We start from the raw sequence: 66,682 nt of genomic DNA, 5'->3' as shown, positions 1-66,682 counted from the left end.
TGGTAGGTACTAAATAATTAATTTTTAGATTGGTAGAGCAGATGTGAAATATCAATAGTTTGAAAAATTTAAGTAGTTCGTGTTTATTATTTCTTTACTACCTTTTACATTGTTTTTCCAAAAAGCCCTAGTACTTATTATTATTCTGTGGTAATATTCAAAACCTTATTAGTTACCAATATTGGTTATTTATTTATACAAGTAGTACAGCGGTCTCATGTGTATTAAGTTGCCGTTTTCCCCGTAACTCACACACAACGTTATGTAGGTATGCATGTCGGAATAACATCCTGTAACTGCAAAATTAAATAAATTTTAATCATTAACAGGGTATTTCTTATGACTGAACAATACATGACTTTGTCATGTTGATTTAGGTAAATAATATAGGTAGTGATTAAGCTGACGTAATATAATTAGTTACTACAACGAGAGAAATTAGTTTAGTGTGTGGTAGGTATTACCTTATAGTTTTTTGAATAATGAGAAAAAGGGGGTTCACACATTACAATGACGTACTAATAACAATAAATAAATATACCATGTAGTTCCCAGTATGTAATTATTATTGAATAGATAAGATCAATGTAAAAACAATAATTTGTAATTTTAAATCAATAGTAACTAACAATTACTACATAATATTTTGCATTGCATAAAATAGGACACTTACCTATACCGTAATACGTAAGTGTCCTAATAGTAGGTATGATACCTACTTCATTAGTTATTTTAGCAGAGAAACATAATAAATTAAATCACTTTTGTTTTCGTCAACTTATGCGGTAAATTCTTGGCTACTAATTTTGAGTTTCAACAAATGGACACACGTGTGTACAGTCTCTTGTGTCGCGTTGGTGAAAAACCTGAAGCAATGAACGGTATTCTTTTCTTCTAAATCTTTACGATTTCGTTGATGTTTCGATAAAAATCAAGTTACTTTTTATTATTTTTTATTTCTTTCATCTTACTGAAACAAATGATGTGTATTACATAGTAGACATTTTTATTTATAAGGAAAGGTATCCAAAATAATAGGAAATTATGGACTTCTTATCAACTCTGCTGTGCGGTTACAATTAGCTTTAATGTAGGTACTTAGTTATAAATGTAGAGTTCATTTACAGTAATTAATGGAGTTTTCAACATTATTTTCAGTAGAATTACCTATTAAGTTACCACTTTTTAGTTCGTTTCAGTCTTGTTTATGTAAATAATTTTAATTTATGGTTGACAACTATCTCCCTAGAAGTCTTTGCTTACTTTACGACTTGCGTCAATTGCTAACTAGGTAGGTAGGTAGGTAACAATAGTTACTCGTAAGAAAGATAAAATCTAGGTGTCTATTAAGTTGTGGTTTTTCTACTAGACTGTTATTATACAGATGTTGAGAAACAATCCAGTTCAATTTATGAAGAATGGGCCGCATTGGCCAGGTGACGCCGGGTCGTCGGCGATGGATGTGCGTCGTTCACAATTATTCAATGTTTTAAGTGATCTTATTGATTTGACATTGGCTCTGTCGATTACTTTGATGAATTGCTACGCAATACTGACTATAATGCTAGTTAGTTATATCGGCTATGCTTTGCATAATAACAATGCTGTACGTAAGACGCACCTACACTAAGAAACTTGAATTCTGAGTTTCAGCAACTGGCAATAAATTGTTGCATGTTTTCAGGTGGCTTTTTATGAAATAAGATTTTAAGCTTTTGCGTTCCCTTACAATTAAAATAGATATACACGGACCATGGCTGTAGGAATACAGAAGTGTAGTAGATATTACATTTATGGAGTTTTAATACATACCTTTTGATGATAGATTAAAATTCGGACTGTTTACGACTTTAATATTGGCTAAACAATGTCTTAAAACACAACTTACCAATTTTAGTAGTTACTGCAGCTGAAAAGAGATATACCTACCTACGNAGGTGACGCCGGGTCGTCGGCGATGGATGTGCGTCGTTCACAATTATTCAATGTTTTAAGTGATCTTATTGATTTGACATTGGCTCTGTCGATTACTTTGATGAATTGCTACGCAATACTGACTATAATGCTAGTTAGTTATATTGGCTATGCTTTGCATAATAACAATGCTGTACGTAAGGCGCACATACACTTAGAAACTTGAATTCTAAGTTTCAGCAACTGTCAATAAATGATTGCATGTTTTCAGGTGGCATTTTATGAAATAAGATTGTAAGCTTTCGCGTTCCATTATCATTAAAATAGGGATTACTAATGTTTGGCCAAAAAACGTTTCCCAAATTATCACATCGCAAACAACGTTTCGCAAATTTTCATTTGGCAAATTCTCATTTGGCAAAGCAACTTATTGCAAACTTTTAATTCGCAAATGTTTTTTTTGGCATATTATTGTTTAGCAAATTATTGTTTGGCAAAGTATGGTTTGCCAAATGTTTCATTAGGCAAAAATATTTCACGATAAACTATTTACAAAATAATTTGATTGGTGCATAGAATGGTATACAAATTAGCTTGTGGTTATTATTTTGTTTAGTGGGTAGTTAATATAAAATTTGTTCTACATTAATTTCCTTATTTCATTCTTTTTATCGAAATTTCCAAATGATTCATTAACAATAGAGGTGATTCTAGCGCTCGGCGGCCGCTGCCGCGGCACGCTTCGCTCGCCTTCGCGCATTAAGGGTCACTGTTCTAACCTAACCTAACCTACTATTTTCTGCAATACCTACTTTTTGCAACCATACTATTTTTTGCAATGTTTTACATAAAATTATTTTGAAAACCATGATCATATGCCTTATGCTTTGATTTGTGGGTAACGGTGGGTAAGTATGTGAAGTGTCAATTTGACCAAACAAATTATTTGGGATATAATATTTGGCAACATAAAACATTTGCTATATAAACATTTGCCAAGTAAAATTTGGCCAAATGATAATTTGACCAAATGAATTAGTTGCGAAAAGTACAGTTGCTAAAAGTTCATTTGGGAAATGAAACTTTGGCGATAAGTTGTTTGCGAAGTGAAATTTGGCGAAAAGTAATTTGGCCAAACGGAAGGATACCTTAAAATAGAGAAACACGGACCATGGCTATAGCAACAGAGAAGTGTTTTATGAAGTTATAATACACATACCTACTTGATTTGAGGATAGATTAAAATTCGGAGTTACCGTTTTCGATTTTAATGTTGGCTGGACAATGTCTTAAATAATGCAACTAACCAATTTTAGTACTAACTGCAGTTGAAAAGAGGTAACCGCATCAGAGGCGTGGATTAGACGAGCTCTATGTTCAACAGTATGGAGATCATAACTTACGATATCATCTTTGTCATCATATTGGAAGTTGCAATTATTTATTTCTACTTTTTGTTGCTCAATAATTTATTCCATCCATAACGTTACCAGAGGTGTGCTGCAACTGAAAACCACTGAGAGACCCTGAAAAAGTTGTCACTGGCTCCAACTTAAGTTGCCATGTGTGCTTGCTTATCGCCTGAGTTACAATGACGTCTGAATAAATTTTCTACAATTTCTATTGTTTAGTAAAGATTTCCGTCCACCACGTCCATTAATATTGAATTTGTGTCAGCTGTTTATGTTACAATGAACCTGGTTCATTTTAGTTGCGGTGCGGTGGTTAATTCACCGGTGGTAACGGCATTTGAATTGGTAGTTTTTTACAGTGGGCTGGAAATTGGACATGATAGTCCAGTCAGCGTCAAATAGTTCGTGACAGCCTAAGTGATATAAAAGTTGTCAAAAAAGCCTTATTGAAATTGAAACAAAGATGTTTTCGAGCTTTTTGGCAGCTTTGGGTATCACAAACTATTTGACGCTGACTGTACCACGCTATAATCAACGATTGTAGGTGTAGGTGTGAAGCTTAATTTGGTTTTCCCGATTTTTTCCGTTTCTAATACATTCTTTCTAATAGTCTGTTACATTTTCTAATACTTAGATTAGTTCTTTTAAATAGAAATTAAAAGATTGTGTTTATTTATAGTTATAGAATTTGTATCTTTACTGCATCAGTTTAAATAAGTAGTACGAGATTAAAGTTCCTATTTTATTTAATTGTGCATATAAAAAAATCATGTATTATTAGGATAAAGCATCTAAAGTTAGTTTGAACAAGGTATTTGGTAACTTTTTTAAGCTGGCATTGAAGATTATTTACAGACACGAGAAGGTAGTGAAATAAAGAAGTATTTTTATCCGTTTGTCTTTGTAATCTTTAGTTTTTTTCCTCCATTATGAATATTGTAATATCAGTGGCATTGTCAGTGTCGAACGTCGACTTAAAACACGTTTTCAAGGCGTTTCACGAAGATCCATACTTGATCATGTCAAGGCGAGTAATATTAAAGAACTTTGATTGTTTTATTTTGTCTTTAGTTTTTATGACAACATAAATAATCCCCTAAGATATTTATTTTATTTACTACTTATATTATTGGACACAAATCAACAATTAACGAATCCACGAATAAACGCGAAAGATTGTACAGATGGACAGATATCACTTAATCAATGCAAGAATTACTGAACGGAGATTGATGAAATTAATGTGTTTGAATTTAATCGAGCGATGTCGGGAGGCTTGCTAGTTAATAATAATAATATGGAAGCTACCACGATCATAACATTGCATGCTATGTTGATGATGGAAATATCGTTTTATTCTCCTAACGAATAATAAATATTTAATTTGTTTAGGTATGTGCAAATGTACACTGCATTTGCAAAATGATAACCTGATCCATTATTTACGATATACCTAGGTCTGGATACGACAAACAGCATGATCACACGTTGTTCAGGCAATCGGGTACAGTTGGGGGCAAATATTATTTTACCTTATTTCTATAGGAATAAGATTAAAAGGGTTTTATCAACGCTAAGGTCGACTGTACTGGGTAAAGTCATTAGTGTATCATTAGTGTCTCTGCAAGCTTCCCAAGTAAACACATGCACTCAATGCACACAGCGAGACACAACTATTGTGTACAATAAACCAATAAAGACAATAATGTAGTGATTTATGGTACTAACTATGGTGGGGATTATGGTAAACATCACTTCATGATATCGACATACTTTATATCGTCCACGCATCAGGCGTATGCTTCATGTTAAAAGGGTATTTTTATACTTATGACTCATTTACAGAAAACCTTCCAAAATCATTGAAATTTAATAAATTAATCTTAAACCTTACGCCTCAGAAATAAAAATCATAATCTATTGAAAGAATCTTAAAATCTTCTGGTATTATTTAGATGTGTCATTGACTGTACCTAAATTCATATTTATTTTTTCAATTTGCACATTAGCACTCGATGTAAGCGGTAACAACTTGTTTCGGGTTTTAAATGCTTTTCGCATGAGCATAAGTAAGTGTAGATTCACGAAATGTAACACGAACGACACTTTACTTTTGTAATTTAATTATACAATTTAGTTTTTCAGCTGAAAGAAAACAGTTTTAAACTTTTCTCGATTTTGTTGTATTGAATACGCATATTTTTTACTGCGCAGCAATCATGGCTGGAACGCCACAATAATGGTTTAATTAACATAATACAGACACCAGATTCAATAGTTTATCATATTGTTATGAGATTATCATAGAATTAAATGCTTATGCCTTGTAGACGTAGTAAACGAAGACTTGCATTCAGAATGCGCAATGTTCGTTTCAAATACAAGACTAGAGTAGAGTCGTGCTAGACTAGCTAGACTATCTGGGTTCGGATTTAGCTCAATATCGTTATGTAGGCCACGTGTCGACGGAAACATAAAACCACACTAACTTTAGATGCGGATCGATCTATTTTTGCATCGCATTCAACCCGGTTTCATGTCGCTTGCCGACTAACTTGGGTTAAAATCTTAATTAGTTTCCTAGACATAGGCTGATCAAACTGAGGGATTAAAGTAGAGAAAGAAAATAACTTTAACTAAAAAACTTTATTACTAAAAGAGCCGCATAAACAAACACAAAACTGAAGGTTTAGTTTGCCAATGAGATTATTGATGGATCGATAAGCTGTTTTCTTTAGAACCAAGTCCTTAGCTGCCGAAAAAACAATTTAACCTATTTGCCCATGCGCTGTATGGACCATTCTTGCTGGCAGAGCGGGCAGCGGTTGTTTTGTTTCACCCAGAGGGACATGCAGCAGAAGTGGAAGCTGTGGTTGCACTCGCCCCACACCACCACGCAGTCCTGCTTGCCGTACGAATCCTTCTTGCTCTCACCTTGACACCGGAGACACGCGTCTGAAACAAAAAAACGTTTCCTTATTATTTGACTTGCCTCTTTTTGTTAGAAAATATTAATCTGTCGCTCGAATACCAGAAAGAACGTTGCTTGTTGACATTTATATCGTTCCCGATTATATGACATTTCGAACTTGTTTCAATATTTAAATCGAGTTATGGCAAAGTTTACCAACAACTTTACCTATATTATATCTAAATGTAAGTAATTTTAAATAGACATATTGTGTACAGTGTGTGTTTGTAACTAAATAAAGAAAGTAAATTCTGTGAATTTCGATAAAGATGAAACGAAATTAATCCCAACTAATATTATAAATGCGAAAGTAACTCTGTCTGTCTGTCTGTCTGTCTGTTACGCTTTCCCGCTTAAACCTCGCAACCGATTTTGATGAAATTTGGCATAGAGATAGTTTGAGTCCCGGGAAAGAACATAGGATAGTTTTTATCCCGGTTTTTGAAACAGGGACGCGCGCGATAAAGTTTTTCTGTGACAGACAAAATTCCACGCGAGCGAAGCCGCGGGCGGAAAGCTAGTATAAATTATAATACGAGTACAATTAGATCAAGCGAAGACTTAAAATCGAAAAAATAAAATCGTCAAAATTCCGAAAAACCCTGCATTTAAATTACATATAGTAATTAAAATGGTCCAAATGTATTTAGAATTGGATAAAAAATAATTAACGAAAATTAGGTACCAATAATTATTTTGTTGATTTCAATTGTTGTGACATCCATTACATTTAAAAAACAGCTGAAAAAGTTAATGCCTAGGTAGTGTGCAATATTTCTCGCCTTAATGACGCACTTACATCAAGATGTTATCGCATAAAAATTAAAACAGGCTTCAGTCAGGTAATAAAAGGCTGTGGTGTAAAGTCCTTACACACGTCAATATCCATTGTATCTTAAGTAATATGTACTTTGCAATCTTGATATTTGCAATAAAACCTTGCTTGGCGACAAGTTCACCCGGACGATATAAAAACTCAGAAGAGGTTTGCATCTCGAGCTTACAGTCAATTTAAGAGATAGTTAACACGACATCATCTACATAAATTAATCTGAGACAGATAATAAGGAAATGTCATAGCTAGAGGAAATATTTCTAACACTGGATTATTAATAAGCTTATGTTTCGACTCTGATTTGAAGAAGCTTTAGATGGCATTTATAAATGTCATGAAATTCATTATTTTGTACAAGTTTCCGTGGATTTTCAAAGCGAGTTACGACTCAAATGCATGTTTTGATTTGGAGTTTGACTTCATGAGAAAATACTTCTTAATTTTCCTGTTCGTAGAGAAAGTTACAGGGTAAGGTAAAGTGAAGCTTTCTTTACCTTAAAAAAATTATCAGAATTTTTTCAAGTAGTCTTTTTATGAGTATAAGTTTATAGAAAAACAAAGAACAAATAACATTTAACGAACATGCGTAGTTATCATAAACATCTGTGGCTACAAAAAGAAAATAATTATACAATGTTTTCTATCTTCATGCAAACGGCAGACGCGTCGTTAGTTATATGTAAACTTTTTCAGTTTGTTTACATGTAATATGTTTTGTGACGCTCACAACCGTGTGACCCGGCTGACAGTGTCTAGACTAGCGCGTGAATGATCGTCACTTATATCATGATAGGGTCTCGGATCGATCATGAAAGTAAAGAGCTTGGATGATTAATGTTACATTAATCATTGACTTGTTTCGTCATTATTGAATTATCCGAATAACAACCTTTTTCTAAAAGTTACTCAAAAAAAAAACATCATAAAGGTAGCAGGCAGGTGCTGGACGCAGGCCGCTACCAACCGGGCAACATGGAAAGGATTGGGGGAGGCGTATGTTCAGCAGTGGACGTCCTATGGCTGAGATGATGACTCAAAAATTATGAATTAAATTATGTTTTAGATACGAGTATAAATAAAGAATAAGATAAGATGTAACCTCTAGCAATTAATTTAACAGACTCTACTAAACGTATGCAGCAGTGCCACTCGCTTATTAAGAATTCAAATAATTGCATCTGACAAAATTGGCGTTGCAACCAATTATACTAAACACATATAAGATATATGGGCCAAGGCGAAAGATAAACACAAATTGCCAGTTTGTCGATACATTCACGGCGAAGGTAATTAATTGAAGGTATTATTTGCACAATTGCAGTAATTGTAATAATAGTATTATTCACCAAGTTGGTGCTACGATCGTGATTGCGACCTAGATGTTCAGACCTTTTAAGGTTTATGGGGTTTCCGATGGCAGTGATATTGAAATATCTGGCAATTATGAGATCTACATATAGACGTCTCATTCCGATCTGCGTTTCTATGGTTTATAGGCCACATTGATCGTTTACAGGAATTGAATTGAATTATATCGGTAAATACCCATGTCGGGAAGTGCCAAGAAAACTTGTTCTAATAAACAACGTCATACTTGATCTTGAATTAAAACACGTAGAAACTTGTATTTTATCGTTTAAAAACGGTGTAACAGATATAATAGATTAGTTTATTTCACATTGTCTTGCATAAAGAAGGCAGGGAAAGTGAATGAGTTTATGATTGCACATTTATTTCCATTCGGTATTCGTCGCTCAAATCATTGAGAAGTCTCTAGAGGTTTTTTTCACTGGAAATTTAGATTATGTACCAATTTCAATCGGAAATTTTGCATGCCATTTGTTGACTGAAATCGGTAGAGTCGGATACTCGAGTCGAGAGGCTTGTTAGAAAACAGTTGGGATTGAAATAATATCCTAAAACTTTCCACTGGCAATGGTCACTTTCTATCAGTGGCCGTAATATCTATATATATAAAAGAAAGTCGTGTTAGTTACTTCGCTTATAACTCAAGAACGGCTGAACCGATTCAGCTGAAAATTGTCAGGGAGGTAGTTTAGAGCCAGGAGAAGGACATAGGATACTTTTTATCCCGTTCGAAATTAAAAAAAAGTCTGCTTATTTATTGCTATTAAGGCGGAACAAAGTTCGCCGGGTCAGCTAGTTACAAATAAATAACAGGCACATGAATTAATCATGCATATTAATGCGGCACTGCCGGATACTGGTATGTCCTCGAGTTGGCAAAAACAAAGTACCCACTGCGCCTGCGGCAATTCAATGAAGAAAAATAACAGATCATTTCAAAATAACGAATGAGCTTTGAATTTTTTACTGTAAAAAAGCTAGGTGATGCGTTACATGCATTTCTAAAATTTCAGCGTGCCAGAATGACATCAACCTCATCATGGGAAGTGCGTCATTCAACACAAACAAGTTTAGCATAGGTTTGGGTATTGTACATTCTTGTATACGTCATGATGATAATGGACATATTGGACATGTATGCAAAAAACCTGCGAAAAACTAGAAAATATACGGTATACAAAAACGAACACAATAATTTTTTATCAAGTATTTAGCGTTGTGTTGTGATGTACTCATTGTGAGTTGACAAAACGATGCAAAATTGGTGGTACCTACTAGTTAGAACACAAGCAATAATAAATTGTTACTTATAATTACTAACTAATCCATGGGTAAGTATAAAATATTTTCAGCGACCCTTTCTCAAAAAAGTTCCATAATATACGTCGACTTGAACCCATTCCCGCCCCGGCCTAATTTACTGTCTGTTAAGGCTATTTTTAATTAGATACAGTAGAGATTTTCAACTAGGTATCACTACGCTATTATAGGTACATTGCTTGCTAGATTTTCCTTAGCGACAAGCGCAATGTTTCAAATAGGTATGCATAAAATACTGTCTGTCCAAAGTTCATTATGTTAGAAATTAGGCATAAGTAATTTCCCTAACTAGCTATACCTATAATACCTAATACCTCTTCCCTTGTAAAATTTTACCAATAGACAAAAATACGTAGACAACAAAAAGAGGAGGTGTGGTGAGCGTTTACATTGGAGCAAATGCAAAGTTCAATAAATGCCAATATGGCGACCCCGCCTCCAGTAAAATTCAATCAATGCCCACGTCAGCGCCGGCGCACGCCATCTGCAGTATTGACCTTGTTAACGAAACATCACACTGTTATTATCACGTACGCAAAAATTTTACATCTGAAAATCACGTCATTGTTTTCAGCAGTATTTCTTGCGTCATCTGTTATTACATTAAGACTCATAAAGCTTAATTATTCGTCATGGAATCGTATGGTGAATTCGTGCTTCAAACTAATTCTATTGTTAATGAAGCGCTTGTTTGGCCCGTGTTAAATTCTAATATCATGTGAAAACTTAGGCAACCGCTTACAAAAAACTTTAATAACGTGCAGACGTATTATATTACATGACATAATAAATTGAACATCTAAACTGAAAATCATAATGAATCAAGCTTTTTTTTTAACAAAGAAACCGATATGCTCGCAAGTAAGCATTAGCTACTAAAAGGAGTTCATAGGAAAAAAACTGACGACTAAATGCAAAGTCCGAAAATAATGATGACATTTTCTTTGAAAAGCGTATTTGGCTTTTGTGTTTTTGCTTACGACACTTAACGACTTTGTGCAAATTGAAACTTTAAAGTGCACTTGAACGTTTAAAATTTGTTTAACAATTGAACAATACAAAATTCGACGTGCGTAAGTGTAAGTAAGTAATGCTTATTAGCGGAGCCGACATCATGCGGACAAATATGTATATAGGAAATAAATAATCATGTTTGTACTGGACAAGATGCTAGCCAAGTACAGGTGTACCGGAAAATATCTAATCAAGGTCCCAAGATGACGTTCACATAATTATGGATATTTTTAACGTGTTTCAAAATATCTTTCTTTACAATATTGTTATTATCCTGAAAAATCCATTCATTACGTAGGTTCTTTTTAATTATCTGAATACGGTACTTCTTTCAGAGTTCCAGATCAAAACCAGTCGCAAACAGCCTGTAGTAAAAGTTTAATTAGATTTTAACTAGCGGCCGCCCGCGACTTCGTACGCGTGGATCCCGTTTTACCCCCTTCATCTATCTAACGCGGTTTAGATTTTTTCATACAAATGTTTTTTCCCGCTAACTCCCGTTCCCGTGGGAATTTTGCAATATCCTGTTGTAACTAAGCTTTAAGTTTACTAAGGTAACTGCATGCCAAATTTCAAGCGTCTAACTTAAGCGGTTTAGATTTTTCATACAAAAGGATTTTCCTGCTAATTCCCTTTCCCGTGGGAATTCCTAAGTATCCTATAACCTGCCCAGGAGTATGAAGAATAATTGTACCAAGTTTCGTTAAAATCCGTCCAGTAGTTTTTGTTTCTATAAGGAACATACAGACAGACAGACAGACAGACAGACAGACAAAAAAATTTCTGATTGCATTTTTGGCATCAGTATCGATCACTAATCACCCCCTGATAGTTATTTTGAAAATATATTTCATGTACAGAATTGACTTCTCTACAGATTTATTATAAGTATAGATAGATTACCAAATTTCACTACCTACAGATAGCAGTCGCTAATATTATGGCACGTGGGTAAAAAAAGATTGAGCTTAAAAAGTGTAAAGTTTGAGTAATGTGGAATTGATATAAAAGCTCTACTTTTATAATTTACAAATGTCCTTTAGTGTTTGTTTAACTTGTAAATGTTTAGGTACTTTATACTGTAATATGAAATATTCGACGACACGAAATCACGGGATCGCCTCTTGGACGTTTCATATCATAGATGTTCATACGCGTGGGAGGCATTGAATCACATTACACAATTATAATTCTAGTTTCTGTTATAATTTATTAATAACTAGTATGTCGCTTCTTGAAAAATAAGAGCTTTTCTTTTGACGATTGTGTGTGGGTGATGTTTGCAAACTTTCACGTGATCTTACATTTTGTATCAAGCCCGTATCTCATCCGAGTTTTTGGAACTCTTACAAAAGCTACACTGAGGTTATACCTAATTGTAATTTAGACGCCAGACGTGTTTCAAAAAAACATTTTACGATGACATTTTATGATAGAGAGGGCTGTCACCAACTGCTATTTGTCCCATAACTGAAATTTGAACTATGATCCTACATAAAAGCTATAAAACGTTCCGATGACTTTTGAAAGTGATTACGTGACACTGCCCACAAGTCAATAATAGTGCTGTACCTATTTGTAATCTAAATATGTCAAAATCAACATAATTGGCGTCAGTCGGAACTTGGAACGCAGCCAAGCCAGTTAACTCCCACGAGTTAGTGGCTAAAATTAATTGAAAATGCATGAGCTCTTAACGACGCATCGAGACCCGCACATCAACTACGAACAAAACGACTGCTGCCGGTGTGTTTTTTGTGTTAGCGCTTGTACTTTTATGGAAACTAAATAAAATACAAAGTGACTTTTATGATCTCTAAAAAACGATATTAACTATTTGTACTAGATACTGTCAAATAAACGAGCACACACACACGAGTGTAGTAGTTGGCACTTGGCAGACTTATATCCTAAAGACTAAATACTTACGAGTACTAACTAAATAAATCATTAGTTCGCATCGTGTCGAATGAGAAACCGTCGGGAATATTCGATTGCTAAAGCAGGAGAGCCAAAACGAATTTTACACGAGGTTATTGATCCCCCACATATGGCATCTTTACGACATGCTCGTTTCAGCACTACAAATAGTTGATAGGTATTTCTATAAATATCAACTTGAGACAAGTGGGCGGCCCCAAAGTAAATGTACTCCATATTATTTCAATGAAATCGCAGCGAAAATTTACTACTAGTAGTCGTGCGTACTACGTATTAATTACGTCAAGCATAGCAAATAAATTGTTTTAACAACGACAAGTGAACTTGTTACAAATTAATATTTTGTTGCCAACTTGTTTTTTATTTAATTTCATGTAACGGTTTCTTGTACATGATTCATATTTGGATGAGAAGGTGAAAATCTCAGAAACTGGTTGCAAATAAGTACTTTCATATAAACCCCAAGCGGCACTGCTAAAAGATTCACTTAGCGCTGCTTATAAGTAGATTTACAAAGCATACTACGAGAGATGCTTAAGTTTCTACTAGTCAACGCATGGGTGGAGTTAAAATTAACTGTAGTGTCGCACTAAAGCTTGTTGCCTTATATCCTTTTGACGAATTTGCTAGTCAGTTACCAATATTAGCGCAATGAGATTGCGTTTAGCACTTAGAAACTTCGTTTACACCTTGCCATGCGGTTCGTGCTACGCTAATTACCATCAAACAAAGCTCTTGCTTGTGTGGCTTCGGCCTTACCGACGATTTAATTGTAATGAGGGCTATGGTATTCGCGCATTCACCAGTTGGCGCCTCTGGCTATTAAGGTCCTGACACTTCTCTGACGCCAGCGATGTGCAAAATAATGTTTTAAACAATGTCATTTACGGCTGAATTGGCGAAAACTTAACTGGTTATACGATTTGGGTTTCCAAAGTAATTTATCAAATAATATACTTGCAAATCTAGAATGAAGAATAATTATGTTGACCAAGCAAATTTTTTGCAATGAGTAATTCAATCGCCGAAAAGTCTGTAGTAATGGTGACTACGAGACGCGTAACAAAGTGACCAATCGTATTCTAATAGGTAGAGGCTTTTCAGCGATCACATGTAATGTATGATGATGAATTTAATATTGTTAAAAGCTGCAACATTAATCCTCTCCGTGTATATTAATTTACAAACCAGTGTTTCTCAATAAGTAAGTGAATGTATTTTCTGTTTGGAGAAACAAATGTCTTAAACCGTAAATGTGAGCTCTATTCGTTTATCGGACTCTACATCTTTAAACTGTGGGTTAATGTATATAAAATATAAAAATTAAAGAACATCATTTAATGAACATTCTAATGTAAGTTATGTTGTTATTGACAGTAGAGTCAACGAAAAACGCAAATGAAATTTCATAACAATTTCATAGCATAATATTGTCGTAATAACTTTTTAGGTAGGATATCAAGTAAATAATAATAAATGTGTCACTATCACTAATAATAAATGAACACGAGCAAATTAAATTCGCTCTACACTAAAATGTCTTTGACGCGCCGGTTTTGTAATTAAAAGTGTTTATTTCTAGACTGCACCAATGCGGTTCTAGTGAACTGCTATGAACTAACACAAGTCGCGTTTCGCTGGTCTGTGCGTTTAATTTTAGTACCGAAGGCGCCTAGTTCTAGGCACCAACACATTCTCACATTGTATGGGTACGCTGTGTCAATGTGTGCGCTACCGTGTTTCATTACGAAACGATGAGAGAGTGTGAACATTACACGTTAGTGTTTGCCCACGGATTCAGGTTCGTCAGAAGCGTTAAACCTTTAAGAAAAAAACCTTGAGAACTGATACGAATCCTTAATTTCTCAGACACAGCAAGGCGACATACGATAAGATAAAGATCTAGGGAAAACAACCCAATTATAATGACGACGTAAAAAAATAAAAGGCGATGCTTCAATAACAGTGATGAAAAATATTTTTGCACTGCCAAATTATTAGCATCACAAAAAATGTTCACGACGTCTGCGACACTGCAATCAACAGTCGGCGACGCACTTCTCCTCCAGTACTTTTCCATCAGAGCCTCCAGCACATATGTTAGAGACTGTTACTTTTGCACAGCTAAATAAACATACTTTACTGTATATAGAGTAATTTTGGCCGTAATTTTAACTGCACGCTACAAGTGCAACGTTAACTCGTACGCATACTATTCTCAAGTCATATCACACGTGTTATTATTTTCAGTTTACATAATAATAATGTTTGTAATATACTAGCTTCCTCCCGCTGCTTCGTCCGGCTTAATTTTCTTCTGCCATAGTTTATCGCGTGTCGCACTACTTAAACCAAAAGTTACAATAAGCAAGTTTATTTTGACAATAAGAATTTAACATTCACTTATTCAATTATTTCTTATCAAAACGATAGTCATACATTTTCACATTTCCATTTCCATAATTTCACGAATTATGGAATACTTTCATCCCTTATTTCACGTTTTTATTGCGACTAAAGTAGCCTAAAATATACCGGAGGTTTATAGAGATAATAATTATTATTTAGCTGCATAAAAGATCTTTCGCATAAGTAAGTATAGCGTGTGTAACTTGCTCTACATTGAATTGTTCGTTATGTTGCTGGCACTACAGGTTCTTTTTTGTCTGCAAGGCTCCACCACCATGGCGCTTCAGTGTATGATTTATTTATACAAGTACCCCAAGACGCAATTTCTCATACGTAATGGTAATCAGCATGTTGGAATTCTTAATAAGCATTCTAGTGGCGCCACATCAGGCCACGTCGTGTGCGTGATCAATGCTGCTCATTAGAGTTAATAAGTTTTGCTACTTTTACTTCGAAGTCGACAAATCGTAAACGATCTCGCGCACAAGCGTGTTTGCTATATATTCGTTTTATTTTTAGTTACACTTATTATATCTGCGGCTATTCTTAAACATCTGCTTTTAGAAAGATATTTATAGCCGGCCTGTACAAAAATAATTCGTAACGCTTCCTTTAACAACGTAGAATCACAATAAAAAATACAATTTGTTATATTTCATTGAAAATAAATTGAGAACATTTTGAAACCGAAAAATTCGGATTAGGATGTAGTAACGCACTTTAATTTACAGTAGAGATAGAATACGTACCTAATCGTGCAGTGTTATGCTCGGTGTGGCAATGTATGCTATGCACATCATAATTATATGCAGACGCAAATGCATCCAATAGTTAAACAATTGAATTAGCGTCCACCACGTGTCGTAGTGGCCATAATAAATGATTCAATTAACATCGATATACCTAAAGAAATCTACATAATATATTAGGTATCTATTGTAGTAGGAATTACAAATAAAATAAAAAAGTGGAATCAGTGACATTATACAATTTATGCATAGAAGGACGTCATGGTTACTAGTGCTTTAACTTTTGCTATAAAATGTCCTTTGCGAGCTTTTAAATTTCCATTTTAATACGAGCAAAGGGATGTTGCCTTGATTGACCTTCGTTATGTAACAGAGTGCTACGCCAAGGACGGCCGTTGCCACTGCGCATACTGCAGTAGTTGCTCTACTATGCATTCTCATTATGCTTGTTTTCAGCGATTGTACCGTAGAAAAAGATTCCCTTAGCTATGCAATAAAATCATACACATTCTGAAAAATTTCAGAAGCAGTATATTCCATAAAATATAGCGCGATGATAGCAGATAGATTTATCTTCATTTTACGAGTGTCGCTGATCACATTAAACTGTAATTTTATCCCTTCCTTGACCTTAGCTAAATTGTAGTTTTTGTATGCTGTACTGGTACTGGTATCATCTTAATTGAAAGGCTCAGGGTTACCCTTATCAAAATGTTAGCCCGCGATAAATTACCAGTTTAGCTACAGTTGCCATTTTTGCTTCAGATATGAAATGGTTTTCTTTCTGTGAACGTTTTTCATAATGTTAAACCCATAAAGCAAGTGCAGTTTAAAACCTAGCCTAGGAATTTATTGATTGCCCTAGTTGCGTCACATACATCCTGAAAGTGCCTTCGCTAACGAGGGCATCATACATATTACATTACATGCCGACCGATTATTTGTTTATAATGCCATAACATAGAAGAAAATCGATTCTTTTTTCTATGCAATCAAAAGCGGTATAATAACTTTGATGACAATGACGTAGATTAAGGCAGGACGTAGATAAGTGTTTTATTTTTGGACTGATTATTCTGTTTGCAAACCAAGATTTATCGTAAAGAATTGCCAAAATACTTACGTTGTTAAATATCATCAATCATGATAATATGGTATTACGCCAAATATTTTAATTCTATTTTATTTATAACCATGGAAAAACATAACTTTTTAAAAGAAAAATGACGCTATCAAATAGTGACGTTTAGTTGTGTAACTAAACAAATGAATATGAAATATTGAAGTGTTGTAACGTAACTCTTATAACTGTGGTATAACTAAAAACCCTCCATGGAAATTTTTAATCGGACATTTATCTCAGTTTGAAACTGATTAGATAAGACACTCCCAGGTGGATTAAACGCGTTACACATTTGTGTGCAGTCAATATACCTATTTTATAGAGACTGTTAGGTATTTGCAGTTTAAAGTTTCTAAAAGGTTAAAGGGTGTATCTATGAAGAGGCAACTGCATACCTATAAATGACCGGTGCCAAATTAAAAGTGATATATTAAATGAAATACTGTCTTGCTACTAAAAAAGCTTACTATGACTATAGTAAAATAACTGCCTTGTTATGCATAAATGATTAAAATGTAACAAAAAAGTTATGTATTAGTTAGTACTGTTATAGGTATGTACAACTGTTTCCATTGTTTAGTGGTAAATGTTTTGTATTTTGTAATTTAATAAATGTGTAATTTTAGGAGGACTCTACATTTTGATTTTAATGAAGACAAATCGCATACCTACAAGTCTATAGCGCAGTTGTTTCGTAGATTAAAAATCTCTTACCGAATGCATTAATTTGAGTATCCAATGGAAGTGTGTTCCACATTACTTTAAAATCTCAATATTTTCGTAGCAGTCTATGAGACAGTAGGTACTTTTAAGGATATACGAATTTTAAGCAAATCAGTCACCACCGGCCTCACGAATATTTTAAGGTAAACAAAGATTACAGAAATTCATATTTTTGTCAGCATTTAAATGCGACAAGCTTTCGACTGCAAGATGTGCTTTTCTTATTACATTCCGCTTACATGAGAACTTTCGAGAACGTCGAGACCCGTCATGCCCGCATGTTCACACTGGTAATATTCCACGGATATTTCTGAAACCATAATGTATGTGTAGGCCTATAAAGTTTACACAACTGCCTCAGTGTGTCAGCAAGGTCATGTGTGGTGAATGCCCCCCGGTTAGACGCATGGTGATAGCCGTTCTAAGGGTTAACTTATTGTGTAAAAAATATTGTATTTTCAAGTGAATACCGCACATGACTGATGTAATCTAGTTTGAAGCGTTGCAAGCGGCACGCACTGTTTTGACTGAATCAATCGTGACGCATGTGTGACGTCTAGCGAAAGCTCTTTGGGTGTGTGTGGGAGGCGGGGCACGCAGACAGACAGCTTTTGGGATCGCTTCGGGGATTTATGAGGGACGTGACGTGATGCGGTGCACGCGCTCATTGATGTCACAAGCACGCGGGTGGCGCCGACCTTACGGGTTCGATTCGAGCTAGAATGTTCTTCACAGTACAGTTAGTCATAAGGTCACCCTGGATGCCATTTCGTAGCACAGTTGCCAATTTTTATTAAGTGTTACAATTGATGGTTATGTTTAGTATTAAATATAAAAAATGCATGTTTTTCCTTAAGATTAAATTTCTCGAAAAAAAGCGTGACCTAATATTCTACAGTATATTATAGTTACAGTGGATTTTGAAAGCAATTAATCGTCTCAAGATATTATGAAGATACTTTGAAAGTGACTCATCTCGGTAGCTACTGTTTGTTTAACACATTTTTGGACACTACATTATCACCTGATAAGAATACGTCATTTAAAAACACTGTTAGACATAATTATGATTGACGTATTATGAGCGAAAAACATTGGCGGTCATTTACGTCACGCTGACATTATAATGGTGTGACATTTCTAAAACAAAGGCTGTTGTGATGCAAAAACCTGTAGCAACAAATAACCTAGAAATGGGTAAAAGATAGGTATAACACTTGAAGTAGGACGAGAAAAGCTGACACTGAAAATAAATTTTCTTTCCTGTAAACTGTTGTTGCGGGATTTGATATGCTCTCTCTCGACGCAAAAAATCCATCTGACAGTTATTAGCAGAAAAGTTTAGTTAAATAAGATCCACAGGTTACATTTACGCTCTTTGAAGCAATTAAAATACAAGAAAATCAATATTTACGTGTGGTTGGGGTATTGACTTTATCGATTTGTTACCGAGGCCTAAATTTGTGGCTATCGCATTGGAAGGAATTGGCCGAACTTCATGTGACGTGACACGCGTGGCGTGCTCTTTGCTTTCGTGAACATCATCACGTCCCCGTGTCGTGACAAAAAAGGAATTAAATCCAACCGTTAGAGAGACAAACGTTTAGTAACAAGCTTGCTAACAAGAAACAACAAGCTTACCTTGTTATTTTTTGGTAATTTATCTGAATTTGTGGAAGCCTGCATTCATTAGATTGAAAGACTGAAAAATATTACAACATGAGCTGGTAACAAGTGGCTATGGCTAAATGAAAATTTTGAAAGGGTTTCAGTTTCTTCAAAAATTCTTTCTCTTAAGATCAAATAGGGGATTTAACTGTGGTTGTGAGTGAGTAAGTTCCTGCATTGGAGACTAAAAGACCTGATGATGTGATAAAAAGAAACAAGAAGGATTATAAGACTGTAGTGGTCTTTATGAATAAGGGGATTGGTGACAAAACGGTTGAAGTTATTGCTTTGTTGCCGGCGTCCAATTTGTAGGCGGCCGCATTTCAATCAGGCGCGCGGCACGAGCGCTCATGACGCGCGCGCGACCTGCCTCCGCGGTGACTGTCCTAACGCGTGCACTCAATTACCTATAATATCATTTAAAAATGGCCTTTTGATGTATCGATACAGTTAAGTTATTATACTTAAAACAAGTAAACAATCAAAAGAAAAGCTTGCATTCGATTTGAAAGGATTGCTTTTAACGATGCAAAAAAAGTATATGGGACCCTGTTGGGAATTTGAGATGTGACTCCCATGGATTTGAAGATTTGAATGTAGAAATTTATTTATCCAGTTAAAAATAATATGTTTTAAGTTTTAATATAATTAAATTTACAAGCATTTTTATCAACTATAAATAGTTGCCTAGAAACAAGAGCTACGTCAAAAAGAATAATTACGAGTATACTGACTGAAAATAGAGCTGTCTTTACAAAAGAAATTAAAATACATAATGTAGAATAGAAAGAACAAAAATAGCACATACTCATGTGATGTGAGGTAATGACGAAAGTTTATATGTGCGAACGAATAACAAAAAATAATAGTAGTGCGACAAATCTAAAAATAAATGGCAATCATGTGACTACATCGAATCTGCGATAGACGAGTTAGAATTTTAAGTTTATTTGCTATGATTGAAAAAAGTGTTTATTCATAGATACGAATTACCTACATCCGTGTGGTAACGGCCTTTGCTTTGTAGTAACTGGAATTTAAATTGCATGTTTGATTTTAGAATCATAAGTCGTTTGGTCACCCTTCCGCGCACCGCAAACCGCAGCGGCCGGAGGCTCGTCTCGCCTTATAATAACAGACTTGTTGTTATGTAAATGATCTGTCCGTCACTCACATTGCCAATCGGTATGAAACGCCTACTGAAGAATTTTGATAAGCATTACAAAATGTTAACAATGCTGACGAAAAACTATTGTAGAGACATTAGATTTATGAAAAATTAATGATTATTCAATCAATTTTAGGAAGTTATAAGTTACTATAAGAAAAACCAAATGGGTATCACACGCAACAGAGACGGTCAAGGCCATAGGAAAAATAATAAATGTAGAGTTGATTCACCCGAGTTATTTTTATCGCGCAAACTTTTTCCAAATATAACAATCACTAACATGGAAAATTTTTGCGCAAAGTTAGGGTTCAATTTTAAATTCCATGTAATTATTAAATTAATAAATATTAAAAAAATACTGAGTTCGGACACAGATATTTTGTACCTGAGTAAGTATGGCAGCCGAATTCTTAAGGCGACTGCAAATTGTACACAGTAATTCAGGTAAGTTGATTGCACTGAAAGTGTGAGTGCACTCACACTAATATGTTTTCACAGACATGAAGCCCAGGTACGGCGCGAGCGGCGCGGGGTCGCGGGGGGGTTGCCGGCGCGCCGCCGGCCTCTACCAACATTGCTATATAAAACACTGCGCTGCCATCTGCAAGTTTCAATAGCGAACTTGAATCTGAACAATTCGTTACCGCGCTGCCAACATTACGTTTGTTGTGCATACTAGTTGAATGTTGTGCACCCTTACAGGTTGTGGCGCGAGCTTTAAACTTCGTTGAATGAGTTATTCAATCATTGTGAACTTTGCAAATCAATTCGTGTTTAAGACTTTACATATCTAAAAACTGTGTCAGACCGCGACTGCAGGCTGGCCGACCATCGCAGTAAAAGTTTACGTTGCGAGTGATGTGTGTTATTCAGCGGTGATTCGCGAACCTGGATTTTAAAGAACTTTTAGATTTAAGGAAAAGATACATCGTATTATTTTATAGACATTATCACTTTGACGTACCCTGACGACGTCTTTGACAGTCCTGAGGTCACTTGAATTCAAGTAACAGCATCAAGATGAGCTTTAATAAGAACAACCCCAATGCAATGGGGAAGATCATGGGATACTTGAAGCAGTTGTCCACGGAAATGGTAAGTTTTATTTTCAAACTTTTCATTTGTTGCATTTTTAACTTTCCGCGCGCATTCTGTTTGCCGGGTGAAAGAAAACGCTTGAGCGTTCTCGAATTTTCTGTTTTGGAAAGCTCTCGACCGTTCTTCGCCACCCGTACGACCCACACCCACCAGAGTGAGGGTGGCAGACGGTCGATTTTATCCGTTGCTTGGCAACGCTATTAGATAGCTAAGTCAATACAAATATTACTGCTGAACTTGGGCTCGTACTGCGTTCTACTGTAAAGTAGTTTTTGTAACCACATAAATGAAACTGAACATTATTGACATAGCATGTTTTCGATTCCATAAGTTGTCGACTCCACATATCAATAAGGCACATATCTAAGGGCACATGCTGGTGCTATTTTAACAATAAGTGGTACTTTCGATTTTAATGCATATTGTAAACAAGTGGTAGACGATTGCAGCGGTGTTGAACCGGAGCGGCCTTGCAAGGTCGGCCGTGGAATGCAGGCATTCCGCGATATTTTATTGCACGGGATGTTATTTCCTCCAGTAGGTATCAATGAATAGATTATAAAAATGTCACTAATGAATAATGTAGAGTCGATTATGTAGATTTTTTCAGGAAATAGGAAGTATTTTTATAGTAGGTAATAAGCTACACCACGATAACTTCAGCCAATAATTTTCTAAAAAGTGTATTTTTAAGAGGAAAAAGAGAAGAGTGTTTTAATTAAATCATGTAGAGCCATTCATAATCTTGGACAGTGCCATCTATTGGCCTGAGAAATTAATTCGAAATGTAGAGATGTATTGGTATTTATTGTATGGAATAATATGAATAAATCTATGCAAATTATGTACTTTTCATGACTAAGTAGGTAATAAATATCAGTTTGTTATTAAAATTTTTACATTTAATGTATCGCAGTTTTTTTTTAAAGTTGTCTGAAAATGAATGCATACAGTTTTAGCAACGCCCTCTACAGTGAAAAAACTGTTCCATTTGCTTTTTGATAGAAGCGCCACTTTGAACGGTGCGATATCGGAACTAGCCGTTGGAATTTATTGTCGTTGCTTTTCAATAGGTAGCGTTGTTTACGTACACATTTATCATTAAAGCTTTAATCACCAGCATTTTTATAGTACCTCAAACTTTTCCCAAATACGACTATCTTGATAAGAATACGTAGATGAACTCAGTCATCAATTTTGTCCATGAAATAATGTCCAAAATATAGGTTCTGTTTACCCCACGCCACGATGCTCAAGCATGAGCCATCGATACGAGTAAACAAGGGTTTGGCGCACTAAAGAAGTTTACCTTCTTACTTCTGCTGGTTCGGTTAAAGTAAAACACACAACAATGGCACACACTACACTCGCTTAGACAGACAAATGGCTCTATCAAATGGTGAGTGTTCGGAAAACTTCACTTTGAAAATTGCTCTACATCCATATATCATCGAATTAACTCGTATCAAATTTTATTACTTGGGTAAAAGTATGAAAGTTAAATTGATACTCTCCTATTTGACGTATTTTACCATGAGCCTCTAAGTATATGACGTACTTTTTATGAAGAGTCATTGCTCTGCATAATTAAGAAAAACAATACGCATAAGTTTGTTTTTATTATAAAAAAATAATTAATACTTTGTACCTGACCTGATAGACAGACACGTGAGGAGTCTTCTTGAACCCACAGCGGGTTCAAGAAGAAGCCCTCTCACGCACGTCATCAAGATAAGAGAAGCAGTTTCATACTTTGTGTTGTGACATGTAGGAAAACATTTACAGTGAATAACGAGCATAAATTAATGATCATGTCATAAATCTTACGCTGATTGGCGATAATACTTGAAGTACCTACCATACATACATTTATTGAATTAAAAATTAATGTCTACAAGCAGAGGTAAAAATACAATACTTTATGAGCCTTGCGAAATTTTTTTATTGTCCTAGTCTCATGCGACTGAGAATTATTAAGGACTTTTTAGGTTATCGTTTCTACATGAAAAGTCAGACACTTTATCTATGATTTATGTCATCCATCCACGTTATTGAATTTTATGTCAACTTATTACAAGAAACATAACTTGAAATTTTGAGTACCAATTATATTAAAACATTCATTCCAAAATAAAATTGCAAGTAATGGAAAGGCGCTTTGGACCAAAATTTATGAGCACGCCAAGATATAATACCTTCCGTAATGAGTCGGAGGTAACTAACATACTAGGTAAATAAATAAGAATTGCAATTTTTCCCTGCTAATGTTTGCTTAAATTACTAATTGATCGAATCAGGCAGACATTGTTTGAGCAGCCAATTGCCAATGGGTGACAACTAAAGAAAATGTTTATACTTGATGTTTTATAAACATCGTTATAGTTGCTGTAGATCGGCCGATAACGCCAAGCATTCGACATGGACAGTGGTGCGGGCGACACTCATTACTCGCACACCGCTTTTCCTAAATAAAACGGTGCAATAATAACGTTGAGGAGTGATAGAAAAGAATTGGCTATTGATCCGATGTGGTGATATGAAGTTTAAGGCGGCAATTGTGTATAAGCCGGGTCAGGGTGCCCGGCATTCGCATTATCATTAGGTTATCGAAAACATGCTGTGGTCATATGATAGTCAGTAGTCAATAAGATGTGCGACGTACGGTCCTCAGACCAACTGACCCCAGATCCCTTGGGCCACAACGCTTACGCACATAAGATAGCGGACATAATAAATACACCCCTATTCGCATATTATGCCCAGTTCATTATCTAATGTGCCGCGGTGTGAAGCGATTTGTTTAAATTGGTAATTTTGTGCAATTGTTTAAACCTCGCTTGAAAGTGTTGTGTTATTTAGTTAGTTTTCTTGTGTGTTTTTTATAAATTTAAGTATTTTGGTCTTACAGGGAAACGAACAGACCCGACGTGGACAAGGCGACGAAGAGCGTTTGTACCGCACTCGTGGGCCGAAGTACGCGAGGGTCCCATCACGGCCTACGCTTTCTGCGTCAACGACTTGTACATCCCTAGCAACATCGTGTGGTTCCCAGGGAACGCTAGCGCCCAACTACGCAGCTATCCCAGAGAACGTTTCCACCGAGAGTAGCAGCGAGGACGAGCAGGACGCCTTTGAGAAGACCCGACGCCACTTCCAACAGCTCCGGCAAATCAGTTTAGGAAACGAGTTTAAATACAAGATGGAAATGGAAATAAAGAGTGCCAAGGATGAGAATTTGCGAAATTCAGTGCCATTTGTGAAGCAACTCAGCACAGACAGTAGTAAAGCTAAAACTGATTATACCATCAATGGGGACGCTCAGCCATACAGCCCAACCACACAAAAAATCTATCTATGGACTCAGGTTAGTTCAAAGTCTATGATAAAAATCTTTACATTATAATCTTGCTTATTACTGTGAATAGATTGTCTGTCGTTTCATTGCAGTAAAATCAATGTAAATCGATAAGCCATGCAATAAATGGAAAACTACGATTCGATTGATTAACTCGTATCTTGAAATATTGCATCTTTATTACTTTTGGTCAGTAAGAATTGGACATTTGTTATGTTTCTCTATGTGTTAATATCAATAAGAAAGTTGCTACCGTATAATAAAGCAGTAAGTTATTATAGTGTTGATGTGATGGACATAAATTAAGTTGTTATCTATAATTTAATAAAGTACGGTAATGTAAACAAACCCAATGTCATGGTAATTAGGAATAGCAGGGGTGCGTAGCTTTTTAATAGTTAGATTACATATTTTTGTGGATAATATAGTTTTCAAAACTATCTGGCAAACCATTAAAATAGATGTTTTATTAAATTTTGTTTTTGTTATAATTTGAATTATTGTATAATGTAGATTTAAATTAAATAACGAGAATAATAATAACATTTCTGCCTCACAATGTGCCCGGTGTATGGCAACTGAACAGGCCTACCCCTTTTTCATAGAGACTTAAATACATCGGAATAATAAAATGCAACAACTATGTTTACTAAAATTTATATCCGAATGTTGATGAACCCGTCTGACTTTGACATATTTGAAGAGACAGAATAGATTGTCAATTCGACAGTCGTATCGACCTTTCGTATCGCTGCTAGTTGACCGTACTTTAGCAGATATATTTTGTAGTCATGTAAACATATTTGCTTCGAACACAAACAGAGAAACTGTTTCCTTCATGGACGTAATTTACTTACATACATAAGTAGAGTATGTTTGTTAGCATTGCAAAGGTACATAATAAGGCTGAAACGCTCAGAAAACCTCATAGCTTTACGGGAAAGGCTTGCGCGAGAACGCAAGACAGTTTAAAAATAGAGACCTAAGCGTAGGCATGAAATACGATGGTCCACATCAGGTCTGTGTCTTTGTACCTGAACAGCAGAAACAAGTGGTTCGTGAAGAATAAAGTATTAAGAAATTACTGACATTGTTACAGATATTGGCCGCATTTGCCGTATCTATGGGATCGTTGATCGTCGGTTTTTCTTCTGGTTATACATCACCGACGTTAACGAAGATGACCGAGGATATGAATCTATCTGAAGAACAAGTAAGTTATTTCTTTGTCAGCGTAAGAAATTTAAATAATGTAGTTTATTGGATTTTGGTCCTCAAATTTTAAATAGTGTCAAATCAATATTCTAGTTCTATTAAAAATACTCTACCTTTGTATTGGATTATTATATGGCAATGCTTTACATTTTGTTAACTATGTGTTTTTTGGTTATTAACAAATGTTTATTTTATTTACAGAGCAGTTGGGTAGGCGGCCTCGTCCCACTAGCAGCCTTGATTGGGAGCATCTGCGGCGGGTCACTGATAGGATGTCTGGGAAGAAGATTAGCCATATCTGCAACTGCGTTACCGTTCTTTATCGGGTGGATGCTGATAGCCAACGCAAACGGCATCATCATGGTCTACGCTGGCCGTGCTCTCATCGGAATTTGCGTAGGAATTGGCTCCCTCGCATTTCCGGTGTACTGCGGCGAAACTCTACAACCAGAAGTAAGAGGAGCTCTGGGATTACTACCAACTGCATTCGGTAATACGGGTATACTCATAGCTTACTTCGTTGGAAACTACCTCGACTGGTCAGGGTTGGCATTTTTTGGAGCTGCATTACCTGTGCCATTCTTCTTACTCATGCTCCTGACCCCAGAAACTCCAAGCTGGTACATGTCTAAAGGGCGAGCGGAGGACGCCCGTAAATCACTTCAATGGTTGAGAGGCAAGAACGTCAATATTGACAAGGAACTGCGCGATCTTTCAAGAGTGCAAGCTGAATCCGATCATATTCGTGGAAACGCTATTGGACAATTATTTACCCGAAGATACATTCCTGCCATAGCCATATCTCTTGGTTTGATGATCTTCCAGCAGTTTAGTGGCATTAATGCAGTTATATTTTACGCTGAAAAAATATTCATGATGTCTGGTAGCAGTATTGACAAAAATTTGTCTAGTATCATCATTGGAATTGTTAACTTTATATCAACCTTTATAGCGACGGGTCTCATTGATCGATTGGGAAGAAAAATATTACTATACATTTCTTCTGTATCTATGATAATCACTTTGGTAACTTTGGGTTCATACTGCTATGTAAAGGATGCAGGAGTCAATGTTGATAACTTCGGTTGGTTGCCGTTAGCGTGCCTTGTGATATACGTTTTGGGATTCTCGATTGGTTTTGGCCCTATTCCTTGGCTCATGTTGGGTGAGATATTGCCATCTAAAATTAGAGGAACTGCTGCATCCTTGGCTACTAGCTTGAATTGGACCTGTGCTTTTATTGTAACAAAAACATTCACAAACATCAGTCTCGCACTTAACATGTACGGAGCTATGTGGCTGTTTACTGTCATATGTTTAATTGGCCTCTTTTTCGTAATATTCTTCGTACCTGAGACCCGAGGCATAAGTTTAGAAGACATTGAAAAGAAACTGACAGGGGGGGCACGTAGAGTTAAAATTGTGAGTAGCAATAAACCAACGCAAAACGGGTGCTAACGTGTTACTCAACGTTAGGAACTTATTTTAAGTGATATAGTATAAATTAAAATGTACATTCCAGAGTGCGATGGCTGCACTTGTGCTGTGCTGATTGATAAGGATATAGAGATTTAAGGAGGTGCAATTAAATAATGCACTGATTGTTCAGTGTATGAAGAAGACTGATTTGGATTGTAGCCATATATTCTCTACTACGTACATGTAAATTATATTAGTTAAACCCATAGTGATAGTTTATCATCAATAGTTCCTTTAGCTGTATATTATTTGTGTAAAAGTGATCCGCACAGCGGTATTTGTCGTAAAAGAAGTTCCTCACAATGATTCTGGGTTTATAAGAATCTCATTTTTTGAATTAGTCAAAATATTATGAATCAGGATCTGAGGACGATAATAGTGATTATGGATTATGTATATCTCTTATACGTAAAAGATTTGTATAACAATCTATTGTGAATAATATTAAAACTGTATATTTAGTTATTTAAAATCTTGAGTTTATCATGCATGACAAATACTTTTAGGTACTTATTTTATGACCAAATAATTATTTTGTAAGTGTCTAATTTGTCATAAACTAATTGATTTAACATTTATGAGAGTTAGAATTTTAACAGAAAGATTTGACGTGTATTTGTATAGCTGTCTCCGTATATTACGGAAACAATATTTATTTTATTTGTTATAATTTTTATTAATATAAAATTTTAAAGTAAATGTTGTGTTTTTGTCAATCCTACCGTATGTACACTTCCACCTAATATATAATTAAGTGTAAATAGGTCAGTGTTCTGTGTTATCTAAAACGCATAACTAACATACTAATGCAATCCTTAATCGATAAACATAATATTAAGCCGAACTTCTAACGTGAATAAAATTGACTATATAACAATCATTATAAAAGCTGCTGACAAGCATAAAGGATGAATGAATTAAAATAATACACAAATACCTTCGGAAAAACTTTGCTAATTTAAATTTAGAACTTAGACGTTCTGAAAATATAGGTGACCATAATGTTCGGTTCGATAAGTTTTTAAATATTAAAATCAAATTAATTGTAAGTAATAAACTGCTATTGGAATTATCCAAACAAAAGTTGAAATCTTTAGAAGTACCTATGAGCAAATTGTACATCATCCATTCTCTCTCTTGCTGCAGAGGCACTCAGCCGTTAATCAACGAAAAAAATATGTAGGTAACGCTTAGGCTTCAGTTAGATTTATAGGTACTTTTTGTACATACATCATTTATAAGTTTTTAATTATGTATTTTCGCAGGTTTTAATTCGATCATTTATCAACACATACCTACAAAATTGAAACTCTGGACCGGCATTGAAGATAATAATACAAAACAGTTATTTCTTACAAATCATTATGCCACCAACCATAGGACCGGCCCATAAAGTAACTAGGTATCTAGAGTCATTGGCAGCACAGACGGAGCGATGAACGCGTAATGCGGGGAATTAATTTACGCACGTACTACGTACTCGCGTCCAATCATTTGCAGGTTCACACTTGACCCTTAAACAACTAGGATTGTACATGAAAAACTGAAAAATCGCTTGACCATTATTCAACTTAGCAATATTAGCAAATGTGCCTTTTTGAGCAAATTCAGAGAAATAATACTAAGGCACCTTGATAGGAAAGGGTAGGTAGAGTCGTTAACAGTTTGTGTGCAAGTTTGTAAGCTGTTTGTTTTCTGAATAAAACAAAATTAAACAAAAATCGAAATTAAATTTGACCTTTTTATGTGCTTACTGACGCGATGAAATTGGGACTTGTATAAGTAATCCTGAAAAGTATGTAGGCATCTATACTAATATTATAAATGCGAAAGTAACTCTGTCTGTCTGTCTCACGTGTGTGTGTGTCTGGCGTGAAAACGCCTAAACCACTGAATCGATTTTGATGAAATTTGGCATAGAGATAGTTGAGTCCCGGGAAAGGACATAGAATAGTTTTTATACCGGTTTTTGAAACAGGGACGCGCGCGATAATGTTTTTCTGTGACAGACAAAATTCCGCGGGCGGAAAGCTAGTACTACATAACTAATAAAGAATTTCATTTGAAAACGGATACAAAATAGCATAAGCATTTATTCCAGACTTTCGTTATGTATTCAGGTAATAGGGGTACTTTTACAGGCATCCTTCAGGTGCTCAACTCAATGCCTATGTAATTAATAATATTAACACTCCAGAAATCTCTTTTATTATATTCATAATATTAATTTCCAGTATCACCCCAGCAAGTAAACATTGCTTTTAATGTTACAGAAGGCGCAAGTAATGTTGAGCGGAATCGGATCAGACACCACAGTTAATGATTAAGATTCCTTTAATTCATCATCATCATTTCAGCCACAGGACGTCCACTGCTGAACATAGGCCTCCCCCAATGACTTCCACATCGCACGGTTGGTAGCGGCCTGCATCCAGCGCCTTCCCGCTACCTTTATCAGGTCGTCGGTCCACCTTGTGGGTGGACGTCCCACGCTGCGTTTTCCGGTACGTGGCCTCCATTCCAGAACCTTGCTGCCCCATCGGCCGTCAGTTCTGCGTACTATGTGCCCTGCCCACTGCCACTTCAGCTTGCTGATCCGTCCTTCCTCCTGATTCCTTTAATTACCTAGTTGAAAATCCTTTTATCACTTGAAAAATAACTCTACAATAATATTAGTATTTGACGTAAATTAGAAGAAGTGTTCCTTGATCGGGTCATTAATTTTGACTTACTTGACTTATGGTCCTATGTCCCCTAGATGGGGCAGAGGGCGTCCACAACAGTCCTCCATCGCGTTCGGTCTTGAGCTATGTGTTTGATCTCGCTCCAAGTCTTGCCGATCTTCTTCGCCTCGTCTGCCACAGTGCGCCGCCAAGTTTGCTTGGGGCGACCACGTTTGCGCTTTCCTTGGGGGTTCCAATCCAGAGCCTGCTTGGGGATGTGATCGGGATCCCTTCGGAGACTGTGGCCAATCCAGTTCCACTTGCGGCGCTTGATCTGCTGGTCGATCGGAATTTCGTGGCAGCGTTCCAATAGCTCGACGTTGGAGATTTTCTCAGGCCAGTATATGCCGAGAATTCGGCGAAGGCAGCGGTTGACGAAGACCTGCAGCTGGTGCGAGATGACCTTGGTGACCTTCCACGTTTCACACCCATAGAGCAGCACGGATTTAACGTTGGTCATTAATTTTAGATACTCGTATAAGTCTTGGAGGTCTACTCTGCGTTCTGGCAGGAAAATTCTAATATGCTGACACCCTGGAGTGTGTGAAATTATTTTCCAGAGTCAAGCGTCAAGGTTAATTAATTAATTAAATCAACAATGACCACTTCATTGTACATACGTTCTTAAGAAGAGGAATCAGCACAATACAACTTTGTTAATCAATTAAATTGCAAAAAACATATGATTCGTGTGTATTCATTAATCTCAATCAATATACCATTAAAAACTTTAGAATATTAATTTATGTGGCGATTATGACGAACAAAGGTACCTCAAAAAATAATAAAGGCTGAGCAGGTAAGACAATAAGAGGAACAGCTATAGCAATCAACTACCATGTCTAAGTTTTATTCACATGTACAATAATTATAAAATGAGTTGTGGTTTTTTATTGACATTGAAACTCAAAATTATTTTTAACATAATGTAGAGTACGGCAGGGAAAATAATGGCGACTAGAACAACTGCAATGGCCAATAAAAACATGTCATGACGTAATGTTGCAATAAATGCACGCATGTTTACCTTTTCCAGTGTTTACCCCATGAGATGATGAGAGTACATCTTTCTTGTTTAGCACATAAACTGCACATGTTTCTAACGTGCATCTGTGTACTATTTATTATGTAGTACATGATATTTTTATGAGTTGATTGATAAGTTTTTTGAAAAACAATTGCTGTGAAAAGTTATTACCAATAATTTTATTATAAACTAGCTTTCCGCCCGCGGCTTCGCCCGCGTGGAATTTTGTCTGTCACAGAAAAACAATATCGCGCGCGTATTTGCTCACCGTTTACATTGAAGTAATATTGTAGTACATTATAACTCAATGACCGTTTAGACCTACCCTGGACTACGACAAACATTTTAAAACCAAAAAATAAAACCGACTCCAAAAAACCTACACTNATATAGATAAGTCATGTTTACATAAGGAAGACAGCGAGATTTCCCATATTAATAAGTTACATCACGTATTTTTTTCAGGATATTAAATGAGTATGTAGTGCATTAGTTAGCGACTATCGCGAATTTCGCACTGCTTGAAATGTTACGATTACGTTTGATTCAGTAGATTTTTTGTAAGGATTTTGAAGATACGAGTACGGCTACCCGATATAAAAAAATTGAACCCGGACTTTTATAGGACCTGCGAATGAAGAATCCATTACCTTGGACATGTTATGCAACATATTTCAAGTTTTTCCCCACTCTATCGGCGTCATTCAAATTTTAAAATTTGCAAATTGGCGTGAATGTAATCGATTGTAATTATTGTTGTTCATCTTTGTCATTTTTTGCATAGCAATTTAAACGTTTGACGTGATAACATAAAAAGGTTTTTTAATTTGACCGGTTATATGCAGATAATTCATCGTATCTTCGCATAAAAGAAACAAAATCATGGTTTTCACTGGCCAATTCAAAGACATTGTTTTGAATCACACAGCCTCGAGAGCCAATCAGTTTTGTCAATCAATTTGTGTCCATATATATCGCGGCAAGCATAGCGAGGGACACGCATTTCTTCGTTAGCGTATATCGCGAACACTTACTGTGTTACATTATTTATTACATATTTAAAAATCTAACTGTGCAGTGAGATAGTGTATGAACTGTGACATAAAAATACACCATCATGAAGATTTTAATGAGAGCGGATACTCATTATAGTATAGGAGTGAGAAGCACCGAATTTGAAAAGCCCAAATATACTTTTTCACAGGTGGGATATTAAAATTCAGTTTTTTAATTCATGATACGAATGATTTCGTAAGTCGTAACGTAATAATTTCAGGCACTAGGTACTTAATAAAAAGGAATAATTAGAGTGTGGGAATGGTCAATTGATGCCAATTAATCAGCTACGAATTACAAGATCGCAACGACATTTTCATGTGCATACATTTCCTAACCGTGAAACTTTTAAATTCAAATATAATTTAGGCGGACTATCAAAATGTATTCAATCATATAATAAATGAATTATAATCTTCTCGAAAAATCTATTAACAACAAAGAACTCACGTGTATACAAGTTTTGTTCATGCATTTTACTTTTTGCACGGCTATTAATAATGTGCGTTAGACGTAATAACTTAAGAATCATATAATCACCTAATTTCAAGGCCTAGTTTTTAATCATTCAGGAGATCACTTTTAACGAAAGAATAAAATAAATTGACCTTAACTAATGTTTAACAAAAGCTACCAAACTTGCTTTGTAAATAAATATTTTCAGGCGTTTGAAAAATTACCTCTAAATGACATAAAAAGCTACAAATTAGTTAATTGTCAGATTTTTATAGTCCACAAATTGATACAGGCATAATCAGCTCATAGAGCTGTATTATTTAAAAAAAAGGTTAACAGGCTATTAGGAAATCTTAATAGACACAAAACAAAACCAAAACATACATCTTAGAACCCTGCGCGTCATGCACGTGATGCGGTAGGGACTCAATCAGTGCTGGTGATTGCGCAAATTGATCGTGGGCGGGCGCCGCACACCTCTCCGTGAATAACGTCACACGCGGCGAACGGAGCAATTACATTACTCGTCTTATTATTTCGCAGAGCAATCTAACAAATATTATGCAACGTTTAGGACTTTGCGATCCTATTCACCATCTGAAAAACAATTCGATTAAAATGGTATCACTCTACATTTTAGGTATTGGCGGCTGTAGCAGTATCGATGGGCTCCATGATAATAGGATTTTCAGCAGCTTACACTTCCCCTGCTCTGGTAACAATGGAAAACAGTACGACTATTTCCATCACTAAAGAACAGGTGAGACTTATCTGGGGGCACGGCAGTGCCCCCACCAAGTCGAGCAAAAAAGCGGCACGGCCGTACCATCCTTTTCTCGAAGCAATTCAGGCCATTTTCGACCGCCTGTAACTTCGTTGTGGATAAAACTAGAAGGCTGAATTTTCATTAGCTATGCAGGCATTGTAAAGAAACGGTATATTTAAAATTTCATTCAATTTGAACCNTGAATAGGTATTATCGAAAGGGTGGTTTTATGCGAATTTGAAGAAAAACTGGTCATGGTAGGTACAACTCCTTAATGCTTAGGAGTTGTAGGATAAATCTTTAAATATTGTAAGTACAAATAGACCAACAGTTGTATTCTTTCATGTTTTTAAGGTGGGCTGACGGTTTAAGGTCTTTTTAGGTTTCCTATGGTCTCAATGTACTGCCTACCTTCAGTGGTAACATCAAGGTAATAAATAGTTAACTAAAAAGCAAGAAATAAGTAAAATTTTATAAAAACAAAAAACCTACACTAAAAAGTAGAAAAATAATTACTAATTACTAGTGTCCGACCGAAGCTTCGGCTTCGGCTTCGGCTTCGGCCACCTTCGGCCAAAAAGTCCACCTTCGGCAAAACATTCGGCTTCGGCCCAAAGCCCGGCCGAAGCCGAAGGTTTCGCCGAAGGTCCGAGCGACTGCCGAGATTAAACGAACTGTTACGAATGTCATGAGGCGGCGGGGAGTCACTGTCAAAATATCACATTGCATGCATCAAAACAAGTTCGTACGTGTTTTTAAACGAGTGTTTTGTTTTGAATTTGTGCTTATCTTTTAAATTGTGATAGATTAGTGTTGATTTACAAGTGAACAAGTGAAAANAGATCCCATCAAAAACAATACTTGTCAAAAAAACCAAGTCTCGCAACTCAGTTGTTCTACGGTAAAAAGTTGTGAGATCCATGTAATACCAAGTCCAGGCCAGGAAATCTTTAACGTTTTACATAAATATATTGACTTGGCCATCGCATGAAAACACGTGTAAATTAAATTATTTAGTGCGATGGCCAAGTCAATAATTTATGTAAAACGTTAAAGATTTCCTGGCCTGGACTTGGTATTACATGGATCTCACAACTTTTTACCGTAGAACAACTGAGTTGCGAGACTTGGTTTTTTTGACAAGTATTGTTTTTGATGGGATACTTATTTATTGAATTCAATTCACAAGATTAGAAATTATGTACTTTTAATTTTTTTTAATAACTTTTAGATGAAATAAAAGTAACTCATGTGGTTATTATAAGAAGTATAGTTACCCTGAAATGTGCTGTACCTACTTTATCTGAACCATATTTCAGAGGCTTCATTCCGATAAGAAATATTTTTCTTGCGACGCTGAGCGCTACGTCTTTATAATTAGATGCTAAGTACATTTATGAAACATTAAGGGTTTGTAATGTACGATACTTAAGATTTGCAATACCCTTACAGGGTCATAAGTTGAGACTTTTAGTTTAAGATCACCACCTAAGTACACTTATGAAGCAATAAATGATTACGATTATGATTAAGGGTTAATTAATAACTAAAGATTACTTTTCCTTTAACAGGCTAGCTGGGTGGGCAGTTTGATGCCACTAGCTGCACTTGCAGGCGGTGTTGTGGGAGGACCTCTCGTGGACTATATTGGAAGGCGAAGAACGATTATATGCACCGCGCCCCCTTTCTTTGTTGGATGGATCCTTATAGCAACGGCGAAGACTGTACACCTAGTGCTAACAGGCCGTGTTATATGCGGACTGTGTGTCGGAATCGGATCACTGGCATTCCCCGTTTATCTCGGAGAAGCGATCCAACCAGAAGTCAGAGGCACCTTAGGGCTATTCCCAACTGCCATAGGAAATATTGGCATATTAATCTGTTATCTCGCAGGAATGTTCCTCGATTGGTCAGAGCTAGCTTATTTAGGAGCCTCTTTGCCCATACCTTTCTTTATTCTAATGCTAATGATTCCTGAAACTCCCCAATGGTATTTATCTCGCGGCCGTAATGATGAAGCGCGAAAAGCCCTACAGTGGCTCCGTGGAAAAAATGCGAAAATAGACAATGAATTGCGTGATATCGCCCTTTCAAACGCTGAAGTAGAAACTAATGACTCAAATATAAGAGAGCTATTTAGCCGTAAGTACACAAGGTCTATATTAATTTCTTTGGGCCTGATGACGTTTCAGCAATTATCAGGTATTAATGCAGTTATATTTTACACTGTATCAATATTCAAAATGTCTGGTAGTTCAGTAGACGGAAATTTATCGACTATCATAGTAGGGACTGTTAATTTTATATCCACATTCATCGCGACAGCACTCATTGATAGGGCCGGTCGTAAAGTTCTCCTATACATTTCATCCGTCACAATGACCATAACATTAATTGTGTTGGGTACGTTCTTTTATGTACAAATCGATTTAAAAATGGATGTGTCTTCGTTAGGCTGGTTACCATTGACGTGCCTTATGATTTATTTATTAGGGTTTTCGTTAGCTTTTGGCCCTATTCCCTGGTTAATGATGGGAGAAATATTGCCAGCAAAAATAAGGGGAGCCGCCGCTTCTATATGCACAGCATTTAACTGGTTATGTACATTTACGGTTACAAAAACATTTCTAAATATAATAGATGGTATTGGGCCAGCAGGAACGTTTTGGCTATTTGGATGTATTACTTTCGTGGGTTTGTTTTTCGTGGTAGTATTTGTACCCGAAACTAGAGGCAAGAGTTTGGAACAAATTGAGAATAAATTAACAGGCAGATCTACCGCTAGAACTCGTAGGATGAGCTCAATAGCAAATATAAAACCACTGCCAAATGGTTGCTGATTTATGTTATTACAAATTATTTTATAGTAATGCTGTAATTTTTCTAACTGATTAATTATCCAAGTATCACCGCTTAACTAAAATTGCTAATGCAAGAAACACGATATTTTGATCACAGCCAGCTCTTTTTATTAGAGTTAAAGATATTTATTGAGATAGGGTTTTGGAAAATAATATTCCTACACTAATGTCGTATTTTAAGAAATGTATAAAAATAGATAGATCTATATGAAATGTTATAGATAAACTTAAAGCCATACTTATTACTTGAATATTTTAATTGACTAATCAAAATAAGAATTAATCTTAATTTATTACACTTAAGTGAAAGAATTAATTATTATTTGTAAGTAAATTAACATAAGATAGGAAAGTGTAATTAAAACATAACTTATTTGTTAGTTATTTTGAATAATAGAATATTATTTGTTATTTTTTTATAAAATGTAAGGTAGACAGTGCACTGTCTTATAGTCCTTATACTAGTGAAAAAAAAATCTATAGACAAAAGAATTAGTTGTTAGACTGAATATTTTTTTAAATGTTGTCTATAGACTATAATAATATAACTATTTTAATAATTTTGTACTTAGAAGGGTGTCCAAATTGTTATGAGTATTTAATGTTTGTCACTTTAATTAATTTATTGTTAATTATAGTTGTCAATTTGGTCAATATTGACCAAAAAAATAATCAATTAATGATATTACAATTGCATTTTAAATCTGTGGTCTGGTACCCATAGTTACAAGCTTTGCTTAGATTGGGACTGGATGGCGCAGTATAGAATGTTAAGGAATATTTTTATTTTATTATATTAAACCTTGAAGTGAATTTGTTATCTAGAAAATAACAAACCTCTTTTTTTGGAAATCAAATACTTTATTGAAAAGTGAAAACTTAGCATTTCAAGATTTAGATGGAGTAATGAGGATACATACCTGCAAAATTGCCTACAGAAAAATGTTGTTAACATTTTACTCAATTTTACCGTGGAATCTTAAACTTATATTTAGTAGCATATGTGACAAAAAAATCAATTTGAGCTTGTTAAGTGTTGATTGTCATACTATTATTATGTCCATTCTGCCCACCCTACAGAAATCTCAATTTAAAGTTAAGATCTATGTCTTAGTTATTAAATGTAAAATAAAAAAGATAATAATAATATGTATGTGTATTATTTTAAGTGAACTAAGTACAAACAAAATTTTTTCATCAATACATAGTTTGTTGAGGGTGAAAGTGAAAAAAAGGTTAAAAAGTTTTAAAAATTACTGTCTTTTTTAGGTTAGAAAAACAACTACCAGAATTTTTTATGGAAAATTAACAATAGAATGTATGCAAAATTGAAATGTTATCACCCAACAATGCATTATCAGTAATTTTTTCTGTAAAATTTAACTTATTACCTATAAACAAATAAAGTTTTATGGTTATGAATATAGGTATATGACGCTACAGCGTTCAGTCAGATAAATTTGCAACTACAAAAGAATATTATTTAATGATGAAATTACTCCAAAGAAGTGGTTGAACTGACAGACCTAATGATGAAGGTAGGCCACAGACCCACAAAGTATTTCTGTTTTTAGCGAAAAACGTATCGGTGTGAATTAAAGTAAGTATGCTTTAGTTAGTTAACGGTCGAGAAAATATTCTGGTAAACTTACCCATTACTTGGACGCGACAAATTGCACAAGTATCGCATTCTACATCCCAGCTCCACATTGCAACAGCATTCCATTTTTTGAGAGTAAACATCTTATCAGATTTTTGTCCATCATTATCACCACGGTCTAGGGCATCGCAATCTTCACCAGACATTTTAAATGATAAAATGTATTATTAAATTTTAATTAAAAAAGAAGAAAACAACAAGAAATAAGTTTATTTACTTATTTTGACGTTCGACTGACACTGACAGCAAAATGTTAAATGACGTTAATGACAGATAACCACAGACAACTTTTTTATCTATTTGGTTTTTACGACTGTGGGATCTAGTTCTTTGAGCCTTGCCACAAAGTGTTTCTAATGGTGCTCCGCTTTTTTTGCCTATGGAATATGTATTTAGTAATGTTTGAACAGTTGAACAGCTTCAAGTGATTTCTTGGCGGGAAAGTGAAGCGTCGTGTATAAAGTTTTATTTTCAAGTTTCTGTCAGGTTTCAAATAATGAATAAACTCTGGCTAATATGTGCAAACTGCACGAAGCCATAAAAAAAAACAAAAGTTGCATGATCTCCATTCAATGACGCGTCTAGGAACGAAGAAAATAACTGGAATTTTCGATTTTCTTCCGAGTTGATATGGCATTTATGCAAGTGATCAATAAAAATATCGAAGTCTTTTGAATTATTTATTGGTAAAAAAATATTGTATTTATCAATGAATTAACTTATTTCAGTAACATTTTGTTGCGGTGGCATAAAAGCAGTACCCTGTGACATGTCTCAACATTTTTTTTAACTTATTTATCGTCTTCAGCTTAAGAATAGTAAATAAATATTACACAACTTTACTACAAAAATAATTATCGGTCTAAATGGGTTAATTTAATTACATCGATCGATGGCATCGGTTATACTCGTAATAAAAAGTAAGTAAATATTTGTCATCCTAAAGGCAAAGGACAATGACCAAAAGTGGTCCAAATGTCCACCACCAATGAGACCTATATTGGCTTATAGTCCATTAAATTGTGTCGCTTAACTTCAAACNAAAAACTTATTACAGTGTTTTTCGATGTAAACTATAGGCTTCTGACTATATTTAGGATTAATCCAAACAAAACGAAAAATACACTGGATAAAAGGTTGGTTGCGTTACTGAAGCAACCCAGTCCATCCACCTCGATTTGATACCGGATGCTGTTTGGGAATCGGCAAACATTTACATCTGAAAAGAAAATAGTATTGTACATACTAACCACACAAGTACAACCACCAATAAGGTAGGTTAAGTGTTTTTAATTAAGTGTTAACCTTAAGGTTTTGGCCTTTATACACCGTTTTAGCTACTTTATCTTTTAAAGAAAGTATGTAAATATGTAATGAGCTAAAAACTATTAAAAGTAAGAAGTACTTAGTTAATAATAATAAATAATTAATTATACACTTTTTATACATACCTGTGCAGGTAGCTGTAGTAGTTTCCCCAACTGCGTTGGCTTGTACAGAGAAGTAGAGCGGCGGACAAGCGCCTATGGTCGAAAAACCATTACATGCGTTCTGTAGACTCATATCCACGTTGGTGGCTGTTACAACGTTCTGGCAAGTAATTGCACTGGCGTCAGGTTCTAATGTTGAATTTTGTCTGGAAAAGTCGTTCGAATTTTACTACTTAGGTACGTACGGTACACCCAAGTCCTGCTCTCTACGAGTAGGTACACGACGTCTTAACTTTAATAATGGAGATTAAGGTAGAACTTTCATCTTCAAATGTCATATTTTTTAGATAACATTATCATTCAGATTAAGTATTTGACTCTTTCAGGCTCAAGTCTTGCAACTTTATTACTTTACGTGTATGTTTCAATTAAAACAAAACTGCATTCTACTTTTATATTTTTTCTATGATTAAAGCACTTTGTAAATTAAGTTTCTTACCTTGGTAAAATAACAGAACGTGAGTGGCACACAGTAAGACTGCCTTGTACAACTCCAGCTGTGCCGAAAGAAACGCGAACTCTTGCGTTGTCATTATTAAGGTAGAAGTAATTTGGGCTGACTCTGTAAAAGTTGATAAAGCCGGCTTCCACAGAATCGTCAAACTGTCTCACACCCGAAGATCCTGCCGCAAAATTGGCTCCACAAAGAGGGTTTACAACTCTTCTCCCCGCTGTAAAAATAATGACATAATATAACTACTTAACTAAGTACAAAATAGAAATTAAGCATCTGTATTTAACCCACACTAACTTAGAAGTTTGTAAGTTGGCCTTTATTTGGCCTAAATATCAGGATGAAACTTATTTTGCTTGCTTACAGGCTAAGCTTTATAAAGCCAAAAATTACTAGTCTCATAATAAAATGTAAACACACTTACTCATTTGAATAGTAGACAACACTTGGGACATAGTAGTGTCAACTTGGGTGCCAGTTGATGTGAGGGTTAGAGTTATTACATCGTTTTGGGGGTCACGGACCAAATTAGATAGATTTTCTACTTGATTTGAAGAAGTTCCAAAAACAAGCCTTGTATCTGAAATAAATTAAAGCTTAGTATCGTCTCCTTGAAAAGTTAAGTAAAGTAGGTAATTCATTGTTACAGAATGTAGGTATTGAACGAGTTAATAAGTGCGGTTACCTGGGACGCCTTCTCTAAGTAAACGAGCCTGTTCCCAAACATTGTTGTTATTTTGAATAGTGCCAGAGTTAAGTAAATACAATAACACCGAAGAGTTTCCACCAACGAAGTTAGAACTACTTTCATTGCGAAGAGTGTCCAACAATAGTTGGCGTATATTTGGCAGACTGGTTTCCAGATTCACACCAGTAGGAACTGAAACAAAATTTAAGAAGGTTCAAAGTAGGTACCAGCCTAATTAAGAAGTAATATTGATGTATGAGTGATATATAATATGGTTTAGGAAAACCCGTAAACTGTTTGAACTTACAGCTCTGATGAGTAGTCGCATTGTATAATAAATGGAATTCTGACTGCGACAATGTTTGGTTTATAAGAACACGTCCATCAGCTGCACTGAGCAATGTTACACTTGATCCATATTTGTTCACTTCGATGGCTTCCAGTAGGTATGAGATAGCAGGATATATAGTATTGTACGGCCAAGATGAGTCAAGAACGATGTATAAGTTGGTTCTTAGTCGGAAATCTGGAGATGTAGCCTCAGTGATGATGCAGTTTAGATCGTTCATAGTATTTGCTGTAAATAAAATATGAGTTGATAAAGTAACACAGAAACACACTTTACGTAAAGGTTGGATTAGTTACATAAGTATTTAAATCAAATTAATTTCTAACTCACAAGTGTAGGTTTGATAGTTTGTGATAGCACTCTGTACAAGGCCTTCGAGGCCGCCAGTTAAAGTTCCTTCCAGGGGCATGATCGAATCTAAAGCGGCCGTAAATGCTCTTGTCTCGCTTGCTAAGGCATCATTATTGATGTGAGTGAGACTTAGATTCCGGCGGTTACAGGCTCTTAAGTTTGTATTGAAAAACCCGTTCTGAAAAGAGGAATAAGACGTAATTGTTACTTTTTGATGTTGAGGAAAAACCTTCATATATCTGATCATGATGTTATTTATTAGCTTTCATCAAGTAGATGAGACCGTGTAATCAGCTACTGTAGAATGCGGAGAAGTAACAATATTGAATTATGTAAAAAATCTATTTGACGGTAGCTTACCCTGGGTGCAAAGTACATATCAAGCAACTGTGACAATCTCAAGGAACTGTAAATTCTCAGACCTTCAGCTGAACTGTTTCCTAGAACAAAACCGTCTATGCCGCCACGAATCTCGGGGTCTGTCATTTCAACATTCGAGCGTTCACTCAGCATAAAGAATCTTTGTGCTTGAGTGCTGTTCCAATGGCCGGCAGTGCCAACAGAGATTATCTGGCTTCCCCGTGTCCCCTGAATCAAGACAGCTTCAGCTAAATCACCTGGAAAATATTTCTACATTAGTCATAATCTAGAAGTTAGTAGTTTTTAAACAAAGAAATAACGGACAGGAACTAATCAGACTTAGTACTTTCTGGATATTTCATTTGTTTATTTACACAGTTCAAGTATGCGTAGCGAATTCGAAGTAGTGCGTTATTAATTACAATCTGAGAAGTTATGTATGTTATCCTACTACGTAGGTATAGGTAATACACCATTAGAGTACATTGAATTTTATAAAGTAGGTAGGTACTTTAATTTAAAACATACCTGACAGTGTAGCTGGAAAAATTGAAGTAAGAGTTGTTTGGACATTTTGGTAGTTTAGTGTGGAGCCCCTGATAAGTTCCGTAATAGGGACTTGTTGTGATTCAGTGCCCGCGGCAATTCCCGCTATCAGGTTGCCCACGGAGACATCGCCCCATTTGGTCTTGACTACACCGGTCAGGATAGGACAAGCACTGTCACCCATTAACTGGCGAGCTCTTTTGGGTCCGAAAGACCCTGTGGACTCCACATCGTCATTGGGATTATACTGACGCATCTGACCATTTCTTCCTCTGCTGAAAATATGTTTTAGAAAATTCTTATCGTATCATAAAAACATTTCCTAATATTAAAATGTCTTCTTGAAATTTTAACAAGGCCTTATCGTGGAAACAATTAACTTACAGCTTAGACACATCAAGTAATTCGACATCGTCTTTAACTGACCGAACTGAGCGTGAAGTTCTCAATGCTCGATATTGGGAGAGCTGGCCGCAGCTGCTTTCGTCACCACGCAGTCGAGCGTCGACAGTGGTAGACAGCATGTGGTGAAGAGCACACTATAAACCAGTAAATAAAATACTTTTTTAAATTCTATTTACAGTCGCCGCCACTTCAAGTTTTGCTTAATTTTTTGCACAAATTATACGATTGGCGGATTGTAGACCACTGCTTAAAAACTTAAGACATCACACCTTTAGTGGGGCAGAAAGAGTGTTATTAGGCAATGCCTGCAGATTGCTAGGGATCATCCTCAGCAGCAACCGGTGTCGGTGGAAGGAGTGGAACGTTGGAGAGAAAGGCAACACATTTGCGGACGCAACGCCGTCTCTGCTGTGGTACTCGATACCATCTTGCCGGTATCTGAAATACAGAGTTCGCTAACGTTAGTATGGTAACGAAAGTTCACGACTTATGTGAGGAAAGTTTTTTTTTTAATTTGTGGATGTTTTGTGGAGTTTGGAAAGTCTCTTTCTTCAATGTACAATCAAAGCTTCATCTGCATTAGAGCACAAGTCTTAAGGTATGCAACGCTTGCTAAAACAATGTTAACAATACTAGTGCCCTATGTTCGAGGCTTTTGAGAAAAAGAAATAAAGCAGTTATTACGTGTGTAGCAGCAAAGCGGCCATCGTCCTCATATCAACGTTGACATTAGGATTGTCTTCAATCTGGCGGATGATGTCAATGAGGGTCTGTATCGTGGTTGGAGGTAGGTTGTTCCGGTTCAGCAGCCACGGGTTTGTGTAGCATTCGCGCAGATCTGGCGCCACGCTGGTCTGTCCCGTCGACTGCGCGTGCGCACCGGTAGCGATGGCTACCAACAGCAATGCCGGAACCCAAGGCATTGTGTATCTGTGCAACGGAAAAGCATTTATTTAGAACTTAATTTTAAAGAAAAGATTTTTTTAAGGTTTAGTCGTGTAGAACCACTCACATGAGTTCTATCTGACACGGGAAGAAACGACTCTACCAAGATTTGCACATATCCTGGTTGCCGATTATGAAATAATTCAAATTCAATAAATAAATTCATTGAATGATAGTTACAAATACACTCCATAAACTATGAACGAATTCTGCATATTTGGTGTGCATGAGGCCAACAATCTAGGCCGCTAGAGTTAGAATAAATTATTCAGTTGAAATTGAAATATCATCATCAGGTTATTGTTTCGACAGGATCATTACCCTCTGCACCACATATTACTAAGTAGTTAAGTACTAATATTTACAAAAATCATTTTAAATCGGAAGTAGCGTAAACTTTTCATTTTCAGAATTTATGAAGTTATCACCTTTTGCACGTCAACACTGTAAATATTAAATATAATCAAACTTGTTGTTTCTGCAATGTCCTAGATAGGTTAAACTAGGATAAAAATGAGACGATAACAGCGATAAGAATGTCGATGACGAGACCTTTATGGCATTCGTGATTAATTGATTTTATCGGCAACTGGGAGCGGCTGAATACTGAAAACTTCTCTATACATTGTCTAAAGAGTAATTTTGGATACCTACTGAAAAGTTACATCCGGTTTGTGTTTGTGGAAGTTGAATCACTTTCTGAAAATTATTAGTTATCTGAAGTTTACGTTATCTTGTATGGCTTATTCAAGGATAGCAATCACCTATCAAGAAAAGGTACATACGATAGGTACCTGCATTCAGAGGAGATGAGATAACTAGGTAGTTTGTAATTAACTACATCATGTGAGAGTAAATTCACTGCATTAAGAGGCATTAAGTAAGTATTATAGTTTTCAAAGTAGTAAAGTCGTTCCTCTAAGTCCGTTAGAAATAGCCACAAATAATAAACAATACCTACAATCAACTAGGTAGGTATTCCACAATAATATATTGAGGCTTAGAATAATCATAACACGTTAAACTCTCCACCTACATACTTTGTATGGGCGTAAATAGGTTCCCCAATCCAATCTTATCAGCCTTTGAATATGAATTGGAAGTAGACTGTTGCCCAATTTATTGTGTTTACTTGCTCTACTTTCGATATTATTCATGTCGGTATAGATAGAATATAAAGGATTTATGTTTAAGTATACATTTTCTATTGGCACTTTATTATAAGGACGCTTTAGCTTCGTACTCGTATTCATAACCTTTTTATCTTTTGATAAAAACGGCGTTCTTGGGTGATGAGTAATTTCTTTGAATTAGAAATAAGTAGTTAAACAAACTTATACTCGTAGTCTCTTTAAAATAGCTTTGAGGATGACACAAAACCTCGATACTTATCGACGTGGAAAATTAAAACAATGGTTCGACGCTATGATAATTTTACAAATAACAAGGCTTTCCTATTGTCAGCCTATAGTTGTCCACAGCGTGCCGCGTGCTGGACATAGGAATAGTCTAATACGCTCAATTTTACCCAGTCCGGCTAATTGATCTGACTTCGCCTAACTAGAGGACGGTTACCGAGATATGGTCTTCATTAAAAATCTCATTCACCCAAGCGGTTATCGTTCTACGACAGATATAGAGCACAATGCCATTTTCAGCTTGCTAATTCCGTATGCTTTATATCGATGACTTTGGTTCTCTGTCAGATAACCTCGTTACGAATTTTATCCATCAAAGTAACTTCGAGCATATCCAGCATAGCACGATCCATAATTCGCTGATAGGCCTCCTGGGCCTCTACAATATCACACCACACCTCAGTATCGTGCACTTGGTTATTTATGTCCTAATTACCGTTTACAAAAAACCTTGAACAAAAGGCGACCTACCTAATGCTGTGTCAATTAAAAACGTCCTCAGTTAATCAAAACCACTGTTCCACTTTTTCCAGAAAACACTTTTCCAAATCACATGTCCATTACACTACCATGAGTTTCACACCAAAAACTGTAATGATTAACGAATATCAATCAGACAAAGAACTCTATCGACTTTGGGCGCGCCCAGTACTGAGGCGACTCATGAAAGTGCTAGTTACAGGTGGATAAGATAATGAAAAACAGGTCTAGATAAATTCGTAACAATGATAACCATACATACAAAGCGTTATCTCGCCTATATCAGGTTTCGCTAGTGATTACAGAGATAGGGGCCAGATTATGGAAAACCAATGTGTACGATATAATTCCAAATTGAGATTTGTCACTTGAATATAACATTTTCAGTTTGTTGATCTAGTTCTAATGACCTACAAATAAATTAGGGTATTGCTTATTATTTCACGTATTGACGTAGGTAGACACATTTTATTCTACATTAAGTAATAGCTACGAAATATTTGTAGGTTAAATTAGTTACTATCAAAAAAATAATCTTTCCATCTGCAGCATTTATACTTAAGTTAACTGTAAAATTAAAGGTTTCTGAGCTTGTGTAATAACCCCGACTACTCAAAATATCAACTTACCTACTCATGAAGATAGATCATTCTTTTTGAGTCCGCAAACTATTTAACTTTATTGATATTGGTGACTAAGGCTGAGTTGCACCACCTAACTGTAACGGTAACTATACCGGTGCTTTTTGTATGGAGTTTGACAGATTTTTGTCGTTTTTTAAAGTTAAAGTAATATGGTGCAACCCAGCCTAAGTATACACTGTGTATTGTGTAGTGTTTGAGAAAATTGTGTAGCGGTCGATCTATCCAGCGGACTGATAACCTTCCCATTAAAAATTCCACTTTCATAGTCAATGAGAGGCTTTGTTTAGAAGAATATATATTTTTTTTATAGAAATTACATAAAAATAGTTACAGGTTTGTTTTCTTAAGAAACCAAAAAGGATCGACGAGGATGGGATTCGAACCCACGCGTGCAGAGCACATTGGATTAGCAGTCCAACGCCTTAACCACTCGGCCACCTCGTCATATGACCTCTACGGCGAATTTGTTGACCAAGTTAAAAAGTAAATATTGGATATCAAAAATTGTATTTATTTTAATAAAATAATAAATTAAACATACTATCTACTATGAAATTACTTAAATTGAAAAAAATAAATAAAATATAACCATATTATTTTCTGTATACAGTGACCTCTGCCTTTTAATGTAGAAATTAAATAGGCGTTGCTTGGCTTGATTATTATATTGTTAGAATTTTATGTAAATTTAGTTTTACGCATTAAAATAAAATATATGAAAAATAATAGTATTGATTTTTATTTTCAAGAATAAATGTAGAAATACGTGTTATGTTTCCGTTACTAGAGACATCTGTCACAGCATGTTTGAGCTTTGATGTGTGATGTTACTACAATGACTCACTAGATGGCGCTAAGATATCGTAAATTAATACCATTTTAACATCTAAAATAAAGTTATAATAAAAATTGATAAAATAGAAATAAATCGTAAAAAGCGAGTTTTCTAATAAAATTATATTTTTTAAAAATAAATGTACGTGTGGTTTGTGAGTTATTCAAACTGTATTACCACATTTTTTAAAATTATCAATTACATGTAAAAATAGGTCATCTACGTGATCGATGACGATTCGCTACATAAACATAAGTAGGTGATTAATAACAAACAAATATTTTATGAAAGGTACAATAATCAACTTTATAAAATAGGATGATGTTCTGTCTGTTCTATAAGAGTGATGTTTTTTCTGTAATTTGATTGAAATATAGGAATTTGTTGCGTTTTTGAATGGAGGGAACACCGCACAGCGGTCGCCGTTGCCTAGCAACGCTCCCTCAGTCACCGTATGACCCTGGAGGTCGCTCATCCCTCTGCAACACAAATACCTCTACTTACAATGATACACCAATGTTACGATTTGTAGAAATGTTTCTATTCATTTCGTGTCTTCGCGAACAGACACCATATAGTAATGATGATAAATGTTCAGTGTATCAAACACAAAAAAATGAGTAGAACATTTTCATTTGATATTGGTGTTTTTATCATTAAGGCTAGGCTTCTCTACATCCAAAATTAGAATATGACTTGTAACTAGGAACTAAACTACTCGCGACGCTATTATGTCGACTAATCTCAAAAATAGTTTCAGGTTGAATTTCAATATTTAGATTAGACTAATTAAGTACAAGACAGGGCCACAAACAGGGCTTTCCCTGACTACTTATTAGAATTATCTGCATATTCAGCACAACACATTACTCGTAAATGATTGGTTTATCACTTTTCACTTGTTTTATGGACTCCTTTTATTTTCAACGCCGTTTATGTTTTTTGATTCTTAGGTTAATTAAATTCCTAGACTATACTCAAAGTAGTTAAAAGTAAATTATTTTATATAAAGTCACCAAAATAATAAAATGACTTGCGTCTAGCTAGACTCAGAATAGGTACCTACGTATCCGGTTTCTCAGACAGAGAAAACTTTCGAGCTAAATAGAGGAATGAAAATAAACCAAACGGCCATCGCGGCATTTCGTAGGGTAAGTGCGCTAGTTTTCGTCCAATTATCGGAGTTGCCAACTTTGTGATACGAAATGAATATCTTAAAATACCCTTACTCATATGTATCATATGTCATTTTAATCCTTATACAGGGTGTTAGGTAAATGGGTATATGAGCCGACACTAGCCCATGTTAACATGGTCATATAAATGGTATGGTGAAGTCAGAAAATTGATATCTTCATTTTAATTATTTTAATTTTCATACAAATCGGATTTTATAAAATTTATTTTGTATGAAAATTAAAAAAATCAAAATGATGATATCAAATTTCTGACTTCACCATACCATTTATATGACCATGTTAACACGGTCTAGTGTCGGCTCATATACCCATTTACCTAACACCCTGTATAGTCTACTTTACGTTAATATTATATGACAATAAGTAAATACCACGGGTATTTTAATAAAAAATATTTTATGCAAAAGAGGCGATTTCACTAGTTTTCGTCCAAAAAATCAGTTTTCGTCCTAGTGTACGCTAGTTTTCGACCACTGTGTAGAAAAAAGGGTGCAGTTATTAGTCCACTTAATTATCTAAGATTTATATACAAAAACTTTAATAAACCATTAAAATAGTGTTTATTATGCTAATAATTAGACATACGTGCCAAAAACATTACGTAAAGTAGCTAAAACAGTAATTAAACATACCATGAATGTTCCCTACCGGCACGTTTTTTTTCTAACTTGACGACGTTTTCCATTCACCTGTGTGCAGCAGCAACTTCCGTAGATTTTTTTGGAGTTATTACTTGTCAAATTACATTTTCATGCAAGCAGAACTGTTACTTAGATATTATAGATTGTAACAAGTCCAAACTTGCACGGAAAGTTAGGTTTGTATTCTAATTTTCCGTATTTGTTTGTGGCAAGTCGGTCAAATGGACGAAAACAGGAGCTGGACGGAAAACCGGCGCAATTACCCTACATGAAAGCCCGCCCGATCAGTTTGATTTTATTAATTAAGCTACGATCTAAGTCGAAGGTTGGCTCAGCGTGCAGTCTAGACGGCTCTGAGAGAGAGAGATTGGTTGGGTGCAGCACATTACATTGATTTGTGCGACCGACCGTCTACCGAGCACTCCGCTCCAATGCAGTTTGAGATGCATAGGGAATAAAGGTAGGTATACATAGGTAAGACGCGTGTATGCTTGTACAGCTGAATTCAATTTACGTACCGCATACTCGTCTGTAATGCACGGTGAAAATATTTTCTGAACGGTGCAGAACTCTACCATTCTTAACCGATATCAATCGATTTATCTACTTATTCTTGTCATGAATGTCTCGACTACCACAGTCGATATCATTATTAATACCCAGTTACTATTCTCATTTTTTTATTCGCTATGTTGAACCGCGGATTTCTGCGCTAATCGCAAACATTAAACCTTTACCTGGTAGTGGCAGAATTGTTGCCACCATATTTTGAACCTTATGAGAAAACATAAGGTACAAAACTAATGAAAAATATTTTTCTCTATACCAGTTAAAGGGTTAACTTAGTTTTTCCAAGTAACTGCTCTTTAATGTATGTATTAGATTTATACTTATCAGAGTATACCATATCCTCGTTTCCCGAAGAAAACCTACAAATGACAAGACTTAACTTGCAAATACCCGGATTGGCAACGAAGACATCGGAAGGTCTTCAAAGGCGGAATTTCACAGGATTATGAGTGAATGCTGTCTAAGACGATTTATGGTGTTATATTCTTATTTTAATATTTGAAATCTTATTTATAATACAAATTATTAAAATTAATTAGCGATTTGTCCTAAAATTCGAAATAACAAAAGATTTCTTTCTAATTTACACAGGAAACACGAGTGCCTTTTTTTAGTTTTTAATTAAAGATTCCAAGATTTCCAAGATAGGATAGATACGATATCTCAATATGCACTCAAATTTAGATATTAATCAGGTCTGTGTACTAACGTAACCTAGAGATGCATTGTCAAAGGGCTAGTCCTTAAAAACTGCTCACTATGTTAGACATGGAGAGGCACTCGAAATCCCCTTGGTAGAGTTCTTTTACCTGTAGTAGTGCGCTTGTACCGAGTGGATACCTCCTATCAAGCGTCGCCATCCATTCAACAAGGATCCATCTTAACCACATACGTTTTAAAAATTTTAAAACAATAATAATTAACTTAATTTAAAAAAAATACTAAAAATGGATCAGTTAACTACGAGTAGGTACCTACTGTTTATGTGAATAAGTTAAGGATTAATACAAGCTTTGAATACCAAAGTAAGTGATATCATTTCTGAGAAATCAACTCAAAGTAAGTATGAAATAAGAATTGAAATGAAAGAAAGTAAAACCTCAACCGACACAATAACCACGCCATATTTCACCCTATTTTTCACCACTTTTCAGTTCTTCGACTTGTAACTTTTTGCGTTTCCCACACAAAGGTAGCCAAGAAATACTTTTATTAGAAGTGATTTATTATACCCTCCTATTCATGTTATTATGTGGAAACTATTCTCCGATCAAGAGGGAACCTTTCACAATATTTCAGAAGCACAACAACCACAATGACGAAGTCTGGCTAAAGGATTATCCACTTTTCCGATATGAAATTTTCTCTTCGCTTTTCCATAAGGAGACGGGAAATAAATTTCACTTTAAGGTGAGTATTTACTTTGATATGATGTCGCTATATTTTTATTCATTTTACAAGAGGATCTATTTTAAACCGATTTGAAGAAATGCATTTCATGGGCTTACATTTTTCATTATTGAAATGTTTTCATGCACAGTTTTCTTATTTCGAAGTTGATATTGGTTCTTGGTTTATACAAGTAGAATAGAATTTCTATCAGGTGCTTATCAACATTCGATTCAATGGCTAATCGCTGGGAAATGGGAAATTGTCAGCCGAATGGGCGGAAACCGGCAAGTAATGCGCCGCCCGCCCTCGGCCGCTCGCGTTTGCCACGCTTGTGAGCCATTTGGAGGCAATCGGCAATCTAATCACGATATGAATAGATTTTCATCTCTTGGTAGAATGCAAAATATTATGTAGTTGCGATTAACTATGTTTCAGTATGTTCTATTTCAAATGGCAATAAAAGTCGTAAGTCTGATTTGTACATATTTCTGTGTGCAGTAAATTATTAATTAATGAACATTAAGCCGATAAATTTTCTTCAAAGTCTAAAGAGTGATAAAACTAAAATGTATCTCTCAAGTAAGTGATTTATACTGTACAGCTTGATTTGCAGTAAATCAGAAAGCCATTAAGTTAATAGCTTTAAGAAAGCAAGATAAGAACATATTGTGGAGTAACGGATTTTTCCAATAGTAAAATTAATTGGCGCGCCGACAGACGTAATTAGACTTCAGCCGTGGATTTATTTCCACTAGTCGAGATCCAGCTGCCGTTCGCCAATTACCTTCGTACTTTGTGCGAAGCTTGAGCTACCTACTTTGTTTCCTTCGCCTTTGCTCAACTCAGAAACGAGAAAATTCTTTGTGCGACTGAAAACGGTCGTCGGAAAGCGAGACTATAAATGAAATAAATTATTTACATTGAACTGCGCGTCAACTGGCACTCGTATTATGACTTGGCTGTAATAAACTTTCAATTGCAGTCTTTTGTCTGCTCTTTAATACAACGGATGCACTAGACTTAAAATCTTAATACAGACAAAATGTATTGTAATACGTATTGCAATGTTCCACAGCAAGCAGAAAAATGAAATAAAAAAGCAATAACTCGTGGAACGCAGAAGCCACTAATGTTATCAAGTCTAGGTAAGTTCGTGCACTTTCCGATTTCCCTCACTTACTGTCGCGGCGACGCATGCATGAAATATTATGAGCCAGAACGTCTCCTACAATACAAGCTTACAAGAAGAGGAAGAGCCCTTTATATTATTAATGCCGCTGTTCTTTAAAGTTTCCTGGGTACTCTAGACGTCTGGAAAAGTTATTGAACGCTGTAGAGTCGCGTTTAAGTTATGAATTCTTCTATAAAATGTTGTTATAAGGGGTAGGTATATCCCGAGACGAATAAAGTTCACAGTACCAGCAGAAGAAAATTGTTTATGGTAATGAGTACCTTTTATGCTAAGCCTAGGCTGTCATTGTGAACTTGAAGAAAATACTTGGAAAATCATGTTAGAGTTTATTTTAAGCGTTAATGTGAAGGATTATAATAATATAGACTCGAGAATGTAGGCGTAAACTTTCTTAATATTCTACATTTCTCCGCAGACGAAGCGATTAAACTTTTCTAAAGCACATGTAGCTTTTACATATTATGGGTGTAACTTGGGGCTTATTCATTCAAGAGTACACGTGTGAGTGTGTGCCATTTAATACCTTAAATAATTAATATTACTATGTAGTTGGTATTCCTAACTCGTAAATCTAAATACAGTGTGAGTCACGATAAAGTGTACATATGAAAATAGATGAAACTAGACCTATTTTTATCGACAAAAAAGAGGTCAATTTTTTTTTTACATTTTAAAAAAAAAATTATAGAATTATTTTTCTTCCGATTACTTGTTGTAAAGAAAACGTAATAACTTTTAAACTAAGAGGTATATCCTGATAAAATAAAAAACAGTAATAATGCTAAATAACAGGCAATACTAAAAAAATACATAAAATACTCAGAAAATGCCAACAAATAATAAAAAAATATACTTTTTGACAAAAAGCTGTTTTTAAATTCGTGTTTTATTGGTTATTTGAGAAATTTCTCAAAAAATGCCCCTATAACAGGTGGTTTTTATTACTTTGTGTTATTCTTTATCGTATTACCTTTGTAAAACCAAAAATCGCATCTCAACATTTGCTATGATCATTTGAACTAAGCCTCTCCGGGCGCGCCATTCAACGCTTCGTTAACAACGAAACTGAATGTGGCTCTAGATTTGTAATTTTGATAAAGACAAGTTAGATTTCAAATAAAAACAAAAGATTTCGGAGTAAGATAAGCATTTTAGTTAAAATTCAAATTGACTCTACCTGTAGCGGATAATAATGTGGTGGCAGGCCTTTGTTCAAACGATCATTGCAAACGTTGTGATAGGGATACAGAGATGCGATTTTTGGTTTTACAAAGGTAATACGATAAAGAATAACATAAATTAATAAAAACCACCTGTTAGGGGGGCATTATTTGGAGAAATTTATCAAATAAACAAAAAACACGAATTAAAATGCAGATTTTTCTTAAAATGTATCATTTTTTATTATGTGTTGCCATTTTCTGAGTATTTTATGTATTTTTTTAGTATAGCCTGTTATTAAGCATTATTACTGTTTTTATTTTGTCAGGATATACCTCTTAGTTTAAAAGTTATTACGTTTTCTTAACAATAAGTAATAGGAAGAAAAAAAAATCCATAAAAAATTTAAAAAAAAACTTTGACCACTTTTTTGTCGATCAAAANTCGGCTACCTAACTGCGTATTTCTTCTACTATTTATATCTGTATTTATATATTCAACAGACCAACAAAGTTACATTGGTATTTTATGATGATACGATTTTTTTACAGTATTTTGACGTTTATGTGCCACTAGTGGTCAAAATTGTATAAAATATTTTTGATTTAGATTTTTTTGAGTTTTGAGTCTGCAAGATGTAAGACGGAATGCTAGAGTCTTAAAAGTACCCAGGTAAACAGGTAAACAGACAAGACAGATTCGGACTACTTTTCTATATTGTGCTCAATTAATTATGATTCAAGCAAATCGCTATGTTCGTAGTACAAACATATTGAGTCAAATTGACTGAATTTGACCGTTTTTGACCGGTCATTTATGGTATTTGACCATCGTGACCGGTCAGATTCAGTCAATTTACAGCTCTAATGTAGATACATTTTTAGCCAGAAAAAAATGTTGTTTGTCTGGATAAGAAGAATATTTTGCGAGGCGTAATTTGATGTGACATAGGTATACTTAACCTATACGAAAAAGAAGGCGAGCTTTCATGTGTTTGCATGTTGTTTTTAGACATCCCTGTGTTGATGTTGCTATACATAAGTAAAGAGAGGGTCAACCCTTCACACAGCCCTCTGCTTTATGTAGCACGCACGCCTGAAAGACAGTCATTTGGGGCTTTGACATCAGGGTACTTCTCATTTACACTCAAATTTGATGGTCACACAATAATAGTTCATAAACGGTATAAGTTAGAACAATACCTTTGAAATCAGATGATAAAATATCTATTTAGCTACATACAAAATAAATTGTATCGTAATAGAAGCAAAAATAATACGAAAAAATCACATGAAACGATAAAAAACGGGGTCATTTTTCGCGTTCTCATCGTGTCACACCTTCGGTTGCAATGAAACATTTGGTTTCTGCATTCACAATTTTCATTCAATTTATGAGTAGCATACTAAAATCATCGTAATTAAATATACTTTCCACACAATAGTCAAAAAAATATCTTCTTATAATTATTTTGAATTGAGAAAGCGAAATACGTTGGTCACACGATTTTAGGTACCTAAAATTTTGAGTAATAATACAAGATTGCCGTTAAACCGAACACCAGGAACCAATCATAGTGTTCTATTCGGTTAACGTCAGTCACGCTTCGACCATTGAGGAGGTGAGATAGGTCGATCGTCGCTCCGCGAAAAAAATACGTAACTTTTTGTGATTGTCCATAGACATACCGTCGCTTGCTTGAACAATATTTTCTACCTCTAAAATTTAAACAATTTGATTGAAACTTTGCCATTGAAAACTTAACATGTTAGACTTATTTGTGTAGTATTCGACTTGAACCGTTAAATTCAAATTTAAGGATAATTTATAAAAAACTAAAATTTTCGTCACCTTCGTGGCATCACCTTCGTTGTGTTTTATACACGAAGGTGATTTTAGGCCACGAAAGTGATTTCTTGCTTTGGTTTATTTTAAAATATAGTGACTGGTGTTTATGTTTTTACAATATTTTAATAACTAATAAATTATACGTGGTAGGTAGAGATCAGTCAGTACATCTATACTTANGATAAAAATAGGTTTAGTTTCACCTATTTTCATATGTGCACTTTAACGTGACTCACACTGTATATAAAACTCAAAGGTGACTGACTTACTGACTGACTGACTGACATAGTGATCTATCAACGCACAGCCCAAACCCCTGGACGGATCGGGCTGAAATTTGGCATGCATGTAGATGTTATGACGTAGACATATTGCTAAGAAAGGATTTTACGAAAATCCATCCATAAGGGGGTAAAACGGGATCCACGCGTACGAAGTCGCGGGCGGCCGCTAGTGTAGTAGAGATGAAACGGATAGTTGTTTGGCCGGATACCGGATACCGGATATCCGGCCAGCTGCTAGGCCGGATAGCCGGATATCCGGCGGCCGGATAGTTGGCCCATTGTCTCGTTGCATGTCGTGACGAGTATAGCGCCGCACAGGTGCTTTGAACGCGATCAGTGGGTCTATTAGTAGACTAGACTAGTCACACTTTTCGAAAATCGAATCCGTCCGAATAGAATATCAGATTTTGCCACTTGTCTTGGGGGCAGATCAATTCAATTTCGGTTGCAATCGTGAGTGTGTGATTGAATAGCGAAAATTTAATTAGTTGCATCATGTCATCAGACCATCAGTGAAAAAAAAATCGCCTATTTTATTTGGCAATATTTCGATATTAACAGATATTTACTATTTATGTATTCGTCATTAGAGTGAATAGCCCAGAAAAAGAAATTAGTTTTGAAAGGCCTTAATATGGCTTTTTTGTAACTTTTTGGACTTTAAATAAAAGCCGTCATTATTGTAAGCCATTTTATTGATATTTACCTCAAAGATTAATGTATTTCATTTTATTAATAGGAAATTGTCGTAGTTTTTTAATATCCGGTATCCGGCCGGATAGTGAGCTACTATCCGGTATCCGGCCGGATAGTAAATTTAGGCCGGATATCCGGCCTACCGGATAGTTACCGGATATCCGTTTCATCTCTAATATCTACCATAAGTACTTACATATTAATTAGGTTCATTTTGGTATGTTCTGAATTTATTCACTGCTAATAAAGCATTGCACCAACTATTTGTTGAATGAAATGATAGATATTTAAATCAAGTAGAAATTAGTTATTTTAATGTGTTCTTAAACAAAACGTGTTAAGTGTAATTTATACAACTTATTTGTACGTGGGACACTATTTAAGTTGTGAGCCTAACTATGAAAACAAAGTAGTATATTATTAAAATGGTATTGATTGCGTTTATTGGTATTGTCTTTCATGATTTATGTACTTTTTAATGTGTCCGAAACACTTTTCATAGCATTTTTTCCACTCAGCTTGAGGCACCTCCAAAGCATGGTTTTTGACCGCACCGACAGTTGCTTCTGGCTACATAAATAGCTGTTCACGCATTTAATTTTAATATAATGGGTACCAAAAGAAGTGTTTAGATTCCAAGTAAGAATTTTGTAGCGTTGGACCTGTTTATTTCATATTTTGAGTGTTCAAATAGTCAGTTGTTTGACGAGACGTGTAAAAGCTCACATTTTCATCACGAATGGCGATTCGACTATGCTGGCCAGTTTTCCTTATTAAACTGAAGACTTTTGGAAAAAAAGTGGCTGTTTACTATTAAGAATTAACCATTTTAAATTTCTCTAGTGAAGTTTCTGTCTTATAATCGGATATTTCGGAAAAATAGGCGTCCGTAAGTTTCAAAGTGTTCCGAGCGCATGGGACTTTTGTTGGAATTGGTTCATCTTAAAACACCTCCATAGTCGATAGTTGTTTATTTTTAGGATCATTATGCATAGATCCTTAATTCGTCAACTGTCACAATTTTAAAAACAGCTTTTAAAGCTTTTTTAACGTATTTATCAAACATTTCCAAGGACTAAACGACACAAGCGTCCTATTGAGCGTTTGAAAAATTTTGTGACATCCAGCGAGAAAAAAACGTATTAACCATAATATGGTCATACAATATTTAATTACTGCTAGTGGAATTAATGCCTAGGATTATCTCAATCCTACGATATATCACATGACGAGGTTTCTCTTCTATTTTTCTGACAACATCAATATTTTCCGCCACTATTAGTCATTTTGGACGACTTTCGCAAAGTTCACTGGTGAGCCAATGACATACAATATTAAACTTCTTAAACTAGCGTTTTACAATGGTAAAGGACAGATCTTTATCACCAAAAGTGAAATTTAGCTGACCGCTTTAGATTCCAAGCAAGAATTTTGTAGCGTTGGACCTGTTTATTTCATATTTTGAGTGTTCAAATAGTCAGTTGTTTGACGAGACGTGTAAAAGCTCACATTTTCATCACGAATGGCGATTCGACTATGCTGGCCAGTTTTCCTTATTAAACTGAAGACTTTTGGAAAAAAAGTGGCTGTTTACTATTAAGAATTAACCATTTTAAATTTCTCTAGTGAAGTTTCTGTCTTATAATCGGATATTTCGGAAAAATAGGCGTCCGTAAGTTTCAAAGTGTTCCGAGCGCATGGGACTTTTGTTGGAATTGGTTCATCTTAAAACACCTCCATAGTCGATAGTTGTTTATTTTTAGGATCATTATGCATAGATCCTTAATTCGTCAACTGTCACAATTTTAAAAACAGCTTTTAAAGCTTTTTTAACGTATTTATCAAACATTTCCAAGGACTAAACGACACAAGCGTCCTATTGAGCGTTTGAAAAATTTTGTGACATCCAGCGAGAAAAAAACGTATTAACCATAATATGGTCATACAATATTTAATTACTGCTAGTGGAATTAATGCCTAGGATTATCTCAATCCTACGATATATCACATGACGAGGTTTCTCTTCTATTTTTCTGACAACATCAATATTTTCCGCCACTATTAGTCATTTTGGACGACTTTCGCAAAGTTCACTGGTGAGCCAATGACATACAATATTAAACTTCTTAAACTAGCGTTTTACAATGGTAAAGGACAGATCTTTATCACCAAAAGTGAAATTTAGCTGACCGCTTCAGTTTTGTATTGATTAACCACGTCGAAAGTCATAATAAATCTTCGCGCGAAAATTTCCGCAAGTCAATTCCATGTTTTTGTAGTCAAGATAATTTTCAATTCAATGTTAATAATACAAAACGTGCTCAAATGATAAAAAGTTTTGAATAAGGTTGTAGTCAAAAATGTCAAACTTTTCATTAAAAGTATCAGATGTCGTCTAACAACACGTTATGTTGTCGAGGCTCACAACTTAAATAGTGCCCTAGTAACAATCATCCATCTTTACAAACTTTCACATTTACAATATTAGGTAGGTAGGATTATAATCTCATATAGATTATAGATTCAGAAAACTTGAAAGCTCTGTAAGCGCGGCGGCTCCTGAAAACGCTTTCAGCTATTTTCTTATTGTTGTAGGTAGTTTTAATATCAATTCTGTCGCAAATGCATGGAACTCGAGTCGCTTTTCAGCGGATCGGCTACTTAACTGCGTATTTCTTCTACTATTTATATCTGTATTTATCTACTCAACAGACCAACAAAGTTACATTGGTATTTTATGATGATTCGATTTTTTACAGTATTTTGACGTTTATGTGCCACTAGTGGTCAAAATTGAATAAAATATTTTTGATTTTGATTTTTTTGAATTTTGAGTCTGCATTTTTCCTCGATCTCCTTTAATGGTGAGAGATGAAGATGTATAAGACGGAATGCTAGAGTCTTAAAAGTACCCAGGTAAACAGACAAGACAGATTCGGCCTACTTTTCTATATTGTGCTCGGACTGTATCGATGGAACTTGTAGAGACATCATCCCTTTCAGTCCGCATGATAAACGTAGAAGCAAATCGCTATGTTTGTAGTACAAACATTTCGATTTGCTTCTACTGTACTACAGTAATATTGAGTCAAATTGACTGAATTTGACCGTTTTTGACAGGTCATTTATGGTATTTGACCATCGTGACCGGTCAGATTCAGTCAATTTACAGCTCTCTAATGTAGATACATTTTTAGCCAGAAAAAAATGTTGTTTGTCTTTATAAGAAGAATATTTTGCGAGGCGTAATTTGATGTGACATAGGTATACTTAACCTATAAGAAAAAGAAGGCGAGCTTTCATGTGTCTGCATGTTGTTTTTAGACATCCCTGTGTGTTGATGTTGCTATACATAAGTAAAGAGAGGGTCAACCCTTCACACAGCCCTCTGCTTTATGTAGCACGCACGACTGAAAGACAGTCATTTTGGGCTTTGACATCACATAAATATCATGAAATGAGGTCAAGGTTGACGCGAATGCTAGAAATAGAAAATAGAAATATCTTTGAGTCTGATTATGCTATTTTTTTTTGTCTTTGAAGTATTAACACAAGTAATATTAAGGTAAATATGCTTCATTTGCAAAAAAAATTCACATATGATGAAAATAAAGTTTAATACCGTTCTAATAAATAAATAAACAAGATGAGGTATATTTGCAGCAGGGAACTACATAGTAAACTTAATAACCTACTCTACTACCCTAGTAGGCATAAAGTACCATGATTTATTCATACATACGCAACTTCGTCACGACTATTACTAGTCGCCCCGAATTTTATTAGGGACTCATTTTATTACAGCAGAACAACAAAGAGATGTCAATTTGGACGCAATTTAAAATATTTTACTGATCTTATAAATGTTTCAAAAAAAAATAATTGCCAAGTGCGCGTCGTGGCACGCATAGTGTAGGGTTCCGTAGTTGTCCGTCGTCCGGGGTGTGTATCTTAACCGCTACTTATAGCTTTTCTTGAAAGTTCATGAAAAGCAGTATCACGAATTTTTCCACATTTTAAAGCCAACAGTTTAGTTTTTAGAGGGGGGGGGGGACGCCCTTCTCAAACAAAACTATCCAACGATACCCCACACGATGGGGTAGAAGATGAAAAAAAAATTCATCCCCACGTTACATGTAGGGGAGCTACCGTAAAAAAAATTTTTTTTCCTAATTTTATTTTTAGGCCAGTAGAATTAAACACAAAAATTGATTAAATCGGAAATAATTCAAACAAAAGATTTACTTGCTTTAACGGCTTCATTGGTTGCCCATTAAGACTCTCCTAGGTTTTCGACTTCGACGGAGTTGTGCTTAAGTGGTGGGGGCCCCGGAAAGGGGCGCTTTTTCGGTTTTCCGGTTATACCGCGTAAAGGACTTACCCTATCGAAAAGTGGTCTTCCTGACGGTTGAAGGGCATTTAATCCTGCATTAAATAAGACCAAATTCATATGTTTTGAACAAACCGTTCTCGTGCAAATGTTCGGCAAAGTAGAAAATATGTGTAAAATTAATTACCCTCTCCACGTCCAAGGGCTCGTTACCAACAGGCTTCCAAGTCTTGAAAAGGAGCGCCTCAACCAGTGTAACCCTATCAAGGCTTACGAGCTGGATGCGCCTATCCTTGTTCGTCCCAGCCGTTCCTTAACTGCGGTTGCTGCACCTCTTCCTGGCACTCACCTGAACGACTCTGTGTTACCTACTGTGGCTGCTCCTCTTCTTTGTATCCTCCTGCACGACTACGTTGCCTAGCCGTATGCCTGGTCTAAGGTTCGACGCCAAAAATCAACAACAACAAGTTCATATTAAAACGCTGAAGAGTTTTTTGTTTGTTTGTTTGAACGCGCTAATCTCAAGAATTACTAGTTTGATTGAAATAATTATTTTTGTGTTGAATAGCTCATCAATTGAAGAAGGCTATAGGATAAATACAATCACTCTACGACTAATAGAGGCGAAGCAGTAAAGAAAAATGTTGCAAGCACGGAAAATAGTATTTAAACTATTTTCACGCGTACGAAGTTGATTTTGTGGCGTCGAACCTTAGACCAAGCATATGGCTAAGCAATGCAATCGTACAGGAGGGTACAAGGAAGAGGGGCAGCCACAGTAGGTAACACAGAGTCGTTCAGGAGAGTGCCAGGAAGAGGTGCAGCAACCGCAGTTAAGGAACGGCTGGAACGAACAAGGATAAGCGAATCCAACTCGTGAGCCTAGACAGGTATACGCTGGTTAAGGCGACCCTTTACAAGGCTTGGGAGCATACGGGTGACGAGCTATTGGACGTGGAGAGGGTCATTAATTATACACATATTTTCTACTTTGCCGAACATTTGCACGAGAACGGTTTGTCCAAAAAATATGAATTTGGTCTTATTTAATGCAGGATTAAATGCCCTTCAACCGTCAGGAAGACCAGTTTTCGATAGGGTAAGTCCTTTACGCGATATAATCGGAAAATCGAAAAAGCGCCCCTTTCGGGGGCCCCCACCACTTAAGCACAACTCCGTCGAAGTCGAAAACCTAGGAGAGTCTTAAAGGGCAACCAATGAAGCCATTAAAGCAATAAAATCTTTTGTAGGAATTATTTCCGATTTAAAAGCTAATTCTACTGGACTATTTACCGTTTTGTCGGCGTGGTTAATATACATTACAGCTCTCTAATGCCAACAGTTTCCAAGCAAAACCTCGGACAGACAGACATATCGAAACTATAAGGGTTCCTTGTCAGGACTACGGAACCCTAAAAAGGGATCGAAACCGTGCTTTGCAGTTTCATAAAGTTTAATTCAAAAAAATATTTTGTATCTATGCAATACCTACTTAAAATTCTATTATTCTGAAAATAAAATAAATCAGCATTTTTTTTTTCTAAATGACAATCAGTTTCATTACAGCTTAAAGTTGACGCCCTTTTATTTGGTTCAGTAACTGACCCGTAAAAATATACCACTGATGAGGGCAATTAGACGAAGAAAGAGAGAAGAGCAAAAGGTAACGGACCCTCTTAAAAGAGATAACCTCATTACGACATTGGTGCGTGTGACGACCTCACGACCGGCGAGACCGGCGACCGGCGACCGGCGGGGTCGTCGCCCGCCGGTCCGCCGTACCAGAAAATTTTCACTGCAGTTTTGTAGACAACCTTTTTCATTTCATCGAAGACTTGCATACCGGTAGGTGCATCCATATTGTGATTTTGACCTCGAATGAACTTAAGACCTTAAAAGGATCTTATTCGACTAGACTGGGGTAGGTTAGGTTAGGTCAAAATCGATTGATTCATCATCATTATGTTCATAAATCAATAAAAGGCAGGTTTGAATTTTAAATGATTTGTTCTAAGATTTTTTTTCATCTATTTAACACTATTCTTACGTTTGTTCATTTCTGTCCTTTACATCAGTGTCTTATGAAACATAAATGTAGCTACGCAAACCAAAATTATTTCAGCAAATAGGTGAGAGCTTAATGTTGTTTACAATTACGCAGAAATGAAAATAGCTCGTTCCCACATGGTAATTTCAATATCCTTCCGCCAGCGGAGTGATGTGCGCAAATTAGGAAAATGTATGTTTTGTGTTACGCGCGGGAAATTGAATCTCGGGGGACGCGCGTATTTTTATCATATTTAGGCTTCGGGTTAGATATAGAATATTTATCACTTCTTCGCAACTGACTGTAAATATGCCTACCAATTTCATCTGTGATAACGGTTTGCCCCGTAAACCTAAGTTTATTTTTAAAGCTCTTATTTTTACTACACTTTTAAATTACTGCTCATAGAAAACTCATATGCATCAACAAAAGCTTTCAACTCAATACAAATAGTTTTTCTATTTAAAAGACCATTCATAAAAAATGAATGGTCTGAATGGAATGTGTTTCAAATATTATTTTACATTAGTAGCTTTTTCTTCCTTTCGTTATCCTCCGCTTTTCTTACTTGAGGACTAAAAATCTGTCAGGCTGTTCTCTAACTCGCCATGCCAACGATTCTTTTGTGTCCTGTCCTATGTACCAACCACAAGTACCAACCTACGTATGAAATTTTCAGTCGCGTTTGCGTTTTAGTCAGCAACAAAAATAATTGAGAAGTAGGTAATATGCCTAACCCAGTAGTGGAGGTGGGCTTAAAACGATTACGCGTGAGAAAATTCGTCACTGTTCCGATTTTGATGCTTCCATTTTGTCTGGCTGAAGTGCATCGTCCATACAGGGTAGGTACTTGCTACTTGTACTATGTATATATATACATATTGCTTTATATCTGTCTGTCAGAAAAGTGATGTGGGCAAACTAGGGAAAGTATGTTTTGTGTTACGTGAGGGAAATTGAATCCCGAGGGACGCAGGCCGACTAACAACGCGTATATTTTTATCATATTTAGGTTTCAGGTGGCTACAGAATATTTTATTACGTAGGCACTAAAGCTCACTCAAAGATGTATGAGTTTTGGCTCTAATATGGCTCTACCCAATAATAATCATTGTTTTTTTTTCACTCAGTGCAACCATGACAGTACTAATGATCATAAATAATGTAATAAAGTTAAATGAATATCAATTTAGCTAACTAATAATGGCTGCAATTAATTAAGTTAAAACCCTCTCTCATTAAACAATCACAGCAGTTCAAATATATAAAACAACAGAGTCGCGCCGCAAAATCAAATTACGTTGTAATATTTCAATTATTGAAACCAGACTTTGCACGAAAGCACAGGTAACACATTATTTGACGGTGATCCCCTCTCTCATTTTGAATACCTACATACTGTTATGACAAGCGTAGTTCAATGAACTCAGTTTACTATACTTATCCGTAGAACAGTATTCGTCTACACGTAAATATTTCCGAGTATATTCGCACGCACCCTCTTTGTGGGGCGAGAATAGTCATAAAACATAGACAATTTTTTCTCACTCGCTGTCGAGACGTCGCGCGGGTTGAGAGCGAGGTATGGCTGTAGCTCCGGGCCTTTGATAACTCATGAAAAATTCAAGTACTTTCGACAATATCTGCACTGGCCGCTTGCATGGTAAAAAAAGTAAAACCTGAAAATTGAAACAAAAGAATTGAAACGCCGTAGTTGTTTGTAAATCATTTTTATTACGTAAAGACAAACAACTGAAGCGTAATATTTAAAGAAAGTTAATTAAAAAGCAAATAATATAATATTTTAGTATTCAATAGTAAGAAGCTCTGTAGCGGTTACAAAAGACCTTTTTGAATACAAACTTACTTTCATGTTATTGGCTGGGTGCGAAGTACTAGGTGGGGGTAACATAATCTATCGCAGTGCTCATGGTGGTCAAAAGTAGAAATAATGTAAGCTCTGTCATCAGTGTGCCTACCATGAGTTTACGTTAGGTGTGCTCGCTAGCGACTGCGAAATAAAATGACATTTAAATGTATGACATATTGTGCAGCGCCCCTAGCGGCTACTTTCAAGAAATAAAATCTTCATAGAATTTTTTGACGTATTCGCTAGCGAGCACACCTAACGTAAACTCATGGTAGGCACACAGATGTATCTGTCAATGGCAAAGCGATTCTACATAATACATTTTAATATCATTAATTAATCGCATGAAAAGGGTCCTACTGGGAACTTAAATAAAAGAGTGGACTGTATTTCGATAGGGCTGTTTTAATAGCCGTTTACAATTTGGAAATAACTAGACTATACAACGTGGTGGTACAAAAATGAGTCACAGTAGTTGTTGTGCACAGATGTTTGCCTTATGATGAGAGCGTGAATTATTGAACTCTANATGTCTCCTATATGGGACAGAAGGCGTCCACAACAGTCCTCCATCGCATTCGGTCTTGAGCTTCGCGTTTGATCTCGCTCCAAGTCTTAACAGTGCGCCGCTATGTTTTTTTGGCGCGACCACGTTTGCATTTTCGCTGGGGGTTCCAATCTAGAGCCTGCTTGGGGATGTGATCGGAGTCCCTTCGGAGAGTGTGGCCGATCCAGTTCCACTTGCAGCGTTTATTCTGCTGAACGATCGGTATTTCGTGGCAGCGTTCCAAAAGTTCGTCGTTTGAAGATTTTGGAGAATTCGGCGAAGACAGCGGCTGAAGATCTGCAGCTGGTGCGAGATAACCTTAGTGACCTTTCACGTTTCACGCCCATAGAGCAGAACTGGTTTGACGTTGGACCCGAATATTTTGATCTTGCTTGGGTCAATTTCCGTGACTGCCATACGACTCAAAGTTGTGCGAAGGTAGCTCTGGCCTTGGCAATGCGCAAAGTGATGTCCTCTTCGGTACCTCCAGGCTCTGAAACGATGCTCCCGAGGTAAGTGAAATTGTGGACTCGTTGGACATCCTCTGCACCAACGGTGTGCAATTCCTCACTCCAGATCGAATCTCTTGGGTCTTCCGGTACTGATACCCTTGCTTTACCCTTTTTTCGGCACAATAATTAGAAGCCCCTTATGCCAGTCGTCTGGGACTTCCTCTTCCATCCAGATGTTTTCGAAGACAGGTATCAGGACGTTAACGGCGGAATTTACATTGGCTTACAGCATTTCAGCGGTGATAAGGTCGAGTCCAGGGGTCTTGCCAATTTTGAGGGATAATATTTTGTATTAGTAGGAGATAGGATTTCATTTTAGTAAAGGGTAATTTTGCTTATTAAACGTTATTTAGTTAATCATTCATTAGTAAAATTGCAGTATTATTGATAACTCGGTGACAAAAGTCGGGGTAATCAAGGTCGGGGTAGTAAAAAAATTAATGTTTATCCTGATTCAACTTACAGATTGGGCAGGGCCCAATCTGTAAGTTGAATCCCATATGTTTTAATACACAAAAATGCGCTTACATGGACCATTATTCCTGTACATTCTCAANAAATATACGTAATATACGACCTAAATGTCAATGTGACAGAGCCCACAAAGTTGTGGACGCTAGTTGGCGCTGTAATCGTGCACGGAGCCAATAGCAATTTTAAAATAAAACTCACAATACAATGAATTAAAATACTATTATATTTTAAGATATAACAAAGGTTTATTGCAGCCGTCGTAGCGGCTACAGCGAGACAACCATTAACAGAAACTGCTCATAAATAACCATAAATAAATACGAAATGAAAGTTTCAGTGATTTTATTACTGCATGCATTTAGATTCGGGAATAAACTGAATTTTTATGTAACGACTTCGCGGAAATGGTCGAAATGCTAATGCAGCCCGTTCAGACATGTTAATTCCACTCGTGTTTTACAAAATTTTAATACTTATTTATAAATTGTAATAAAGTAGAGTTTTTAAAATTTCAAAAATATCATAACCTATCTATTTAGTAGGTATCAATTGTAGTGAGAATAGGAATAAAATACAAGGCAATGACGGTATTTTAAACGACATGCGCCCAGTTGCTTTTGTCATAAAGTTATTCCCGAGC

General features: G+C 35.7%; 4 protein-coding genes and 1 non-coding gene across 10 annotated transcripts; 2 read left to right on the top strand and 3 right to left on the bottom strand.

Annotated features, from left to right (window-relative positions):
- Positions 1–5,957: 5,957 nt before the first annotated feature.
- On the bottom strand, positions 5,958–38,697 carry Roc2 (Regulator of cullins 2). Its single transcript, XM_028300229.1, has 2 exons — positions 38,307–38,697; positions 5,958–6,281 (listed from the first exon to the last, which is right to left on the bottom strand). Exons 1-2 carry the CDS (start codon positions 38,458–38,460, stop codon positions 6,100–6,102), a joined length of 336 nt encoding a protein of 111 aa, XP_028156030.1. The 5' UTR covers positions 38,461–38,697; the 3' UTR covers positions 5,958–6,099.
- Positions 21,233–28,184, top strand: Tret1 (trehalose transporter BmTRET1). Of its 2 annotated transcripts, none has more exons than XM_028300225.1 (4): positions 21,233–21,713; positions 24,625–25,080; positions 26,171–26,284; positions 26,488–28,184. In XM_028300225.1, exons 1-4 carry the CDS (start codon positions 21,639–21,641, stop codon positions 27,742–27,744), a joined length of 1,902 nt encoding a protein of 633 aa, XP_028156026.1. In that variant the 5' UTR covers positions 21,233–21,638; the 3' UTR covers positions 27,745–28,184. The 2 variants fall into 2 exon arrangements, with proteins under 2 accessions (XP_028156026.1, XP_028156027.1); XM_028300226.1 differs by lacking the exon at positions 21,233–21,713 and adding an exon at positions 24,154–24,524.
- LOC114349747 (facilitated trehalose transporter Tret1) lies at positions 32,633–37,801 on the top strand. Its single transcript, XM_028300227.1, has 3 exons — positions 32,633–32,719; positions 33,668–33,787; positions 35,365–37,801. The coding sequence occupies exons 1-3, from the start codon at positions 32,633–32,635 to the stop codon at positions 36,631–36,633; spliced, it is 1,476 nt and encodes a 491-aa protein (XP_028156028.1). The 3' UTR covers positions 36,634–37,801.
- A 646-nt stretch (positions 38,698–39,343) lies between the features above and the next one.
- On the bottom strand, positions 39,344–45,996 carry LOC114349824 (uncharacterized). Of its 5 annotated transcripts, none has more exons than XM_028300384.1 (13): positions 45,792–45,996; positions 43,642–43,887; positions 43,227–43,395; positions 42,937–43,091; positions 42,535–42,827; positions 42,007–42,263; positions 41,626–41,824; positions 41,254–41,523; positions 40,944–41,138; positions 40,683–40,838; positions 40,244–40,475; positions 39,766–39,950; positions 39,344–39,533 (listed from the first exon to the last, which is right to left on the bottom strand). In XM_028300384.1, the coding sequence occupies exons 2-13, from the start codon at positions 43,878–43,880 to the stop codon at positions 39,388–39,390; spliced, it is 2,496 nt and encodes an 831-aa protein (XP_028156185.1). In that variant the 5' UTR covers positions 43,881–43,887; positions 45,792–45,996; the 3' UTR covers positions 39,344–39,387. The 5 variants fall into 5 exon arrangements, with proteins under 5 accessions (XP_028156185.1, XP_028156187.1, XP_028156188.1 ...); XM_028300386.1 differs by having other exon boundaries at positions 42,535–42,824; XM_028300387.1 differs by having other exon boundaries at positions 42,979–43,091.
- Positions 45,997–46,806: 810 nt separating this feature from the next.
- Positions 46,807–46,888, bottom strand: TRNAS-GCU (transfer RNA serine (anticodon GCU)). Its single transcript has one exon. It is a non-coding gene; the product is annotated as a tRNA-Ser (tRNA).
- Between the last annotated feature and the right edge of the window lie 19,794 nt (positions 46,889–66,682).

This window comes from Ostrinia furnacalis, unplaced genomic scaffold (assembly GCF_004193835.3).
Source record: "Ostrinia furnacalis isolate ACB-3 unplaced genomic scaffold, ASM419383v2 OfSCF0710, whole genome shotgun sequence".
NCBI lineage: Eukaryota > Metazoa > Arthropoda > Insecta > Lepidoptera > Crambidae > Ostrinia > Ostrinia furnacalis.
The sequence above is the reverse complement of the archived record's forward strand: the minus strand, read 5'-3'. Positions and strand labels throughout refer to the sequence as shown.

Coding starts and splice junctions, on each gene's coding strand:
- Tret1 (XM_028300225.1), top strand. CDS start 21,639: ATGAGCTTTAATAAGAACAACCCCAATGCAATGGGGAAGATCATGGGA. Junction 25,081..26,170: donor AAATCTATCTATGGACTCAG/GTTAGTTCAAAG, acceptor ACATTGTTACAG/ATATTGGCCGCATTTGCCGT. Junction 26,285..26,487: donor TGAATCTATCTGAAGAACAA/GTAAGTTATTTC, acceptor TTTTATTTACAG/AGCAGTTGGGTAGGCGGCCT.
- LOC114349747 (XM_028300227.1), top strand. CDS start 32,633: ATGAAGATTTTAATGAGAGCGGATACTCATTATAGTATAGGAGTGAGA. Junction 32,720..33,667: donor CCAAATATACTTTTTCACAG/GTGGGATATTAA, acceptor TCTACATTTTAG/GTATTGGCGGCTGTAGCAGT. Junction 33,788..35,364: donor TTTCCATCACTAAAGAACAG/GTGAGACTTATC, acceptor TTCCTTTAACAG/GCTAGCTGGGTGGGCAGTTT.
- Roc2 (XM_028300229.1), bottom strand. CDS start 38,460: ATGTCTGGTGAAGATTGCGATGCCCTAGACCGTGGTGATAATGATGGA. Junction 6,282..38,306: donor TTGTCGCGTCCAAGTAATGG/GTAAGTTTACCA, acceptor TTTTTGTTTCAG/ACGCGTGTCTCCGGTGTCAA.
- LOC114349824 (XM_028300384.1), bottom strand. CDS start 43,880: ATGCCTTGGGTTCCGGCATTGCTGTTGGTAGCCATCGCTACCGGTGCG. Junction 41,825..42,006: donor ATATGTACTTTGCACCCAGG/GTAAGCTACCGT, acceptor TCCTCTTTTCAG/AACGGGTTTTTCAATACAAA. Junction 39,951..40,243: donor CGTTCTGTTATTTTACCAAG/GTAAGAAACTTA, acceptor CGACTTTTCCAG/ACAAAATTCAACATTAGAAC.